Here is a 72089-nt window from a genome sequence, read left to right as displayed (position 1 = left end):
ATAAAAATCGTATCATAACTCATAACATAATTTCATAGTATTAATTTCAAACATAACTTATTATCCGAGTAAAACATCCCAGGCTAACTGGCTATGGTGTGTGCACTTCAACCTCTCTGAGCTCCTCTTTTGAAAACTGAGTTCCTGAAACCAAAAACTGAAACCGTAAGCACGAAGCTTAGTGAGCTCCCCCAGACTACCACATACCATACAAACATATAAGCACATACTGGGCCTTGCCCACTGCATCGTACCGAGATCCGGACTAACTGGGGCCTTGCCCCCTGCATCGGACCGAAGTCCGGAAACTGACTGGGACCTTGACCCTGCATCGGACCGAAGTCCGGACTAACTGGGGCCTTGCCCCCTGTATCGGACCGAAGCCCGGATCTAACTGGGACCTTGTCCCCTGCATTGGACCAAAGTCTGGACTAACCGGGGCCTTGCCCCCTGCATCGGACCGAAGCCCGGATCTAACTGGGACCTTGTCCCCTGCATTGAACCGAAGTCCGGATCTGAATGCATCGGACCGAATTCCGACTCTAACTGAACATAGCATATCATAACATATCAACTTGCATAAACACATAACACATAAATCCTGTATGAGCCACGAAGGCATCAAACATACTAACTACTGCATCGGACCGAAGTCCAGAAACTACTGCTAACTAAACGGGCCGGCATTATGGCCTTAGACCCGTTCCTACTGGAAGGAAACTCACCTGCACTGCTGGAGTTCTTGCTGATACCCTGCTGACTACTATCTGACAACTCCCGCACTGCTACCCAATGACTCCCCGGTTTACTAATACCAAATATAACACTTAGTCCCAAACTGCCCTTCAACAGTCAAACTAAGTCAACTCTAGTCAAAGTCAAAGTCCTGGTCTAATTCAACCTTCCAGGTTTACCCTACTCGCCGAGTCAGCCTACTGACTCGCCGAGTTCATAAGCTCAAAAGCCCTCTCCTTCGCGACTCGACTCGCCGAGTCAGCCCATGACTTGTCGAGTCTACTGATTTCCGAGTTATGTCCTGTCCAACTCACCGAGTCTCCACTCAACTCACTGGTCTGAGTCTTAACTAGAAGGGTTTGGGGTTCTGCGACCAGACTCGCCGAGTCCTAAGCAATCTTCAACAGACTCGCCGAGTTGTGCATCCAACTCGTCGAGTTCTTGCCCATCTCCATACAACTCGCCGAATCCACTCGAAGGACTCGTCGAGTCTATTCAGTCCTTCATACATGCAAAGGCTATTTGAGTCATGCTTGGACTCCAAACTGTGGATCCACTCTTCAAAGGCCTATTCCTTCCGTAAAGTGGCAAACTTTACGTGTAGATAAAGAGATCTAGGCTTAAATCACTATAAACTAGTCTTGAAGACAAAGAGGCTCTACAATCAACCCAAGGACAGTTACTTTATGCTTCTCTAGGCCAAGATATGCTTAGATCTGAAGTAGCAACTTCAGATCTGGGCTTCTAACTCAAATTGGTTCTTAAACATGGCATAAAAGCCCCAAATCTCATAACCAAGGTGAGAGATTTATTACTAGAAATGATGAGGTTGAGAAGTTAATCCTGGACCAATAAGCTTCTCCCTAGGACCTCCCAACTCCTTCTCCTTCTTCTTCTTCTTCAAAGCTTGCCAATTACTTCTCCAAGGCTAGATCTTGCTCCAAAAACGGATAGGTGGCTAGGGTTTGGTGTTCTGGGTGAGAGGGGCTGTAAAGGAACCCTAGGGAAGAGAATGAGACGTTTAAATAGGGCACAAAGTCCTGGATTTAGGGTTTTCTCTTCAGACCAGACTCGCCGAGTCCTCTCGCTGACTCGCCGAGTCGGTTACTTAATCTAGGACCCGGATCCCGTTCTGACTCGTCGAGTTCCTTCCTGGACTCGACGAGTTAACTCTTTTAACTTAGGGTTTTCCTTTCGTTTCTTGGTCTTTCTAATTTTGGGTGTTACATGATAATAAAGCCTTCTTGCTAAACCAGCACTCTAGAACGTCTTCTTCTTCTTCTAGCCACCAAAACACTAAAATGGATCCAAAATCACCAAGATGGATTAGGGTTAGGGTTTTTCTAAGTTAGGGGAAGATGGAGGCTGAGAAATGAACCCTAAAACCGAGTTAAGGGGGGCTTAAATACGTGGGAAACCCTAAAACTTCACGGGCTTGGGTTGCAGCGATCCTCACGTCGTGAGCTCAGTCCCGGATGGAATCTTCATGCGGCCCTCCTCACGTTGTGAGGACCCCTTTTTCTCCAAAATCTAACATTTTGACCCTGTGAAACCCTAATTCGATTCATCCAAGAAAACACATGTTACAATAACAAACACCTCCCCACAGTGTCGACAAGCTCAACAACGACAACCTCTTCGGCAACAGCTTGATGAGGAGAGAGAAAGAGTTTTGTGTTAAATAAATGTGTTTTTTACCCAAAAAAAATCATTTATTTTAACCTTTTCTTAACCACTATACATACTAACATTACCTCCATTTCTTATCACACTCTAGCCTTCAAATTTTCAATTAGACAATTACTTCTTTCAAACCCTCCAATTATTAAAATTGTAAAAACAATTACTTCTCTCAAACCCTCCAATTAATAAAATTTTACACGTGTTTCATTATGTTTTTCTTATGTTTTAAGTCATGTTCTAAGTCGTGTACTCGTGTTTTAAATAGTTTATAATGTTTTTCTTATGTTTTTACCGGTGTAATTTTCCATTCAATTGATAAAATCTATTTTTTATAAAATTTAGTTGTTTAAATAGAAAAAATTGTAGGTTAACCCATCGCATGGGGAAGATGGTGTTTGGCAAAATTCAGCAGACAAAAAGCTGAAGTAATAGTGCACCATACGTGGCACATTTCCTCTGGCCTTAGAATCATTTATGCCATATTTTAAGTATTCCTCTTCAAATCTCGACATGTTTGTGTGAAAATTATATGATGATGCTTGATGTGGAAAATTACAAAATAAATCCAAATGAAATATTAAGTTGTAGATTTGTGACTTCAGTCGTCGTTTCTCCATATAATGTTTAACATGAACATTGATGAGATCAACCTAACGACTCATTTTATAACACACACATTAATGTATTAAAAACAACATATGACGATTCCAACGAAAGACAAAAGTATTCATTTGTGGATTTCAGAGTTATGATCTTGAAGTTCCACCTCAGAACGATGTTGCCAAGGAATCTTGTGATGCTTTCCAATATAAATTTTCAAAACGTAAGGAGTCTCCTTCAACAGCATATCCATCTTGATTACGATGCCAACTAAAGTATGCATGAGTCTTGTTATTGATCTCAAAAATCCCATGCCCATAGCTCGGTTCCCGATATGCTGAATACCCTGGCTGCGGATCAATCATTCTGTACCAAATAATTATCAAATATCTGTAGAATATTAAGTCCCGGGAACATGACAACAACAGGTTGTTCTGTGTTTGAAATGCATTAGCCTAGGATTGACACTTGAAAAAAAAAAACTCCAAGTTTTTGTCAAACCGAAAAAGGTAGAGCAAAAATAAGACATGGACTCATTCTTGATCTCTCCCTGGTAAAAAAAAAAAAAAGACATAAATGCCCTTATTGTCATCGGAACTAGCCCTAGAAAGCTTGTCTACTCCACTCAAGTCAGATATTTTGAGCAACATACTCGTAGAGTAATCCTTCTTGGTTTCCTCCATCTCCGATGGTTATGTAAACAGGGGCAAATCTGTCTTTTCTAGGAGTGCACAATCTGTTTTCAATGTTGTAAGCAATATTCGATACGCGTTCCTGAAAATATTAAAGAGGTAAATAATTTTTTTGCTTGATTTATGGAAAAAGTGTAGGAATGTAACAACTTCTTACAGTTCGTTCATAGGCATGAATGTGTCCCGAAAAGACAACATCAACTTTGTACTGAACAAAATATTGTTCATACATCACTCTCATTGTTTCACCTTCCATGTAATGATGCACATAGCTACTGTATAACGGACAATGCATAACAACAATAAGCCATGGTGTCTCACTTCTGTTCACTTTTGGTAGCTCACTCATGACCCACTTATACTGAGGTGTGTACATTCCTACAAAACAATAATACATGTTACTATAAGAAAGACATAAATACCCTCCTTATTCAGTACCATAAGCTGAATAAGAAGACATGACAATTATGTATGCTGAAGCTCTCTTGATTGAGTACCAAAGAGGAGATGTGCTCCCGGATGATTTATATGGTACATAATACCGGTGTGTATAAGGCTTAAATGGCTCTGTCTCACCCTACAAAATCAAAATGAAGACATATTATAAATGTTTTTTTTTTCTTTTTACTTAATATAGAAAGAAATACGATTTAACATAGAAATGGTTATATGTATAAGAATCAAATGGAACAAACTTCTTACATATTCAGGAAGAAAATGATTTCATGATTCCCAGCACTCCAAATCCATGGTTGGTAAGCAACACTTCTTTCAACAAATCTTGCCCATGAATCCCACCTGTTATTATCATGCAACGGGTATGCATCCGCATATGAAAGGTCTCCAACAAACAACACGGCTTTCCCTTTTGCCGGGTTTCACTCATAATGAGTCAAAGTCCGATTCGAGTCAAACGTTTGACCAAGATCACCTGTTGAAGCACACCAAAAGACGACATAAGTCCACCAAATAACATCTCGGTCAAATGAGTCAATGAATCAACACGAATTCAATTGTTGCAATACCAATAAGACCGAAAGTATATGGCACCTCAGGGCCCACTTTAGGCGGCGTGGTGAACCAGAATTGTGTGTGGCATTTCCTATCCCAACCTTGTACAAGTACCTGGTGTCATACTGCAAATTTTGTATAAAAAAAGGTTAATATGACCACTTTGTTAATCACTGCAGATTTTAGTTAAAGTATTGATTTTGCTTACTTCGAGATTATTGATAGTGCAGTGATGGATGTAAGGTGAGCTGTAATTGTAGTACTTGTAGGTGACAACGCTTCCTACTGCATGCTTTTTGAGCTCACTATTTTCAGCCCAGTAAATGACTTCACTTGAACCAGGTTCATCTGGTGTAACCCAAGAAATAATCACTCCTTTACCTTCGTGATCCCCTTGTGTTATGTGAACCTTCATGCAAACTGACATTTCTTCAGAAATCATGATTAGCTAGAAGGTTTAAATGCATGACATGGCTATGTAATTTTACTTATTTGTGCATCATAGCATCTTACTTTCATTTCTTTCTATTACATAATACAACTTTGAAATCTTTTTCTTATTAGCGCGTTATATATTGAAAAATCTACCAATTATAGCATTGCACTTTTATTTATTTGTTATTAAGACATTATACTTTCAAAATTCTATAGATTTTAAGAGTGAGAACTGATTTTGATGTTAACGACGTTGCAAGAATTTGGTATATTTTGTTAAAACGAAATTAAGATGTTAGAATAAGCTAATCAATGAGAGTATGTTGCTAATTTTTTGCATTTAACCCTTCCGGAAAGTAAAGGTTACAAATTACTTCTAGTAATCACACCTCAAAACAAAATCCTCTTAAAAAACAGTCCAAATCTGATAATTGTTCAAGCTTGAAAATAATACAACCATAAGTGTATATGTTCATAAGTTCATAACACAAACACAAATCAAGTGTTTACAACCATAAAATATTATAATTATTTAATTTCTAAATTCTACGCAACTTGACTTTCATTTTCACCAACTCGTACTGACCCACATTTTTTGAGAAATTAAACAATAATATTAACTAAATAAAAAACAAAAAGTATTTAAAAATATTTACTATGTAATGTTATCATGAAATCAATTTATTGTGGTAAGAATATAAATTGTTAATGGACCGATTTATAGAATATTTACTTACCATGTGGGTTGAGTTTCCGGTTTGACTCAAGATCCTCAAAATCCCTTCTATCTCTCACATTAGGGTTTATATTCATCTATAAATACATGTGATGAAGAGCAAATCAAAACACACGAAAATACACTTAGAAATTCGTATGGTTCATTGCTGGGGGATTTTAGAGAGAACTCTTGAGATCAACTGGAAAGCTCTTCCTAGTCTCTAAATTCTAAAATCTCAATGGAACAAGGTATGTAATCATTCTTTCATGTTTAAGTTTTCTTTTAATTAGATTCGAGATTAAAGATCTTCATATTATGCTTCCGCGTTTTACGTTTTGGTTATGAAAATAACCAACAATTGGTATCAGAGCCTACTCGAATATGTTATTAGAAATTTATAAAATTGCTTTTTGAATTAAAGATACCAGTTTCTTCCATTGGCATCGATCTTCCCTTTTATGTGCATTTTTGTCCATGACACCAAAGAAAAAAAATGAGATGAAGGTTTTTTGTTGATCACTTGGAAGAAGGACATGTGTATATTTTTCTAAAAACACGTATTGTTGTTTTTTTTTCTTTACTAAAGTCTGTGATGTGAATTGTATACATTTTGTTTTATATGACTTTTGTCCTCTGTGAATGACTCCATTAGGTTTAATTTAAAACACATGTTTTTAGTTTGAAATCTTTACACGTATTTATGATTTCAATGATATTTTTTCTTATGTCTTTTAGTTTTTAATGAGATTACATGTTTAATTTATGATGGGGTCAATTCAAATATGTATAATTTATATGGATTTTTTGCAAATCAATTTGACAAGAAATAAATCAATAACCTTATGTTTTATTTAGGAAATGATCACATGTATATCAATTCTATTTTATTTTGGGGACCTATGGATATGCATGTATCATTATTGTATTGCATTATTATAAGTTTATGTTTTACACGTGTTATGTATAATTTGGGTGAAAGATGGCACAACTCATTTTTAAGGACTTTTAATTTTAAGCGTCAATAACTTTCTTTAGACCCTATGAGGTTAATGTTTGGACGTCGGAATTTTTTTGGGACTATACAACCACTCACGTGAATATGTTATATCACATATGAATTCAATTTAAAACAAGAGATTATATCAAATTTTGGGTTCTAGAAAACTAATCAAATAGCATAATGGGTGTTTTAGTATCACACCTGCTTCATATTCTGGATTAGATTAATTTTCTTATAAGTTTGTGCATTTTACAATGCTTTTGAGATTTTGTACGTGATTAAGTAATGCTAATTTTTCTGCTCCAAGTTTCAAGCAATATGTTATTGCTTTGCCGTTTCGTTAATAGCATAATTATGGTTTCAAATTAAGCTTTTAGACTTTATTATAGTAAAGTATTCTTGGAGTAGAATTATCCTTATGCATTATATGCTTTGGTTTTGGGCTACCTAATATATTAACAATCACGATAATTTTACCAAAATAATTTCTATTATTTTAATCAATTTGGTTGTAATTACATTAAAGATTTTATGATATTGTTTATCTGAACTATGTTCGACCTAAAGGTAGACACATTCAATATATTTCAGGTTAATTGTCAGTAAACTACAATTATGACATGTTTATTTATTTTCAGAGTAAATTAATTGACACAATATATCGCCAAAGTGGTCTCTTTTGTGAAAATTAATTACAGAGAACTTAAATTTTATGGTTTGTGTTTATTAATGCGGATATTAATCGACCCAAAGGTAGGTTAATATTTGGTCGGATAAACACATGTTTGATATTAAATATGTGACAATTTTTTAGGTTACATGTCATTAACAAGTCAATCCAAAGAGAGGCTTATTAATTGACATGATATATTGTCAATTCTTATTATCAAAATTTTATAGTTTATGTGTTTATTAATGCGGGTATTAGTCGACCCAAAGGTAGACTAATATTTGGTCGAATAAACACATATGTGGTGATAAACATGTAACAATTTTTTTCTTTCATGTGATTAATAAGTCAATCCAAAGAGGGGCTTGTTAATTGACATGATTTATTGTCAATGTTTATCTCTAAAATAAGGATATCTTTTGCAAGTTAGTATTACTGTCCAAAGACTTGATATTAATGTTGTGTTGATACCTTGTAAAGATGTCATAAATTGAAATTATTGATTACGGTTTATGGATTAATGAGCATAAAAGTAGATTTGCCTATATTCTCAAAAAAAATTGAATTATGGTATTATACCTGTTAACATTGATCACATTTATGATTCTTACTCAATGAGATCAACTTTAAGGAATGCAATGAGGACATTATGTTAGTTCTCAATTGCATGGATATTGACCATTCATTTTGGATAGAGCAACATTCTTTGAGGATGTTGAGTTTGGGGGAGAAACAAGGTTAAAACATTGACCTTAAGGAGGAATCAATCTTGATTCCTATTAATGCTTTCGGCAGTATGCAGATTATGAATCAGTGATCAACAATGTTATTCAATCTCCTATTTATAATACACAAACTCAACAACCTCAACTTTGGATATCCTATACGTGGTACCACATTTTTCATCAATTTATTATCTCTTTTGGTTTTGAGGTAAATACAATAGATGATTTTGTGTATCACAAATTAAGTGGGAGTAAATTTATCTTTCTGGTCTTGGGCAGATATCTACGCAGCTCAAGTTTGGATCATAAGAAAGCAACCAAATGGATTTTGATATATCTATATATAACAAAAGGCCATATGCTCAACTATAGGAAATTCAGATGTTTTGGAGACCATTTTTATTAAGACTATGATTTATTAGATGCCAAAATGGTTACTGATCCATATCATGATACTTTTACATTTTAGCATGATGAGCAATTTCATGGAATAGACTTAGGTAGCTTCTTCCATAATGGCAGCATAATTTGTAGCATGGAATATGGTTGCGGAAATTTGTCATGAGGCTACACATTATTGGTATTGAAAGACCACTAAAGTTGTGATAATAAGTCAGCCAGGTTATATTCTAATAACAGAAGTTCTATTAAGTCAAAGCATATTGACATCAAGTTTCCTTCTGTCAATACAATAGTGCAAAATGGAAATATATATAGCACATATGAACAAACTCCATAAAAGCGGATCCGCTCATAAAGGGATTACCTCCCTAGGTCTTTCATGAGCATACTACACACATTGGTGTGATATTTGGTTTTAGTGGGAGTTTTATGGTGCTTTATGTTTTGTTTAACAACAGTTATGTTTTTCTGTACAGAATTAAGAATTCGGTTAATTCCATTATTAGTTGCACTTATTTGAAGTTTGATCTCACTTCAAGTTAAAAAGGAACTCGTTGGAAATCTATTTAGATTTTAAAACCACACTTCATGTTTAATCTATGTCGTTGGTTATATATGTATATGTGACCATTGATAGGTTTAGTTACGTAAATTGTAACGAAGACCGCTTTGATCCTATACTATTATGATTAGTGGACAAGATTGTTTAAGGGTACCAATGTTATGATAGCATTCATTAAAGCGCTTATACGGTTATATGTACATATATATATATTTGTGGTCCAGTAGGAGATTGTTAGATAATTATGGACCACTTCATATATATGTAATGTTATCATGAAATCAATTTATTATGGTAAGAATATAAATTGTTGATGGACCGATTTATAGAATATTTACTTACCATGTGGGTTGAGTTTCCGGTTTGACTCAAGATCCTCAAGATCCCTTCTATCTCTTACATTAAGGTTTATATCCATCTATAAATACATGTGATGAAGAGCAAATCAAAACACACGAAAATACACTTAGAAATTCGTATGGTTCATTGCTGGGGGATTTTAGAGAGAACTCTTGAGATCAACTGGAAAGTTCTTCCTAGTCTCTAGATCCTAAAATCTCAATGGAACAAGGTATGTAATCATTCTTTCATGTTTAAGTTTTCTTTTAATTAGATTCGAGATTAAAGATCTTCATATTATGCTTCCGCGTTTTACGTTTTGGTTATGAAAATAACCAACATTTACAACCATAAAATATTATAATTATTTAATTTCTAAATTCTACGCAACTTGACTTTCATTTTCACCAACGTACTGACCCACATTTTTTGAGAAATTAAAAATAATCATCAATTAAACAATAATATTAACTAAATAAAAAACAAAAAGTATTTAAAAATTTTAAACATGTTGACGGGTTGTAAACAGGTTTGAAATTTCAACCTCCACCCAACTCATTTAATTGAACGGGTTAGATGGGTTGATCCGTTTCATTTAATGGATCTCAACCCAACCTGGTACGTAATTTGCTGAAGTGTCCCATTGCATTCAATAAATAGACAACTATAACGAGAGATATACTCATATACATGGTAATGAGAAATACATGCATGGTAGATAAATACAAATATACACAAAGATATATCGTCTAACATTATGTGATTATGTGTGCATGTATGGATCTATATAACCAAAAAGAAGATTAATAGATACCTGCTGAGGAGAATTATAACCAGAAGGAACTGCAAAAACATCGCTGTTTAATGGCATATCAGCACTAATATCGTTGCTTCTGGCATAGCTACTGCTGATTCCTCCATTGCATGATCTTAGAGCTCCCAAAATCAAACCCACTAATAGATAAACGGATCCAACGCTGACCCAATTCATACCCAATCCAAATAGCAGAAATTAAGCAAATTAACTCCTTGTTTCTTGTTCTTATATACATAGTGGCGGGTTGCGAGTGTTCACCTTGGTGTGCGTGTTTGGATAAACTCATTTGGCCTGTTTTAGAAGCAAAAATATCATTATCTTGACGTTGAATCAAATTGGCTCCATGAGGTGAAGTGGGGGACACGTGCAGCTTCTGCTCAATAAGACAATAATCCAAGTCCAGAGTATTCAATTGCTATGAAACAAATGCATGTAGAACTTTAGAAGTCGTGGAGTACTATCTATCATTGAGACATATATATGAATTTTTCGTGTTTTCTAGTTCTCTGTAGTTCAAAACGTGCTAAATTATATCTTAAAATTTAAAAGGTATTAAATTAAAACCTAAAATTCAAAACGTACTAAATGCCAAGGTTGTCACAACTTTATAGCGTAACTTATGAGTTGTTTGGTTCGCTGGAATGTAATAGAATTTGGGGAATTGGACTCAATTCCATCACATTCCAATCTTTGATTCAACTTTTTGAAATGAAATCGGATTCATAAATGAAAATTTTTTCCACCAAATGAATGAAAATAAATTCGTTCGAAGTTTGGCTGGAATTAATTCCAATTCATGAGGAAAAGTGCAAGATTACAATATTAACCTCTACCACCATCACTACTAAGAGAGGAGGGAGTCATTCCCTCCCAACCCACTGAACCCAATGTCACATCATTTTTTCTCTTTTATTTTTCTTCATCTTTCCCAACCCACAACATACGGAAATCCTATCTTTTTTAAACCCACTCAACCCATTCAATTAAAAAAAATACAAAACAATCAAATGTAAAATCGTAATTAGCAATAAAGTCACCGGCGGTACCACTCCCGCTTCAACGGGTTGGTTAATTGGTTTCAGTAACCCACTTTATCATCTCTCTCATTTTCTCTTGTACCATGTGTTTTAAAACTTATACCTTAATTGTTTTGTATTTTTTTTTAATTTAATGGGTTGAATAGGTTGAGAGAAATAGGATTTTCGTGTGATGTGGGTTGAGAAATATTAAGAAAAAGAAGAAACAAAAATTGATGTGACAATGGGTTCAAAGGGTTGGAAGGGAATGACTCCCTCCTCCCTAACACCCACCGCTAATGTCACACCTACCACCAACCGCCATCTCCACTATCGCCGCCACCACCTACCACTGCCGCCGCCACCACCACCCGCCATCCGCCATCGTTGTCGCTACCGCCATCGTTGTCGCTACCGCCACCACCGTCGTCACCACCACCGCTGCTGCACCAGCCGCCGCCGGCACCGCCACCACAGCCACAACTATCACCTATCACCACCACCACCACCATCATTGTCACCAAGCACCACCACCACCGCCATAACGCTACGCTACAGTCCATAACCACCACAACCCCCACCGCCACCTGCTACCACCACCACTACACCTGCCATCGCCGCCACCACCACATATAACTTATAAAACAAAGTAAAATTAAGCAAAAATAAGAAGGGTAGTTATGTCATTTTACTTCGTTCCAATTCCATTTTCTTCCAACCAAGCAAAATATGGAACTAGATTCCAATTCCACTTCATGCCAACCAATGTCATTCATACAGACTATGGAATTGGATTACAATTCCTAACAGATTTCAATTCATTGACAGATTCTAATTCCTGCGTAAACATTTTGCAAACCAAATTATTTTCATGTCATTGCGTGAATGAAAAACTTTACAAGCTTTGAATTTAATCTCTAACAAAGAAAGAAAAGCTATAAAGGTGAGATTGATTTGAAGAAAGATATGGGGGTAGGCTGCAGTGTTAAACTACGAACATGATTTGGAGGTGGCTTGGAGAGTTATTACAAACAACAATTGACAATTCGTATGAACGACTCATTTTATAACATACTTTTTGTCGATACCATGATCATAACCATAACAATTAACATTTACCATTATTACAAACATCATATGACAATTTGTATGAACGTATTCATTTGTGGATTTCAAAGTTATGATCTTGAAGTTCCACTCAAAATGATGTAGACAATGAATCCTGTGATGATTTCCAGTATAGATTCTCAAACCATAAAGAGTCTCCTTCAACAGCATATCCATCTTGATTACGATGCCATGCAAAATATGCATGAGTCTTGTTCTTGATATCAAATATCCCATGCCCATAACTTGGTTCCCTATATGCTGAATACCTTGGTTGTGGATCAACCATTCTGCACAAAAAAAATTATCAAATCAACAGGCTGTACTGTATTGTTTGACATGCATTAGACTAGGATTTAGACTGCAAGTTTTTGTCCCATCTAAAAAGGTGAAACAAAAGTGGGACATGGACTCATTCTTGATCTCTCCCTAGTATAAAAGACGTAAACGCCCTCCTTATCATCTAAACTATCCCTAAAAAACTTGTTTAGTCCACTCAAGTCCCCATATAACATTAACAAGGGCACACATATTTTAAGCAACGTACTCATAGAGTAATCCTTCTTGGTTTCCTCCATCCCCAATGGTTATGTAAACAGGGGCTAATCCGTCATTTCTAGGAGTGCACAATCCGTTTTCAATGTTGTAAGCAATATTCGATACGCGTCCCTGAAACATATCAACAAGGTAATGAATTTTTTCTGGATTTATGGTAAATGTGAGAAAGAATTTAACAAGTGCTTACAGTTCGTTCGTATGCATGAACGTGTCCCGAAAAGACAACATCAACTTTGTACTGAACAAAATATTGTTCATACATCACTCTCATTGTTTCACCTTCCATGTAATGATGCACATAGCTGCTATATAATGGACAATGCATAACAACAATAAGCCATGGTGTCTCACTTCTGTTCACTTTTGGTAGCTCACTCATGAGCCACTTATACTGTGGTGTGTACATTCCTACAAAACAACAATACATGTTACAATAACAAATACGTAAATACCCTCCTTATTCATGTGACATTCGTACCATAAGCTGAATAAGAAGACATGACAATTATGTATGCTGAAGCCCTCTTGATTGAGTACCAAAGAGGAGATGTGCTCCCGGATGATTTATATGGTACATAATAGCGGTGTGTATAAGGCTTGAATGGTTCTGTCTCACCCTGCAAAATCAAAATGAAGACATATGATAAATGTGTTTTTTCCTTTTTACTTAATATAGAAAGAAATACGACTTAACATAGAAATGGTTATATGTATAAGAATCAAATGGATCAAACTTTTTACATATTCAGGAAGAAAATCGATTTCATGATTCCCAGCACTCCAAATCCATGGTTGGTAAGCAACACTTCTTTCAACAAACCTTGCCCATGAATCCCACCTGTTATTATCATGCAACGGGTATGCATCCGCATATGAAAGGTCTCCAACAAACAACACGGCTTTCCCTTTCGCCGGGTTTGACTCATAATGAGTCAAAGTCCGATTCGAGTCAAATGTTTGACCAAGATCACCTATTGAAAGACAACGGAAACAAATAAGTCCCATCTCGGTCAAACTGGTCAATGAGTCAGCATTATTTCAATTCATGTTATACCAATAAGACCGAAAGTATAAGGCACATCGGGCCCCACTTCAGGTGGCGTAATGAACCAAAATTGTCGTTTGGCGTTTCCAATTCCGACTTCGTAAAAGTACTTGGTGTCATACTGCAAATTTAATATAATAAGGTTAATACGACTACTTTGTTAATCATTGTAAATTATGATAACATGTTTTGTTTCTGCAAAAAGGTTATTCTTCCAGCAACCCCTGAGTGGGCCCATACTGATCACACAGTGGCCTGCTAGGTGGCAGACATAAGAGCATAGAAGCATTGACTTTGCTTACTTCAAGGTTCTTGATGGTGCAGTGATGGATGTACGGTGAGCTGTAGTTGTAGTACTTGTAGGTGACAACGGTTCCTACTGCGTGTTTTTTGAGCTCACTATTTTCAGCCCAGTAAATGACTTCACTTGAACCAGGTTCATCTGGTGTAACCCAAGAAATAATCACTCCTTTACCTTCGTGATCCCCTTGTGTTATGTGAACCTTCATTCAAAATTAGGTACAAGGTTTAAATGCAAAAAATAGCAATGCAGTTTTAACATTTTGAACAACATACTAATTATAGCATCCTACTTTCTTTTCGTTCTACTACAGTACTACACTTCTTATTTTGAAAAATCTACCAATTATAGAATTGTATTTTTAACATTTTCTTATCAAGAAAATATACTTTCAAAAATCTACAGAATTGTAGCTGTGAAAATAGTTTTTTTTATGTAGCGTTGCTATAAGTAGGTAGATTTTTTGAAATGAAATTGGAATTGTTATAATGAACAATCTTATACATTATAAAGGAAAGAATTCATAATTACGTTGGACTTAAATGAATAAACACACTTGAAAATTGGTGAATTAAATCAAGAATCACTATACCAATTCTATGAATTGGAAAGAGAATCTCATAGCTTGCTTAACGAATCTAGCCAAATTGTATGATCTGAATCACGAATCTTATATTCAAAGTTGCAAAACTAAAATTGGAATCTTTTTTGCATTTGAAAGTTGTGTAGAACATCAAAACCACAGGTGAGATTAACATTAATTTGTGATAAGTAAAATTTCTCAACTGAAATTTTCAATGATTTTCATCAAAAATACCCACTTCAAATCCAAGCAAATGTATGATAAGATCATCAGAACTCAAATTTAGGGTACCAAAACCTACTGATGTGATATATGAATGCACAGATAGAGTATTAGAAACCTGTTGAGGAGAATTATAACCAGGAGGAACTGCAAAAACATCGCTGTTTAACGGCATATCAGCACTAATGCTGTTGCTTCTGGCATAGCTACTGCTGATCCCTCCATTGCATGATCTTAGAGCTCCTAAAATCAAACACGCTAGTAGATAAACGGAGCCAACGCCGACCCGGTTCGTACCCATGGATCTTAGCTTCACCCAATAAACCTCGAATCCAGATAGCAGAAATTAAACAAACCCCTTTGTTTCTTGTTCTTATATACGGAATGGGTGCGAGTGCTGACTTTAGTATGCGTGTGTGGATAAACTCGTTTGTGTTGATTTAATTTAGAAGCAAAATTATTGATTGATTATCTTGATGAAGTGGAGGACACGTGCATCTTCTAGTCAAATTACCCAAGTCAGGAATATTCCCTTGCTATGGAGCATATGCATCAGTAGAAGTCGTGAAGTATCTAAACAGATAAAAATATAATCCAGATTTGATCCTTAAAATCAGGTATTATTTATATGTTTCTGATTTATCTCTTTATCAATTATTGAATTGATTGGTTAAAAACGAAAACATTCAGATATATATAGGTTAAGAGTCACGACTAAATTCCAACATTACGATCCCTAGAATTTTTGTGTTCAAAATTCAACACGAAATTTATACGATTTAGCAATTTTTTTTTCGTGTTTTTCGTGTTTGTCATGTTATGTATAATTAAATATTAATTAAACAAATTAATTGTTAGATTAGTTGGTGTGGGCAACGCCCACCGACGTTTTTAGAAGAAAAAAGAAGAAAACGGGCAATATGGGATGTTGTGGTGGTAAGAGGAAGCAACGGGCAGGTTTATAACACGCAAAAACGGTGAAGGAGGCGGTGTTTGTGTCGTCATAACGAGAAAAAACTCCCCCATGGGCATTGCCCACACCTAACAGCCTTATATTATGTTATATTTGTCGTGTTTGTTGTTTTTTAATTTGTTAGTTTTCGTGTTAGTTAAAAAAACACGACATCATGTCGTGTCCTGTTCTTATCACATAAAATATTGTCTTGTCGTGTTGTGTCAGACATAAACACGACACAATTATCCAATTTTTCACCCCTAGTTTTATACATTTTTTTAAGTTTTTTCCGTTTTAACAAATTAATTCTTTTTTTTTTTACAAAAAGAAAATAAAGAAAAAAAAAACATTTTTTCCATATTGGTTTTCATGTAAGTTAGAAAAAATGTACATTTTTGTTTGTTTTTTAATATACTTCACAAACTTGAAGTTCAATCTTAAATATAATTAAACGTAACCATACCATAGGCTTAGTAGAGAAATTCTACTTATCACAAGGAGAAGATGGAGTATATGTCTAGAGTTTGTACCAACTATAGGGAGTTTCATGTATGCAATGGTGTGTAAAAAGTCGGACGCAACACACACTCAGTTGATATGATGCCATATTACATAGAGGATCTACAAGAGGTGATTATGCATTCTAATACTTGAAAGGCGGTTAAGATTTTGGCCTCATATATGTTAATGACACGGAGTGTATCTTAGTCGACTATTTAGATTCCTATTATGCCACTGATTTAGACGTAAAGTAGGTGTTGACCCGATATCTATTCATCCCCAGTCATGTCATCGTTACTTGGAAGGAGACAACTAGACTAATCGGTGGGAAAATTAGCTGATTAGGGATGTCAACAGGAACAAATAGGGAACAAAATAAATCTCCCCATCCTTGCTCCCAAATTCCCATGTTCCCCCACCCTTAACATAGATCTCGAATTTCACTGTTTCCCCGACCTTGCCTTCAAATTTCAAGATCGCTCCTATTCCTACCTCGTTTCCTTCAAATCCCCCGTTAACCCTATTTGGCACAGAATCTACTGATTACTCCATTCAACATTCTTTATCATATTTTTCCCTCGATTATTTCTTTTAACCTTATATATTATACTAATTACTTAAATACAAAACATATATTATTAAATGGTTACTTTAAAATTAATATTTTTTTCTCTTCAAAATTAAATATAAGGTAATTATTTTTCGGGTCGTGGGCTATTTGTGGATGGGGCTCCTGACCCCACTCTCGAAAACTAAACGAGGGTAAAACCCAATGTTTTAAAAACCGGTTTTTTAATTGAATCGATCGGGGGACGTTTTCCGGTTCAACCGGTTTAACCGGTTCAACCGGATGGTCAAACCGGTTCTATATTTTTATATGTTTTTAATTATCCTGCATACATTGATTACAAAACTTGTCATCTTTTTAGTATTACAAATGTAAATAGAATGCAACATATAAAAACAATCATTATAGAAGTCAAAATCAAACAAAAAAGCCCAAAACAAACACAAAAATCCAAAAATGTCCGGTTCAACCCGGTCCATTCCAGTTCAATTTAGCCGGTTGAACCGGTTTTTTACCAAAACCGGCCGGTTCAATCCGGTCAGGAAATCATTATTAAACCGGTCCAAATTGAACCGTCTTGACCTCCGGTTTCCGGTTCGACCGGTTCAACCGGCCGGTTCGAACTGGTTTTTAAAACACTGGTAAAACCTCAGCCATATTCATTCCAAACCCCGAAAACAGTGGAAATTGACCCCATAATGAAACGGCCTATCCTGGAATAAAATAGGAAATCTGTCACCTAAAGATTATAAGGATCCATTGAAGTTTGGAGATGAAATAAAAAATGTCAATTTTTTTCAATAACTTTTTTTTGAACTGCAAAAATTATATAAAGATGGACCAAGAACACAAAGAGTCCATTAATGATTAAGCAAACACACAAAACAACTAGAAAAACACCAGGACCAACACCAGATTAAGACCTGAATTAATAGTATCAAGACTTCATGTCTTCTCATAGCACCAGCAAGGGCAAAATCGTCAAACCTCAAAGGAGAAAAACAACCAGATGATTTTCCAACTCGATCACCAATTTCACTCAACAGCAACACTGAACAGGTGTACATCCACCAGGGCATGCAAATCCGTCAAAAACCAGAACCAAATTGTGAGACTGGCATGTATATACAATCCCCCCACCCCACCCCAAATTGATTTAATTTACCGAAAAACTGCAACATGCAAGCCATTACTGGATTACTAGCTACACCAAGTTTTCCAGTCCATTTTTCCCTTATTACCCCTGTATTTAATTAATTGTATCAACAGCTTTTACTCATTGCTTTGACATTTGTACGTGCACTGGTGGTGGTGGTGGTAGGTCTTTGGAGGAGCTGGAATGGCAGAAGTTGTAGCCAAGGCTCCATAATAAATGTTCACACCAACCTTGAGCCGCTGAGCGTTGTGATTGCATGCAGATTTATCTAGCAAGTCAAGTATAGTAGTAAACCATACATTACCTAACCCCAACAAACCTCATTTAATTAAACCGGCCCATCAACTTTAATATCGGATCATCTTCTTTACCTATACATTTCCATATGTAAAAAAAATATACACCATCATCTCTCTCTCTCTCTCTCTCATACACACAGACACAAACACCACAGCATGAGATTTATCAGGATGACTGAAGACAAAAGATTGTGGATGATGATCAGGTGACTTCGCTTCTTGTTAAGGTTGGTTTTTAGTTATCTTTTCTTCTTAGTTACCGTTTTCTTACCGGGTTTTAATTTGCAACATGTCACGTGTGCACCATAATAGAATCTGTTTGATGTGAATTGGACATCAAAGATAATACGAATGAGTAGTGTTACATTAGGTCATTTTTCGGATATAATATAGTTGTTGTTTGATATAAGACTACATATATATATAGTACTGTTACCATTTTTATAAATATTAATTTATATAAAAGCATAAGTTATGTTTTATTGTTTTTGAAAGTTTAAAATAATTATAATCGAATGTACATTGAACACATGTTTTCAAACTTTAAAGAAAATGAAGATAGATACACTATTAATTCTGCTTTCTAGAAAAACGTAACTATACGCTGAGCATAGTCGCATGTCCATCCAAACATTTGATTACAAGTTCATCTCAAATCTATTATATCATTCTCAATTACATAAGAAAATTTTTAAATGTATTTGTTTCTAACTTATATAGATTTTAAAATATAGTTGTCTTTCTTGAAGTTTTAGTAACCTATTTTTATTTATTTTCAAATTTGAATCATATAATAATTTTCTAGAATATATTATTAGACAATTATAATATTTGTCAAGTGTAGTATTATTTAGAGATGTATTATGTTCTAAACATTTTTTAAAAAATAAAATAAAACTAAAACATAAAAAATAAATATAATATATAAATCAAAAATAAATATCAGTTTTACCATATTTATAACAAGTAATAAACAATACAGATAAACTATCATTATACGAATAAAAAAAACCAAAGTTATAATTACTTTAAAGTTGAAAACCCAAATTATATAAAAGAAACTTTAACACTAAATATAACTTCAATGTATAGCATGACATGATATCAAGTGTTCTATTATTTACAAACACGATTTTTGATAAGAAATAGTGTTGGTTTAAAACCATTTTACATCAAATGTAATATAAAAAATGGGATTTAATGTTGTGTTACAGAGATCATTTTAAAAAGGAATTTTATTTTTTCAATAGGAGCTTGCTTAAACTTATAGATTTGTACATAACGATCCAGGTACTCCTTTGATATCATATGAATTTTCATGTGATGAAAAGAGAAAGAGAGAATGAATTGAAAGAGGAAATTAATTGTGATTATTTTCGATGTCTTCAAAATAAAAATAATAATAAAAAAAAAATCTATACATACATGAGAATTACTAGAATATACACGCTCGTATGTGCCATGGACGACCATGAGTAATGAATGCTAAAGCGTTGGGTTTTTGTGTATATTTTCCCTTCTTTATTTTACAAAATCTATTTTATTTTTATTTTTTCTGAAAGGAAGCTATATATGTTTGCTTCGAACATGGATAAACTTCATTTTAGAGAGTTAATTTCATGCCTAATATTCACTTAATCATATTGGTTATGGTTTTTAAATTAATCTATAGACAATAAGTTGTTTGTTTCGATTTATACGTAAAATAGTTCATTGTGAGTTGCGACTACAAAGGTATTATTATATTTATCATATGGGCGTGCATGTGTCATAAATACTTCAGTGTAGTTAATTTGTAGCCTGCAAGTTGTGTTGACATAATTTCATGTTCATTTTTGTTGCTCCAAATTTGTGTCATTGGGTAGTGTAGATTATACTTAATGACTTGATAAATTTATTACATGAAAGATGAAACAAACCTCAAATAAAAAAGATATTAATATACATATAAGTTAATTAAGATTATAAATTTATCATCAAGATGTGGCCACTATATTGTAATCGTTCGGAAATCAAACAATTCAAAAAGAGTTGGTAAATATTCGACTCTAATAGATCTACTTTAACATCAACATCGGATAATATGTGGATCAAAATAAAGTATATATTTAAATTTATTGATCAAATTTTATATTCTATAACTCCTTCTTGGAATAGAAAATTACAGAAATGGTCCCTACAAGTGAATGGTATCCAAATTACTAAAAAGGTCCTACAATTTAAAGAATAGGTCCCTATATAGAATTATTTTGACAAGAATGGTCCCTATATTTCAAAACTTTATATAAATTGTCCCTTTCTAATAACAAATTTACAAAAATGATTCATGTTTCATAAAGTTAAAGATATGGTCCCTGCCTACATAAATGGTCCTATGTTTCACAATAGAAATGTTCTCTCTTCACAAATCACAATTATAATCCCTACCAAAAACAAAAATACAAAAATTATCCCTACATTAATTTTACAAAGCAAAACCACAGAAATGGTCATTATTGACTAAAAAAATTATGTAAATGTTCTATTTTTAATAAAACATTAAAAAAAATGTATGAAAAATATAAGATTAATAAATTCGGCGCAAGGTAGAGGCCACCCCACTTGTTGGTTATTACCAAGAATTAAATAAGTATTTAAATATCTATACAAATAATAGGTAAATGACATTAAAAATGTTATTTTTTTAAGGGTGTATTCACTTATATTCAAGGCATCTAAGAAAACAAGATTTTTTTTAATAAAAATAAGTAGGATTATTTAAAGGATATTAATAAAATTATCCTTTATGAACAATATCATAAATACAAAAAATTTTGTACGGAATACATGCATTCTATTCTAAAGTTGGTAAGATTTAACATAAAGATATTCTAGAATCTAATTATACATGAACCACGTACATTTTGTAATGACATCATGCATTTGAAACTGACATAAAAAAAACATTTGGAATGTACAAAATTCCGAAGTAACGTCAAGCTAAAAAAATGGATCTAAATCACTAGTTCTTAGACATTTATTTACTTATTTATGTTTTCTGATTTTGTTTAGTGTTCCAAATCTATTCTAATATTGAAAATGAGTTTATATATTCAGTTTTTTTGGAATACATGTTTGTAGTGGACAATGAGGGCGAATAAATGGTTATATGCATTATATTGCTCCAGATTGCATATACTTGGTGTTTGATTTAACCAGCGATATCAACTTTGTTAGGTTTGATTAACTTGGTGGCTTTCAAGTCCACATTACAAACTAATTAGATTCGTTTTTCTTTTTAATATCCCATATCAAATATCTTTGTTTAGATTATTGAAGACAGTGATGTCATATAGTTTTTAAATATTGTAACTAGTATGCCTTTTGACACAATACAATTATATGTTTTAATCATTATGTGGAAAGTGGTGTAAATAAATTCGTTGGGGAAAATCGTTGTGGCGGTAATGGGACGTCCAATGCCGGGAGTAACCAAGTATGTAAATTATGTTATAAGGAATTAAGCATTGTCAACCAAAGTCATATACGATTTATGATAGAGTAATAAAAGCATAACGAAAATAGAACATAATCAATTTATGTGGTTTACACGATCGGATGATCGGCTACGTCAACGGCAAACACGAGAGAGAGGTGAAAGAGAGAGAGAGAGAGAGAGAGAGAGAGGGGAGGGGGAGGGTGAGAGAGAGAGAGATAGGGGAGGGTGAGAGAGAGAGAGAGAGAGATTTACTACTTCAGCCATAAAGACTTCAATCATTCAATGATTAATTAGGTTTTAGGAATTCAATGAATATACATACTAGTTGTTTGATCAAAAACTGACAATAACACCAAGCCCAAAAAACACTGACGAAATTGGTACATGAAGAGAACTAGTTTCAACTTTAGCAGCTAAAAATTGTAAATGGCAGTTAAGAGAAATGTTTACAAAGCCAGTTTTTTTAGTTAAACCGGTATGGTGACTGGTTTCCGGCTCAACCGGTTCGATCACCGAATCAACCGGTTTCTATAATTTTCATATTTTTTTCTTAATTTTCCTACACACATGTAGGGGTGTAAGTGAGTCGAGCTACTCGTGAGCTACTCGGGATCGACTCGTTAAAAGCTCGACTCGAGATCGAATTAAACGAGCCCGAGCCGAGCTCGAGCCTAGATATGAGGCTCGTTTACTAAATGAGCTCGAGCCGAGCTTCAATTAATGGGGCTCGCGAGCCTAAACGAGCTTAAACGAGCCTCTATATATATATATATATATATATATATATATATATATATATATATATATATATATACACACACACACACTCACATACACACACACACACACTCACATACACACACACACACACATATATATATATATATATATATATATATATATATATATATATACATATATATATATATATATATATAGGCTCGTTTAGGCTCGATTAGGCTCGCGAGCCCACTAAATTGTTCATGAGCCGAGCTCGAGCTTCATTTGAAGGCTCGAATCGAGCTCGAGCTCGAGCTCGAGCTTCCTCAAATTAAACGAGCCGAGCTCGAGCTTGGTCATGCTCGGGCTCGGCTCGGCTCATTTACACCCCTACACACATGTACATAAATACTACAAACATACATAAATCAAAATTTTGATGTCCATAAGTTCAAACATTAAAAATACAAGATCAATCCAAATACATTAAAAAAACATATAACCATAAATTTTACATCAATACATGTGTTTTTATTCAATTTAACTGGTTCAATCGGGTTAAATTTTAATTGGTTCAATCGAATTTTTGTAAAAATTGTCCAGTTCTTTTCGGTTCAGAAATAGGCATAAAATAGGTACCAGTTGAACCACTTCCTTCCCTGGTTCCCGATCCAACTGGTTCATAACATTAGTTAAGAGCTATATAATGTAGCATTACGGAAACATTTAAGTCCATAGACTTATGGATGAGCACAACTTGCATGATAATTTGTTGTTATTCATATGTAGCGGAACTTCAAAAGCTAGTACTACCCCTATACAGAAAAGGTTTTGGTTAGAAGGATTTGTAAGTCCACAACTTGGAGCGTATATGAGATGGATGAGGAAAAATACCGAATGAGTGAGCAATAGAAATATGTCATAGTTAATTTACAAGCCAAGACATAGTGCATGTAGAAATAGTCATTAGCTAGTATACCATATGGTGATGCCATAGTGACTTTCAAACAACTAAGGTATAAACTTTGTGATAAACTGGTGGAGCAATATTTCACAATAGAGATGTATCGAACAACATATCAAGCTGTGCATCATGTGTTAGACTCAACTGAATACAAAAACATGGAACAAATCATGTAGGCTTTACTGTCATTAATGGGCAGACGCCAAGACGTCTATAAAACCATAATTGTATCACATCCCAATGATAAGACCTGATACCAAAAAAAATGTCATTGTTGCCAACAGATGGGACACACACGTCTAATCGATACAATACAGTATGAATCATCACTAACATTCAATTTAGACTTAGACTTAGTCTTAAACTTAAAATTTACTCATACTTGATGATTCAAACTTTATTGTATTGGTTGGGAACAGATCACAACTATTGGCAATCATTGCGTATTTTTCTATCCAACCTTTTCCTTGGCGTGAGATATAGTTATGATTTCATGGATATCTAGCTTCGCATTTGTCCATTAATAATGGTAAAACATGCATGACTTCTTTGGTTGTTCGTATTTAGTTGGAAATGACATATGATGCCCGACCTACTTGTCCTTGGTATGTTGCTCGATACATTTCCATTGTGAATTAAATATTGCTATATTAATTTATTGTTGTATTTGTATCTTAATTGTTTCAATTCATTACGATCGCATGATATTCACGTTAATTCCATTTTCATTTGTGTACAAGTCTTGCTTGTAAAAATTGACTATATCATATTTGAAATATAAAGCCAATAAAATTATATCCACAATAACACCAAACATTTACTTCCAAATTATAATAACAAAATTAAACTAATATTTATACTAATAGTTAGGTACAAGTTCCATTTTTATTTTAACTTAATAACTAAAGTCAACATATTTCAAAACATTCCACATATTATTTGTATAATTTTGGAAACAAAAAAGCAAATCTACTAAAAAGTCTTTATGTTTAGTTCTCATAATCGATTCAGTCTTTATTTTTTTTAGTTAATTAAGTCCCAAAAACCAGAAATTGTATTTCTTTTGATCCTTTTACTAGGTCAATAGGTCATCCACTTTTTGAAAATTACACTTTTGGCCCATATTTTAAAATTTATTACAAATTTGGTCCAAAATTTACACTTTTGGCCTAGATTTCAATATTTTGTTAAAACTTCTTCCTAAATTAATCCTTTTACATCTTTTTTTTCAAAATTTTATTTCGAATATGTTTTTTTTGCTTTATAAATCATATTTATACAAACACATATTTTATAATAAATGTATTTTTATACAAACATGTTTTTTATAAAAATTTATACATGCACATTTTTATAAAAGAAAAATGTATACAAAGACTTGTTTGATAAAAATATATACAAACACAATCTTATAAAAAATGTATGCAAACACGCTTTTTAGGAAAAAAAATGTATACAAACACGTGTTTTACAAAAATATATACAAACACATTTTTTTATAAAAAATACATACTAACACAATTTTATAAAAAAAAAAAGTATCGAAACACATTTTTATAAAAGAAATGTACTCCCTTCGTCCCATTTTTCGTATCAACTTTTGAGTTTTGAGGTCTTTATTCTTCAACTTTGACCTTAAAAATTTTTATTTGTGTTATAAATTACTTGATGAAACTTATAAGAATAAAAAAACATTTAAAACACAATCTATTCATAATTTTTCATCAAGTATTATATATCAAAAACAAAAATATTTAAGGTCAAAGTTGAAGAATAAAGACTTCAAAAGTCAAAAGTGGACAATAAATATGGGACAAATTTAGTATAAACATTTATTTGTGTGCATGTAAATACATAAATATATGCAAGTACGTTTACTATGAAATATGTGTTTGTATATTTTTTATATAAAAGTGTGTTTGTATACATTTTTATTGTAACATCCCAAAAATACAGTCTAAAAATTTCATTTCAAATTACTAATAAATCCATAGTTACCAAATCATCACGTAAAATCATAAGTCATTGTATCTCAAAATATCATAAACATTTGTCTAATATATCAGAGTAAAACATCCCAGACGAAAATCATGGTGTGTGCACTGTAGTCATCCCGAGCTCTTCCCCTTGCTACCGGAAGTACCTAAAAACAAAACTAAAAACTATAAGCACGAAGCTTAGTGAGTCTCCCCAAACTACCACATACCATACACATAATCATATAATCTGTAACGACCATAAAATTCGAGCCAAATTAAAACATTTTAATTCATTCAAAACCATTAAGTTCATACATTTGTTTTCAAAATAGTTTAAACATCAGAGCATTTCCCAGAACCATATCACATAAATCATAAAACATGAGGAGCGGTACAATCACGCCTTCGCCTTGCCACGGTCTCCTGAAGTACCTGAAACAATACATTGAAACTGTAAGCCCGAAAGCTTAGTGAGTTACCCCCAAAATACCAACCACAATAGCATACACATAACATATCATATCATAAACAGAACAGCCATGCATATCGAGTCTACAGTGTGACTGGTCCGCCTGCACCAGACCTTCAGTCCGCCCGGTCCACCCTCTCTCCGAGTCTACAGTATGACTGGTCCGCCCGCACCGGGCCTTCAGTCCACCTGGTCCACTCTCTGATTCTACAGTATGACTGGTCCGCCCACATCGGGCCTTCAGTCTGTCTGGTCCACTCTCCGAGCCTCGGTATATCTGGTCCGCCCTCATGGGGCCTTCAGCCTATCCGGACCGCTCGCCGGGCCTTCGGCCTAACCGGTCCGCCCTGGGTATGTTGGCCTACAGCACAAAGCAGGACCCGCCTCAACCCAACCCCAATCCAACAACCATGTGCACATAAACATATAATCATATAGCAATTCACAACTAATCAACCGATCTAGCAGATCACATAACATAGCAACATCCTAACCAGGATACCTACCTAACCAGGTCTCTAACATAGTATCATCATATATACCAGGATACCGACCTTAACCAGGCCTTTAACATAGCATCATCCTATATACCAGGATACCGACCTTAACCAGGTCTCTAACATAGCATCATCCTATATACCAGGATACCGACCTTAACCAGGCCTCTAACATAGCATCATCCTATATACTAGGATACCGACCTTAACCAGGTCTCTAACATAGCATTATCTTATATAATAGGATACCAACCTTAACCAGGTCTCTAACATAGCATCATCCTATATACCAGGATAGCGACTTTAACCAGGTCTCTAACATATACCATCCTAACTACCAGGATGCAAGCATAGCAAAGCAATAACATAACAAACAACTACTCGGATTCCCATCTGATAAAGGGCCGGCCTTGGTGCTTTAGACCCTGTCAATATAGTGAGGATAACTCACCTGTAACTGCTGACTTGAAGAAATAAGACCACGCTGCTTTGAACACCAGCACGAACTCAACCACTGATCACTACCAAATAACCAATCCAATAAATACCAATAATTACCAAAATACCCCTGGAAGACAACTGGTCAACCCTTGGTCAAAGTCAAGGTCCTCACTCAAAGTCAACCTTCCTGGTTGACCCTACTCGTCGAGTCAACCCGTTGAATCTTCGAGTTCCTATGCTCAGAAACTCTCATGCCACGACTCAACTCGCCGAGTCCCCCGAAGACTCGTCGAGTCCAACAAGCTCTGAGTCCCTTCCTGCTCAACTCACCGAGTCATCCCTCGACTCACGGATTGACAGCTCAAAGAGAAAAGGTTAGGATTCCACGACCAGACTCGTCGAGTCCAAGAACAGACTCGCCGAGTCCAAGGCAATCTTCAACAGACTCGTCGAGTTGTTCTTCTAACTCGCCGAGTCCATGCACATATTCATACAACTCGTCGAGTGCACCCATGTGACTCACCGAGTCTCTTCAGTTCTTATTCCATGCAGAGGATTTTCAAGCCATGTAGGGACTAAAATCTATAGATCCACTCTTCTACAGCCTAGCCCTCACATAAAGTTGCAAACTTTACGTGGAACCAAGGTGATATAAGCTCAAAACACTCTAGGGCTAAGGCTAAAGACGAAAGGGCTTCACCAATGACTCTTAAACAGAGCTTTATGACATATAGGACCATCACAAGCTTAGATCTGAAGTAGCATCCTCATATCCAAGCTTTTATCTCGAATTAGTTCTCATATCAATCACTATACATGAATCCATGAAGAAATAGCTTAAGGAAATGGTTCCTTACCCCTGAAATGAGCCCAAACAACTGTAGATTTCTGATCTCCCCAAGCTTCCTGATACAAGCCTCCAAACCTTCAAGCTTCAAATACCAAAGATCCTCCTCCAAGCTCTAACTCACTCAACAATGGGGTTTCCTCATGAATTAGGGTTTATGGATCTCAAATGGGCAGCAAAGAGGCTGAGGGGAAAACATAAGGTTCTTTAAATAGGGTGCAAACCCTGAAAATAGGGTTTCTCATTCCAGCACCGACTCGCCGAGTCTAGCCGCCGACTCGCCGAGTCGGTCACTTAGCACGTGACCAAATCGCGACTCGACTCGCCGAGTCTATCCATAGACTCGCCGAGTTGATCTTTCTTAATTACACCAAGAGCCCTAACTTGCACTTCTGAACTCAGGGTGTTACATAATCACATAATCACATAACATGAGCCTTGCTCGCTTCATCTGGCCCTGCCTGGCATTGAGCAAAGCTCGGTATACATATAAACATATCAAAAATATACATGAATAATTACATAAAATAAACTTATAAACATTCCTTGGGCCCCGCCCGACATCAGACCGAAATCCGAAAGCATACAAACATTCCTCGGGCATTTTCTGACATCGGACCGTGGTCCGAAAACATACTAAACAGACACATGCAAGAATCACGAGACATCAAGAATACAAACATTCCTCGGGCCCCGCACGGCATCAGATCGGAATCCATAAAAATATAAACCTACATCGGGCACTGCCCGGCATCGGACCTTGGTTCGGAACATACTAGCCTACAGATACAGGCCAGTATTGGTGCCTTCGACCCGTTCATGCAGGAGGAAACTTGCCTCCAATGTCGAATGATAATTGAAACGTCTCTGTCCCGGAATCAGCTCTACACACTACCTGAATCAAAACAATCCCCTTAGATACCATCTCATGCTCATAACCCCTTAGGGTTAACTGTGTTCAAAGTCAAAGTCAAAGTCAATGCTCCAGGTTGACTCAACTCGTCGAGTTATCCTCCAACTCGGCGAATTGCTATACATCACAGAATCGTGATTTTGCGTTCCAACTCGTCAAGTTCTTCCATAACTCGTCGAGTCCTTCTCTATTATAGAATCTTGATACTTCATTTCAACTCGTCGAGTCCATCCTTGAACTCATCGAGTTCCTCAGTCTGTTAACCATTTCCTAACTCATTAAGCCATTGCCCTTTAGATCTGAACCCTAAACTTCAAATCTCAACTTAAAAAAATCCTCTAGAAGGGTAAAGTTTCGAACTTTACCCCTTGATACCCCTTCTAAAAGGATTAAGCTCAAACCCTAATCTAAAAAGGTTAAGGTCTTAATCCAAACACCATCAAAACTAAGAGTTAGACCCTGAGATCATAGATATGGACTCTAAAGAGTAAATAACCACGTAAAGCCTTGAACTTTACCCACATGCATGGCTATAAAGGCTTCAAAGGACCAAAATGATGGTTTAGAGATTGCATGGGACTTCCATTGCCATAAAGTTGGCACCTTTATCCCATGGAAATCCTTCTAGACCTCAGATTTGAAGTATAAACTCATTTAGGACGTCTAACTCTCAAGGACCATGGAACTTGGATCAAAACCACTCAAAATAGCCCTAAAAGAAGATATAAACAACCACAAGGAAAGGTTCAAACTTTATACCAAAAAAACGTCGAGAATGAAGTTAAGATTTTGGATCTACAACTCCTTTTTGTGTCCTTAAGCTTTTCCTTCTTCCAATGGCTTCAAACACCCACTAAAATACTTAGAATGGCTCACAAATACTCACAATAGCATTAGGGTTTCTGGATTTAGGGTTTGGGACTTGGAGGCTGGAAATGAGGCCGACATGGAGGATTTAAGATGCTTAAATAGGATGCAAACCCCGTAAATCAAGGTTTCACCTCTATCAGCCTACTCATGGAGTTGAGGCCTCTCAACTCGTCGAGTAGGTTACTTAAATCACGTGGCCCATATGGTCTCTAATCGACGAGTTTGGGGCTTCCAACTCGTCAAGTTGTTCTTATAAATTAAATAATTACTAAATTAAATATGTACCAGGAACTAGGCGTTACATTTATAAAGATACAATTTTATACATTTTTTTAAAAAAACATGTTTGTATATATAAGTTCCCATTTTCAAAAACAATTTTTTTGGGTTTTAATTAAGTTAAAACACCATTTTCATAAAAACTCAAGTTAAGAAAACTCATTTGTTCCAAAATTAAACTGTTTGAAAATCAAGGTAATATAATAAATGTGGAATCTTGAATGTGGTTGATAAGTGTAGACAGTCACGCCTTCATCTTCTCACGATCACCAATGGTACCTTAAATTTAATCCATAATTGTAAGTCAAACCTTTGTGGGTTCTCCCAAATAAACACATAGGACCGCCTCAATGCCACCCAATATGTCGACATATAGATCAAACAAGCAATCAAATAAACACATAAGCACAAGCAACTATCTACACTAGCCTACATATCTAACAACCTCTACCGCATACAATACACTATGTCATAACTGACAGATCTTCAAGGAATGCATATCTATATGTAACCAAATATGAGATAGAGATTTGAACATGTGATCCCACTCTGGAGCCATAACCAAACAAGGAACGGAAAAGAAAGCCTAGATCAAGCGTTTGCAGGTTATACGTGACTACATATCTGATGGGTTTTAGGTAAAACAAATAAACTAGAAAATAATTCCTAAGTTCACATGCAACCTACTTTGGATCTATGTTTTATCTATTGAACATACAACTTTGAATTGCAAAACAAGAACCCTAGAGGAGAGAGGCTATAATCGAAATTTACAACCTAGGGTTTAGTAATTACATACCTTTCAATTGTTATAGTAAACAATTGAAAATTCCCTTGATCTTGATCTTGATCTTCTTGGAAGCTTAGCACCACAAGTGTAATGCCTCTAATGGAATCACACCCAAACTAGCAAGAAGGAAAGTAGATGGGAGAGGGAGTATGCAAAATTTCGGCCCTTAGGGTTTCTTCAAAAGAAAAGAGTGACCAAAACATGAACCAGGAGGCTCCTTATATAGCTGAGGGATCTAGGGTTTAGGGGAAACCCTAGTTATCCTTTGCTTAGGGCCTAAGCAAACCCAAGGGCCTTATCCAAGCCCATATGGACGAAATTATTAGGGTTTCCCCTAAATATTTCATCCACCCTTATCCAAGGGGGTTCTAGAGCCTTCCACTCAACTATTAGATAATTGCAAACTAGTCCCTGCACCTTATAATCAATTCTTTTAACCCCAAAATTAATTCTAATTAATTTCTGGCTAACAATTAATTAAACAAAATGATTTCTTATTAATATATTAATCTTTTAACATATTAATAAATTCATTTATGTTAATTTATTAATCTTATAATAAATTAATATCTCTCCTTTCATAATTTCCTTGTCTGGTTGCTAGGTTTGAGGGCAACCCAAAAGGACTGTGTTGCTATCAATTCAAGTACATACCAATTATAGTTATGGGCTTAGACACCTAATCCAACAGTCTACCACTTGGATAAGTCTGTAACTACAATTGCTAGTATGCCTTCTAAATTTGACCAACAAATTGTAGCTTCCAAAAAACTGCTGCCGAACTCTGACCCAGTCAGTTACGTGTCCTAAGATAAGTGATCATATAATCCTTCGTTCTGCTAGATATCCCTAGACAAAAGACATGGATTGCAATCAACCTCTTTGTCCAGAATCTATGTTTCCCGATTCCTGATTTGTGATGATGTAGGACTTCTAATTGAACACATCAATTTAGTCCTGGCTGGGCCCAGCACACAAGTCAACACCAAATCATCGAGGGGCCCACAGATATCGCTTTTCCCGTTAGGGAAAAAGGAACGAATAAACATTGACTCATATGCTTGTATCTTTTACTCATCAAACCATACATGATAATACGTTTTATAACACCAAGTTACTGATGCGTTTTCTTATCACCAATGCATAGCCGATTTGCAAATCACAACTCATATATCTCTGTTTCAAGATTATAAGATATTATCGTCTCAGTATTACTCGTGATGAATTCCATGAAGTAATACTCTGAGCGAGGGTTTATCCAATACTCAAATCTCAATTTATGAGTACTCATGAACGTTGCAGCAAATACATTGCCATGTCTATCCTTAGACAATCTACAATCCAGTTCATGACAGTCTTGATTCACTACTTACTTCCAAAAGTACGAGCGACTGTGGAGTTTGAATAATCTTATTATTCGGGAAGTAAAACATGCAAAAATGAAACACAATAATAAACAATTGACAAAAGGTAGAACCCAAACTTATAAATAATACTTTATTATTTAATCACCAAAAGTCAATTACATTTACTTTGTTACAAGTTTCAGAAAACTAATCTAACTACTAAAACTAATATCATCTTTCAGTCCTATGCTCCGAGCATGCTGAATATGCTTAGCCCTACTCAGACCCTTTGTGAGGTGATCTGTTGGGTTATCTTCAGATGACACCCTCTTCACTATAAGATGGCCTTCTTCTACTCTATGTCTGATGAAATGGTACTTTCTGTCGATATGTCTGGTTTTACCATGATCTCTCGGTTCCTTTGTCAAGGCAACCGCTCCTTCATTATCGCAGAACAGTTCCATAGGCTCCTGGATGGTTGGAACAACTCTGAGATTCCCGATGAAGTTCCTCAACCAAGCTGCTTCTTTCGACGCTTCACTTGCTGCTATGTACTCTGATTCACAAGTAGAATCAGCCACCGTATCTTGCTTGGAACTCTTCCAAGTAACTGCTCCTCCATTTAATAAGAATACCCAGCCTAACTGAGAACGGAAGTTATCTCTATCCGTCTGAAAGCTGGCATCACTGTAACCATCTACTCTCAAAGTATCATTGCCACCAAGTACAAGGACCCAGTCCTTTGTTCTTCGCAAATACTTGAGTATATTCTTCATGGCTATCCAATGAGCTCTACCTGGGTTTCCCTGATAGCGACTGACCATGCTCAAAGCAAATGCCACATCAGGGCGAGTACATGTCATAGCGTACATGATCGATCCGACAGCGGAAGCATAAGGTACACGACTCATGTCATCTATTTCCTCATCTGTACTCGGGCATTGAGTCTTACTCAATTTGGTATTGCTCTGGATAGGTAGCTCTCCCTTCTTGGAATTTTCCATACTAAACCTCTTTAGTACCTTATCCAAGTATGTGCTCTGACTAAGTCCAATTAGTCTCTTCTTTCTATCTCTCAATATTCTAATCCCAAGAATATAGGCGGCTTCTCCTAGGTCTTTCATGGCAAAACACTTTCCAAGCCAAGACTTAACTTCATTCAAGGTTGAAATGTTGTTGCCAATGAGTAATATGTCATCGACATATAACACCAGAAAAGTTACTATACTCCCACTAGCCTTGATATACACACAAAACTCATCTTCAATTCTAGAGAAACCAAACTCTTTGACTTTCTCATGGAAGCAAAGATTCCAGCTGCGAGATGCTTGTTTCAATCCATAAATGGATTTCTCAAGCTTGCATACTCTATTGGGAAACTTTGCATCAACAAAACCCTCTGGCTGACTCATGTAAACATCCTCAGCCAACTTCCCGTTAAGGAAGGCAGTCTTGACATCCATCTGCCAGATTTCATAGTCATGAAAGGCAGCTATGGCGAGCAATATCCTAATAGATTTAATCTTAGCCACCGGCGAAAAAGTCTCATCATAGTCAACCCCTGGGGTTTGAGTGAAACCTTTTGCAACCAGTCGAGCCTTGAACGTATGCACATTCCCATCCATGTCTGTCTTCTTCTTGAAGATCCATTTGCACCCAACTGTCTTCCGACCTGGTGCACTATCAACCAAATTCCAAACTTGGTTGTCATACATGGACTTAATCTCGCTGTCCATTGCCTCTTTCCACTTGGAAGCCTCTGGGCCTGCCATTGCTTCCTTATAAGTGACTGGTTCATCTAATTTTACCAGTGTTCTGTCACTTATGAATGTGTCACCATCTGAAGTAATATGAAAACCATACAACCCGGGTGGCACACTCACCCTAGTGGATCTTCGAAGAGGTAATGATTTATCAACCGGTTCAACTGGAACTGTTTCCTCTGGTTGAGTGCTAGTGTCATATAAGGTTCCTTCATTGGTTGACTCTTGAATCTCTTCAAGGTCAATGGTACTCCCACTATCCTCTTTGAATATGAGCTCTCTTTCCAGAAAGACTCCTCTTCGAGCTACAAACACCACGTTTTCACTAGGTCTGTAGAACAAATATCCAAAAGACTGCTTTGGGTAACCAATGAAAACACATTTCTCACTTCTAGCTGCTAGCTTGTCGTGAGTCTCTCGTCTTACGAAAGCTTCACAACCCCAGACTTTAATATGTGCTAACGAGGGAACTTTCCCTGTCCACATTTCGTGAGGTGTTTTGGCAACCTTCTTTGTAGGGACAAGATTGAGGATGTGGGCGGTTGTCTCTAAGGCATACCCCCAGAAGTGAATAGGAAGCGAGGCACGACTCATCATATAACGAACCATATCTAACAAGGTTCGATTACGCCTCTCAGCTACACCATTTAACTGTGGTGTCCTAGGAGGAGTCAATTGTGAGACTATCCCACATTCTTTCAGATAGTCGTTGAACTTGGTACTAAGATACTCCCCGCCTCTATCGGATCTAAGTATCTTGATCTTTCTGCCCAATTGATTTTCGACTTCATGCTTAAACTCTTTGAACTTTTCAAAGGTTTCTGACTTATGTTTGATCAAGTAGATGTAACCATATATGCTATAATCGTCAGTGAAAGTCACATAGAATCGATTAGCATCCCTTGTGGTTGATCTGAAAGGCCCACACACATCTGTGTGTATGAGATCCAACAGACCTTCACCTCTTTCACAAGACCCTGTGAATGGTGATTTTGTTATCTTTCCCAAAAGACAAGATTCACACATATCATCTGATTTTAGGTCAAATGATTCCAACACTCCATCCTTTTGGAGTTGGGCTATGTGTTTCTTGTTAATGTGTCCAAGACGACAATGCCACAAGCATGCCTTGTCTACACTATTAGACAAGTCAATATTAAGTACACTATTTCCTAAGCTATCAACACAAGTCACTGTTTCATACACACCATCACAAGGTAAAGCTTCAAACACAAAAACACCATTCTTATAAACAGAAATTGAACCATTCAAATCATTAAAAGAATATTTAAAACCTTTTCTGAACAATGCATGAAATGAAATAATGTTTCTCGTCATCTCAGACGAATAGCAACAATTTATTAAATCTAATCTAACATCATTACTGAGCAAAAGTTGATAAACTCCGATCTTGGTAACTAGTGAAGACTTTTTGTTCCCCATGATCAAGTTTCTTCTCCCATGCTCTATCTCCTCACTTTCCCTTAGCCCCTGCAAATCAGAACAGATATGAAATCCACATCCTGTATCAAGGACCCATGAACGAGAAGATAATGAGTTATTAACAGAAATAGTGTAAATACGTGCCGAGGATGGCTTCACTTTGCCATCCTTGATATCTTGCAGATATTGTAGGCAAGATCTCTTCTAATGCCCCTTTTGATTGCAGTAAAAGCAAATGGCCTCTTTTGGATCAGAAACATGGGGAGTGGAACCATTGGGCTTAGCCTTTGGGCCATTACTAGATGACACAGCTTGAGCCTTGCTCTTCCAGTTTTGCTTGGGAGGACCTTTCCTCTTCTTCCCCTTTCCCTGTCCAATGGCCAAGACAGGGGCACTTACAGGTGTGGAGGGTATACTTTTACCCTTCATCCCTGCCTCAGCTGTCTGCAACAAGTTGTGCAATTGGGCCAAAGTCTGCTCAGTGTTGTTCAAATGGTAAGTTAAGATAAATTGACCATAACAATCAGGCAACGAGTTCAAGACCATGTCAATGTCCAATTCCTCATCGAAGTGAATGTTGAGCTTGACCAAACGCTCTATGTAGCGTTGCATTCTTTGCACATGAGATACAACCGATACCCCCTCTTTCATCTTGCAAGCCATGAGTGACTTGACTACCTCAAACTTTTCTTGATGAGCTCGCTTATGGTACTTTTCCATAAGGTCCTTGTTCATCTCAAAAGGCCAGTAGTCCTCATAGTACCTCTGCAATTCTGGGGACATGGTTGCAACCATGATGCATGCCACTTTGGTAGCATCATCATAGTGTTTCTTGTAGGCAACATACTCTTCGGGAGTGGCTTTTGACTCATCAAGTTCTTTGAGCTCCTTTTCAAGGACATACTCTTTGTCCTCGAATCTAAGCGCCATCTTGATGTTACGCATCCAATCGTTATAGTTGGAGCCATCCATAACGACTTTGGAGCAGATGTTTAGTAGAGAGAAGTTGTGGCTGGAGGATGATGAAGCAGAAGTGTTTCCAGGAGTAGACATCTGAAAAGAAAGATAGTTTTAGTTAGATTCCAAGACACCTCAATATAATAACCCAAAGATATCATATCAAGGTTAGGACCCAACTATGACGATTTACAACTTAGAAATGGGATGCCGAGATCCAAGTTCAAATCTCATAAAGGTAGGTGAATGACGATTCACCAATTCCACCATTAGACAAAATAAACGAAGTGAAATTCCTAATTCTTTTTTAGATACATTAAAACTATTTAATGGCATGTTTTAATCTCGGATTATGCTCTACTATTTGTGACTGGGATACCGAGGATCACAAACTAGATGTGAATAACCATGCAAATGTGCTTGGTAACCTTATTGTCTTTATCATTACCTATTGATGTGCCGGTAAACCACACACGCTCCATCAAAATGATAATTATAAGATACCCATTACTACTCTTTATTAGTGTCTTTTAGTGTGCCGGTTAACCACACACGCTCCACTAACGACCAATAAAGCATAATGTGCAATTTCATGGATTAGTATACTTTTCACATTTTTCGTAAAGTAACTAGAGTTGGGATTTTGAAAAATAGTGTTCTAGTACTTTCTTTAATAGCATTATACTTTTAATGGGAAGTAGTTGTCCTATCAAATCCGTTCTGCTAACGACCCTCCACTAATCAAGGAAGCGGTGGGTGAGAGTGGACACCCATTCAACTACCATTTTATAGGCAGTTTCCTTATACCCCCTTATAGACTAGCTTCGTGAATGAGGCATACTAGCGATTTGACTGACCATATTCTTATACATATATAATTTTTAACTTTTAGTTATAATATATATATATATATATAAGGTGTGTTTTAAAAACATTTTAAAACTCCAAGGGTTTATATAAATTTTTTTCGAAATTTAAACTATTAAATTTTAAATTTAAATAAACCAATTAATTAGATTTAATATTTATCTATTAATTAACTTTTAATTAATTTATTAAATCTTGTATGGAATATCTAATTAAATTAAACAATTAATTTAATCCTAATCCATATCCCTTCTAGATTTCAAAAATATGGGGATAGGATAATTTCCTTATTTTTCTCAATTATCCAATAAGGCAACTATTATCCAAAACAAAGAAACCCTAATCTTTATAGCATATTTCGAAATTTTCAAGGGAGGAGGCTAGGGTTTTCAAAACCCTAACCCTAATTTCGATTAGGGTTCTTTGGAGGCTAGGGTTTTCAAAAACCCTTTGATCCACAACCCTAAAAATCGAAAAAATGGCCTTTAGGGATTAATAGCTATAAACCCTAATTTGCAATTCAACAATTATAACAATTCAATTTAAAACAAACAATGTCTCTGATACCACTGATGGGTTTTAGGTAAAACAAATAAACTAGAAAACAATTCCTAAGTTCACATGCAACCTACTTTGGATCTATGTTTTATCTATTGAACATACAACTTTGAATTACAAAACAAGAACCCTAGAGGAGAGAGACTATAATCGAAATTTACAACCTAGGGTTTAGTAATTACATACCTTTCAATTGTTATAGTAAACAATTGATAATTCCCTTGATCTTGATCTTGATCTTCTTGGAAGCTTAGCACCACAAGTGTAATGCCTCTAATGGAATCACACCCAAACTAGCAAGAAGGAAAGTAGAGGAGAGAGGGGAGAGGGAGTATGCAAAATTTCAGCCCTTAGGGTTTCTTCAAAAGAAAAGAGTGACCAAAACATGAACCAGGAGGCTCCTTATATAGCTGAGGGATCTAGGGTTTAGGGGAAACCCTAGCTATCCTTTGCTTAGGGCCTAAGCAAACCCAAGGGCCTTATCCAAGCCCCTATGGACGAAATTATTAGGGTTTCCCCTAAAGATTTCGTCCACCCTTATCCAAGGGGGTTCTAGAGCCTTCCACTCAACTATTAGATAATTGCAAACTAGTCCCTGCACCTTATAATCAATTCTTTTAACCCCAAAATTAATTCTAATTAATTTCTGGCTAACAATTAATTAAACAAAATGATTTCTTATTAATATATTAATCTTTTAACATATTAATAAATTCATTTATATTAATTTATTAATCTTATAATAAATTAATATCTCTCCTTTCATAATTTCCTTGTCTGGTTGCTAGGTTTGAGGGCAACCCAAAAGGACTGTGCTACTATCAATTCAAGTACATACCAATTATAGTTATGGGCTTAGACACCTAATCCAACAATATCACCCCTAGGGCACTCCACTAGACGATTATCAACCTATTGGTATTCTAACCAGCATACCACTACTCCTAGATCTTGACACAAAAGGATATATATTGTAACACATAGTATAGTGAGGAAACTCACCTAAATCAAAGACCCAAGAAAACACATCAACACCTTTACTACCTGCATTGATCACTCTTGCAGACCGACTGACACCAAACAAAGATAGATCCTTAATCACTAACCCAAGTCCTTCAATTTTGACCCAAAGTCAAACTAGTCAAAAGTCAACATTCAACGGTTAACAAAAGTCAATGGTCAACCAAGTCGATGCCTACCACGACGTGGAGACCTCTTGGCCACATCGTAGGCATGCTAGGACAAGATAGTTACGATGCAAAGAACCACCACGTCGTGGCTAGCCCTTTTCCACTTCGTGGTAACTAGTAAATTGTCATAATCTTCATTAAGATCTTAATCCTTTAAGCCACTCATTCATACTTTCTAGGAGTCTTTCTACCACCCAAATACATAATAAAAATCATTGTTTTATGGTCATGCATGTCCTTTCCAAACTAGGTCACTAATGAAAGAAATGAAGTCCAAAGCTCCTGCTTGGGACCAAGGACTCCATAGAATATTAGATTTAGAATATATAACCATAAAGGGACCTCAATGATCCCATAAAGTTACCAACTTTATGGAAACCACCCACTCAACCCACCTTGAATCATGAAGAACTAGCTTTTAAGCCTAAATCTAGAAGAATATCACATAAAGATAGAAACTTAGGGACCTACAAAAGTATAGAAGATGTGGAAGAAGGTGGTGAGGAGGTTTGCTTGTTGTATCTTTGCTCAAAAGGTACCTTCTTCTTCAAGTTGCAATCTAAGGCTTAACACTTCAAGAACACCACAACCACACCAAGAACACTTAAATGAGGCTAGGGTTTTAGATATAAGAGGGTGGAGGCCGTAGAGAATTTCTTAACCCTGAAGTTAAGGTACTTAAATATGGAGAAAACCCCAAAAATCATGGGCTTAGGCTGCATCAGCTGCCATGTCATAGCGGCCATCAAAACATGCGTTCTCATAATGGACATACCATGTTGTGGTCCTCCATACTCCACGTCATGGCACTAGGTTTTTCCCAAAAAAACCTTACCTTGATCCCTCGAAGTCCTCAACTGATCTATTTTGAAAACGGATGTTACAACATTTTGTTATAAAATATGTGTTTGTATACATTTTTTTATAACATACGTGTTTGTATTAACTTTTTGTAAAAACAAATTTATATTTATTTATGTACTTAATAAACACATAATTTTATAATTAGGTATTTCGCATACAAAAGTGTTAAAACAAGGTTTTTCTATAGAAAAAAGAAGGTTTTTTCAAGTAAAAATATATTTTTTTTTTGCATAAATATGATTTTATAAAGCAAAAATACATATTCAAAATAAAAATTTGAAAATAATTATAAAAAAAATTAAATTTATTCGTAATTAAATTTTGAAAGATAGGCTAAAAGTATAAATTTTGAACCAAAATTATAAAAAAATAAAATAAAAATCTAGGCCAAAAGTTTAATTTTTTAAGTTGAATGACTGCTGACCGGATAAAAGGATCAAAATGAATATAATTTTTGGTTTTTAGAAATTAATTAAATAAAAAAAATAAATATTAAATCAATTATAAGGCTTAAAATATGAACTTTTCATTTTCGAAACTAGAATAAAAATACTTAAAATTTGACCTTTTCATAGTGCTAGCTTGCAATTGCCATCTGTTGGTGAATTTTTTTTCTTTTAATTAAAAAGGTTTATTCTCTAATGCAATCTCCAATTTCGTATGTGCTAACCGTGAAATTAGAGGTTATTTTTGGATTTTTTTTAATAAAACAGGTTAATTCTTTGAGTAAATTACACGAATGGTCCCTATGGTTTAAGGTAATTTGCGTGTTTTGTCCATAACTTATTTTTTTAACTCGGAAGGTCCCTACTGTTTGTTTTTGTTACGCGCCTGGTCCTGTCTCACCTAAAAAGACTATTTTGCCCTTGATTTTTTAACTTATTTAAATAAACACACCCTCAACCCAACCCCCTCACATTACCCTACCTACCATACCATTTTTCCCTATTTAAATAATAGTCTTTTTAGGTAAGACATGGACCAAGTGCGAAACAAAAACAAAAAGTAGAGATCAAGCGCGTAACAAAAACAAACATTAGGAACCTTCCGAGTTAAAAAAAATAAGTTAGGGACCAAATACGCAAATTACCCCAAACCATAGGGACCAGTCATGTAATTTACTCTAATTCTTTAATGCTGTCACCCATTCATATATGCTATCTGTGAAATTGGTGGCTATTTTCGAAATTTTTGTTAGTTTATGTTTAATTTTAAAAAAATATATATTATTTTGATTAGCCTAATTTGTTATTTTTGTTATAAAGCTCAACTATATCATAATAAATTCCGAGTAGAACTTAAACATCTAGAAGTAGAATTTAATATATAAGTATTGATCAACAAATGACTATTATATTTATTTATTTTAAAAATATATGAGTCCTACCATCAACGTTCCATATGCCAAAGCCTCAAAGGACTTTCAATATGATTCTTTTTCTAGGTACGTATTCTGTCTCTTAGCAAGTAATTGATTTAACCCACCAAGAGTTGTTGCCAACAAATCAACTAAAGTTAAATATATTCTCATGTAGGAGGCACAATTCGTTGTGTTTGAACTTGCAGTTTAGTGACTGGATATTTAACAGGTTAAGACTTGGTAATTGTTTGACATCTGGAACGGCAGTTTGACCACATCTCGATTGTCAAGTCTTCTACTTAATTAGTAATAACCAACGACTCCAGCATTGGGTGCATCACCCATGTTGATGTTAAGTTCTAAAACTAATTCTTTCGAAGATTAAATAATGCAAAGCTAAGTATATTACTATTTTAACTAAAGAATCACTTTCTCTCAAATGCTTTTGGATTGAAGTGGGTATCAATCGTCGATATTGGCAAAAGAATCTTACAAAATAAAGATTTAAACGGGTCGGGTCGTGCATATCCATAACTCCTGCCGTCCTACTACTACTCAAACATCCGAACACCCTACAATATAAATTATATCCTCCTAACAAAGCAAAATGAAGTCACATATGAAACACATTCTGTAACGATATATAATATTCAGAGTTAGAACTGAAATTGGAAGTTCAAACACATCCAAATATCATGGATACGATTAGTGAAAGGTCTGAGAAATCATCATATATAGAGCCCTCGATTGTAATGGATCATATAAAAAAACAACAATCGTATAAGGTAACATACACTATGATACCATCCTTATTTTCTATCATCGTTCTAACAAATATTTTCTTGGGATTTTTAGGTAGAAGAGCCGATACCAATCTCAACTATGACATTAGTAAGCAACGGTTGTGTTGATTATAGAGGGAGAATTGCTGACAAACGAAAAACCGGAGGATGGAGGGCATCTCCTTTCATTATTGGTATGAAATAGTTACACTATATATAATCAAACTATCTTTTTAATAGTGTATATTTTGTTTAAAGTTCTAAGTTTTATAATTTAATTCTTCAACTGAATTATGGTGTTTTTTTTATAGTGAATGAGGTGGCAGAAAGACTAGCATTCTTCGCAGTTGCAGTGAGTATGGTGCTGTATTTGGCGAGGGAGATGCACCAATCGCTACCAAATGCCGTCACACATGTGACAGATTGGATTGGAGCTGCTTACGTGCTTACTTTGGTTGGGGCTTTCATAGCCGATGCTTATTTAGGGCGATTTTTAACAATCATCGTCTTCTCTTTCATCTACTTCGGGGTATGAACAATATATTGGATTTATTAAACTATTAAGTTAAATAAATAGAACAGTTTCTCATTTTTTTTTATATAAGTTTATGCAACAATATAGTTTTCACACCAGTTATACAACCATGTTTTAAGTTCTTTTTAAAAATTCATAATTTATACGAGCATAAATTGGTAAAGGATGTACTTAATTGCATACATTAGTGAGAAATAAATGATAAATTGAACCTTAGGTATTCAAATCCATGAATTTTATAAAATTAAATGAACTAGCGTATCATCATTCTAGCTTTCATATAATTTTTAACTTTATTTGTTTACAACAGAACTCCACAAAATTCAACGAAAAATATGTAAAAGAATATTATTTATAAAATCTAATTTATGATATTTATTTAAGGTTAAAAAGTTTTAAAAAAAAAAAAAAAAAATCTCATTGGAGGGAATATTGTTATTCGGAGATTAATGAAAAGTCATTAATGCATCAGGGAATGGTGATGCTGACAATTTCAGCAAAAATGGACAGCTTACGTCCACCACTCTGCCTGAAAAGACCATGCCCTCCAGCATCCGACGGTCAAACGGCGTTCCTCTACACTGCACTTGCTCTCATCGCCGTCGGCACCGGCGGAATCAAGCCTTGTGTTTCCTCCTTCGGGGCTGATCAGTTTGACGAAGAAGATGAAAGGGAAGTCGTAAAAAAATACGCATTCTTCAACTGGTTCTTCTTCGCTATTAACATGGGTGCACTGTTGGGAATCACTCTTTTGGTGTACGTACAACAAGAAAAAGGGTTTGCTTGGGGTTTCGGAATCCCCACCATAGCCATGTTCACCTCCATCCTGATTTTGTTGGCCGGATTCTCGAGTTACCGGTACAAGAAGCCGATGGGGAGTGCTTTCACCAGATTTGTTCAGGTGATGGTGGTTTCCGTCAAGAACCATCTCCGGGGAGTTGGTGTAGTTTCCGGTAGCCAACTTTATGAGGTTTCCACTCAAGAATCAGACATATTTGGGGCAAGAAAACTCTTTCACACTCCACAATACAGATTCTTAGACAAAGCAGCAGTTATCGAAGACCATGAATCCTCGATCACTCGAAACAGATGGAAACTATGCACAGTGACACAAGTCGAAGAATTCAAATGCTTCATAAGAGTCTTACCCATCTGGGCAACCACCATTGCTCTCTCTATCTCCTTCGCTCAGATATCCACCTTCTTCCTCAGCCAAGCCGCTACCATGGATCGGAAACTAGGCTCCAACTTCGTCATCCCATCAGGCTCCGTCCCAGTGTTTTCCGCCATTAACGCCCTCATCCTGGTTCCCATTTACGAAAAGCTCATCGTCCCTTTCCTCCGGAGCAAAACCGGCCACCGTCGTGGCATTACTTCCTTACAACGCATGGGTGTAGGTCTATTCATTTCCATTTTCGCTATGGCGTCGGCTGCAGTTGTTGAACACAAACGCAGGACTCATTCGAACCCGACAACCCTAAGCGTGTTCTGGTTGTTCCCTCAGTTTTTTCTAATGGGTAGTGCCGAGGTTTTTACATATGTGGGACAACTGGAGTTCTTTTACGACGAAGCTACAGATGGTACGAGGAGTCTAAGCAGTGCTATGTTCTTGAGCGAGATCGGGATCGGAAGTTGGTTGAGTACTGCGATTGTGAAGATCGTTCAACGGGCAACAGGGGATGAGGAGAAAGGGTGGTTGAGGAACGATTTGAATGCGAGTAAGTTGGATTATTTCTTCTGGATATTGATGGCGATTAATGGTGTAAATTTGGTGGTTTATATGTGGGTTGCTCGACGATACAAGGGCAGAGATGGAGCAAGTGCCATCGGAAGTGTTAGAGATGAATCCACCACAGTGGTTGATCAAAGTTAATTACAACTTGTTTAATTTTTATTGTTATGAAACGTTTTTTTATTTATATATTTACCAAGCCATGTTGATTTTCGTTTTATTGTTAAATCCAAGTTGTTAATTTGTCCATTAATCATTATATATTTGGTCTTCGGTGGAACACATATCATCACCAAGATACTATTGAATATTTGAATCGTTATATAATTAAACAATATGTACTTGAGAATTCATTGATATACTTTGAGGACAAACTACAGTACAACCGTCATGTTCTTTTTCATAAAAGCTCTTGAATGATTTTCAATAAATCTTTGATGATGGGTGTTTAAAACTGTTAAAAAAATTGTTCTATGGTTGGAGAGTCTTCATTAAAAGGCAACATGTAATAAAGCTGAAGCCATAAGTACACTGAATTTTTGATACAATTATTGATAAATATATTATCTAAACATTGAAAACATCGTTACAATGTTTTTTTACCGTTTAAATTTATCTTTATTTAGTATTTCAAGTTATTTACTTATTCATGATTTTAGTTTTATTTTTTAAATTCAAGGAAATTGTGGTATCAATTTGATTTTTTTATATGTTACATAATTTGGAGTTGGTAGCGATGTTATTTGCACTCAAGTTATGGCGATACTACTTGATTGAAATGAAGTACACGTTGTATGCTAATTATAAGAGCTTCAGAACCAGAAAAAATTGGATATGAGGCACTGACCATGAATAGAGATGCTTGCAGATTACGATTGTGAGATTAGTTACCACCCAGAGAAAGCAAATGTGGTAGCTAATACTCTGAGTCGTAAGGAGCCGAGGGTGTCATATCACCTAAAGTCTATGACGTTGTTTGTGATACCAGGTATAATTGAGCGGTTACGGGCTTCTCGGAGGGTTTGAAATAAGATCATGTGAAGGAAGAGGTAATCTGTAACACCCAAATTTTCAAATAATTTTTCACATTTATAAAAACACTTTTTCATTCATAATTGTCATAAAAACATCATTGTATCACATAATCAATTCATAACATCACATCCCAAGATCAAATATGTAAAAGCTCCTCGAGTATGTACTGATCAAACCGACGCCTTCCCCCAATCCTCAATGGTACCTGAAACACATAACACAACACTGTAAGCATAATTGTTTAGTGAGTTCCCCAAAATACCACACATAACACATATTAGCCACTCGAAGCTATAACTCTGTTTGACCCTCTGTTCAATATGTCTCAGTGGGACCCTCCAGTCCCATAACTCTGTGGGCCCTCTGGCCCTAACTCTGTGGACCATCTGGTCCTAACTCTGAAAACTCTGGTACATACATGGCATAAATCACATAGAAATCACATCATGCAAAAGCATACAAAATACTCTGTCACATAACTCTAATTACCACTCTATTTAAAGTATAGTGAGAAGACTCACCTCGGGTAACTCGGTAAATCACGAACTCTGTAAAATCCGATCTAGCCTCCGCCTAATTATATGAAATAAACACTCTAAATCAATACATCCCTTAAGGCTAGGCTATTCCCTCTCTTAGTACTCTCAGAAGGGTAAAAGACCATTTTACCTCTCTCATGGCCCTAAGACCCAAAATTGAACAAACCCTAAAAGTCAACAAAAGTCAACTCCCCGGGTTACGCTGCGTGTACCAAATATGTACGCTGGGCGTACCCGGTGTCTTCACAGAAAACGGGGTGCGCGACCCCTTACGCCGTGCGTATTGGGATTACTCCCCGCGTAACTCCCTTCAGACTCTAAGCATTTTGGGGTCTTAATCAGTTAAGACCCACGTCCAACTTCTAGATCTGACCATTTATAACCCTCTTAATCCATAAAGTTGGTGACTTTAAGCCTTTGCATGGCTGGACAAGTCAACAACACCCATAATATTCCATTTCCTAACACTAGAAAGCTCAATACTCAAGCATGACCTCATATCAACGACCAAGATGGAAACTTTATGGATCTATAACACAAATACCACTGAAATGGGACAGATTTAGGTCCATGGAGCACATTACACTCATAAAGTCTCCACCTTTTGGACTTTTTAACCCTAGAATGGCCCATGCAACATCAAACCAAAATGAAGAGGAAAGTTTTGAACTTTATACCTCTAGATGCAACTTCTTCCTCTGTAGATCTCAGATCCAAACTTGCACTTCAAGCTCTAGCCTCCTCAAGTTCCTCTCCTTCTACTTCACTAACACACCAAGGCACTTTTAGCTCCAAAACACTCACTCTCAAGCTAAGGACGATGGGAGGCTCGCTTAGGGTTTCACTCACTGATATGGAGGCTGAGAAATGAGCCTTAGCATCCATTATATAGTGCACAAGTCAAATATTAGGGTTTGCGTCTGGACCCATTACGCCCAGTGTAACCCTGGGTACGCCCAGCGTAACCATGCGAGTCCGCGTCCAAATTAAGCGCATGAGTACGCGCAGCGTACTCATTTGCTACAAGAACTCTTTCAAGGGACCACTTTTGACAACTTGACAAAATTGAAGGATATAATAGCTTTACCTGGATTTCGGGATGTTACAATTCTCCCCCACTAGAACCAGACTTCGCCCTCGAAGTCTCATGCCAAAAACAACTCCGGATGCTGCTCCCGCATCTCTAACTCCGGCTCCCAAGTCAGCTCGGACCCCTTCCGATGCTGCCACTGGACCTGAACCAGTGGCACCTCCTTGTTCCTCAGAACCTTGACCTTCCAGTCCAAGATCGCGATCGGTTTCTCAACATAATTCAGACCCGCGTCCACCTGGATATCCTCCAATGGCACCACTGCTGACTCGTCGGCTATACACTTCCTCAACTGAGACACGTGGAAGGTATCATGAATATGGCTCAATTCCGCAGGTAGCTCCAATCGATATGCTACCCTGCCCACCCTCGCGATCACCCTGAACGGTCCAATGTACCGGGGCTCCAACTTGCCCCTTTTCCTGAATCGGATCACTCCTTTCCACGGAGACACTTTCAGGAGTACAAAATCTCTAACCTGAAACTCGAGCTCGGATCGACGCCTATCCACGTAACTCTTCTGGCGACTCTGGTACGTCAGTATTCTCTGTCTAACATGTTGTATCTGCTCTGTCGTCTGAAGCATTATCCCAGTGCTGCCTATCACTCGCTGCCCTACCTCTCCCCAACAAATGGGAGTCGGACACCTCCTCCCATACAATAACTCAAAGGGAGACATACCAATGCTCGAATGGTGGCTGTTGTTATAGGAAAACTCAACCAAAGGGCAGATACGTGTCCCAACTCCCTCCGAAGTCCAACACACATGCCCGAAGCATGTCCTCGAGCATCTGAATCGTCCGTTCACTCTGTCTGTCCGTCTGTGGGTGGTAAGCGGTACTGAAATGCAGCCTAGTACCCAACTCCTCATGGAACTTCTTCCAGAATCTGGAAGTGAAATGTACATCTCGATCTGACACAATAGAGATCGGCACACCATGCCGCGATACCACCTCTCTCACATACACCTCTGCCAACCTCTCTGCGGAAGAGCTCTCACTGATAGCAAGAAAATGAGCGCTCTTTGTCAGCCGGTCGACGATCAACCAAATTGCATTGACGCCTCTCATAGTCCTCGACAATTTGGTGATAAAATCCATTGAAATATGTTCCCACTTCCACCGGGGAACCTCAAGCGGCTGCAACTTGCCATGTGGACACTAGTGCTCGGTCTTAACCCTGCGACAGGTCAAGCACCTCTCTACAAACCACGCCACATCCCTCTTCATATAGGGCCACCAATAATCTCTTTTCAGGTCCAAATACATCTTAGTGGCCCCGGGATGGATCGAAAACCTCGACTTGTGCGCCTCCTCCATCAAAATGGCACGTGACCCACCCTCAAATGGCACCCAAATCCGGCCCTGGAAGGTCATAAGCCCCTGATTATTAGCAATGAACTCAGACATCTACCCGATCACCCGCTCTCGCTTGAGGTTTTCCAGTCTCATGGTCTCTACCTAGGCCTCCCGAATGGTGTCCAACACCGGGGTCATCACTTTCAACCTCAAACAAACATCTCACAATGGGGCATTCTCTGAACTAGGAGTCAAGGCATCGGCTACCACGTTAGCATTGTCTGGGTGATACAGGATCTCACACTCATAATCCTTTACCACATCCAACCATCTCCTCTGGCACATGTTCAGGTTGGGCTGATCCATCAGGTACTTCAAGCTCTTATGGTCCGTATATATGGTACACCGAACCTCATACAGATAGTGACGCCAGATCTTGAGGGCAAACACCACGGCCCCCAACTCCAGATCGTGGGTAGGATACCTCGTCTCATGAGGCTTCAGCTGCCTCGACGCGTATGCTATCACATGCCCTCTCTACATCAGCACCGCACCCAGACCCGATATCGATGCGTCACAATATACCACAAAGTCCTCCATTCCCTACGGAAGGGCTAGTACAGGGGCTTCGCACAATCTCTGGCGAAGTATCTCGAATGAGGCCTACTACTCTAGGCCCCAACTAAATGCTACGTGTAACACCCAAAGTTTTGAAGGCCAAGAAAGGAATCAAAACCCTAACTTTAAGGGAGGACTCGGCGAGTCCAAGCGGGATCCGGGTCGAGGAGTAAGTGACCGACTCGGCGAGTCGGCCAAGGAGACTCGGCGATTCAGTTCTGTTCGAGGAAAACCCTAAATTCAGGACTTGGGGCCTATTTAAGCGCCTCATTCTCTTCCCTAGAGGTTCCTTTACTGCCTCTTTAACCCAGAATGCCAAACCCTAGCCGCCATATCCATTGATTGAGCCAATTGTTGTCTTGAGGAGTGCATTAAAGCTTGGAGAAGGAAGAAGGATCTTGAAGGTGCAAGGAGGGGGCTATAGATCTGAGATTGGGACGATATTTCTGAACATCTGAAGGTATTAAGTCGTTTCCCTTCCTTTAGATCTATTTTGGTTGTGAGTTTTGGGGCTTTTAGCCATGAGTAGTGATCCATTTGAGTTAGAAGTCGGATCTGGAGTTGCTACTTCAAATCTAAGTATATTTTGGTCTTGAAAAGCATAAAGTTTCAGCCCTTGAGTTGATTATGGAGCCTCTTTGCCTTAAACCCTAGTTTATGGTGCATTTTGCCTAGACCTCCTTCTCTACACGTAAAGTTTGCAACTTTACGTGAGGAATAGGCTTGGGAAGGGTAGATCTACAGTTTGGAGTCCATGCATGACTCAAAAGTCCTCTGCATGTATAGAGATCTGAATGGACTCGGCGAGTCCTTTGAGTGGACTCGGTGAGTAGCATGAAGATGAGGAGGAACTCGACGAGTGGGATGAACAGCTCGTCGAGTCAGATGAAGTTTGGCAGGAACTCGGCGAGTTGGATGAACAACTCGGCGAGTCTGTTGAAGGTTGTCTTGGACTCGGCGAGTCTGTTCTTGAACTCGGCGAGTCAGGTCATGAAACCCCAAACCCTTCAGGTTGAGACTCGAATCAGTGAGTCGAATGGAGACTCGGTGAGTTGGACAGGTCAGGACTCGGTAATCGGTAGACTCGGCGAGTCATGGATTGACTCGGCGAGTCGCGAATGGAAGGACTCTGAACATATGAACTCGGCGAGTCAATAGGGGGACTCAGCGAGTAGGGTTGACCTGGAAGGTTGACTTTGACCAGGACTTTGACTTTGACCAGAGTTGACTTGGTTGTCTTTCGGGGGTCAGTTAGACTCAGTGTTGCATTGATATTGGTAGCTCGGGGAGCGAGTGGAGCAGGAGTTCAGAGAGTTGTCGGGCAGCAGCTAGTGGGTTCATCAGCCAGTTCAGCCAGTGCAGGTGAGTTTCCCTCTGTATGAATGGGTCTACGACCACAATGCCGGCCCATATAGTTATGAGTAGAAGACCCGGGGGTTAGCCCTAGGCACAGTATGCTAGTATGATATTCAGGACGAGGTCCAATGATAGAGGGCGGGTGCCCAAGGAATGGTTTATGTGATAGTTTATACTTGTTGTCTGTATGATACTTGTATGTGCCTGGTAGGGAAGTGAGTCTAGGCGAGGTCATGTATCTCACCAATAGCAGAGTGTGGATGGTGTTCCACATCTCAGTAGCAGCAGATCAAGGGTGAGGCCCAAGTTAGGGAAGGAGTGAGGGTCGGCTGGGCCCGTACCTCATTATCAGCAGGAGTATGGACGGGGTTCCATGACTCATCAGTAGCAGGATAAGGGCGAGGCCCAGAGATAGGCGAGGCCTTAGGACAAGATCCGTTAGTATGTGTTTAGCTTATGTGATGTGATGTGATATGTTTATGTGCTATTATATGTTAGTGGGAGAGGCCCTGTGACAGGCGAGGCCTAAGTGAAACAGATATGTATCCGAGCGGGGCTCGAAGCCAGGCGGGGCCTGGAGCGGTGGGGCTGTTGTAGCGGGCGAGGCCCGAGGTAGGGGGCGAGGCCCAGGATAGCGGGCGTGGCCCAGTATGTGCAGTATGTGGTTATGCATGGTATGTGGTAAGGTGGGGAACTCACTAAGCTTCGTGCTTACGGTTTTCAGTTTTGGTTTCTGGTACTTCCAGTAGCGGAGGGAAGAGCTCGGGGTGATCGCATGGCACACACCATAGATTAGACGGCCTGGGAATGTTTACTCTAATAACGAACATGTATTTTGGAAACTAATACTCTGCTTATGTTTTGAAATGATGAATTTGCTTAAAGTAATGTTTTATTAAAAGAAATTTTTAGTCTTAAATTTTGGGACGTTACACTACGCCCTTCCGGGTCAACCTGGTGAGAGGAACCGCAATTTGGGAGATATCCTTGATAAACCTTCGATAATAGCCGGCCAACCCTAGAAAACTCCTGATCTCTAAGGGGGATCTCGGCACCTCCCAACTCATCACCGCCTCAATCTTGGCCGGATCGACCAATATCCCGCTCTGGTTAACGAGATGTCCTAGAAACTGAACCTCTCGTAACCAAAAATCGCACTTGGAGAATTTGGCGTAAAGCCTCTCCAATCTCAGAACCCCGAGGATCTCCCTCTAATGTTCCTCATGCTGCTCTCTAGACCTCGAATACACCAATATATCATCAATGAACACGATTATAGAACGATCCAACATTGGCCTGCACACCCTGTTCATGAGATCCATGAATGTCGTCGGTGCATTGGTGAGCCCGAAAGGCATCACCACTGTGACATCCCCATTTTTACGGCCAGAAAAGACCGATTTTGTTTATGCTTTATAAAAATCAGAGTATCTCTTTTAATAAAAATGTTGCGGAATTTGTTCCCAAAAAAAACATGATAATCGCGTTATCAAAGCATTTGTAAAGAAATATATTTTTATTCACTTTTAAAACATTTGGGATGTCATCGTCAATACAGAAACATAAGCATAAACATAACTTACATTCATTTACTCTAGTGATCTACATCTCTTTTAAATCTCTCAGTGTAATGTGACTTCATATCAACACCTGTGATATAAATAAACTGAGTGGGTCAGGTTGGGAAACCTGGTGAGTACATAGGGTTTTCAACCCACAATAATATAATTATTATGTTTAAACAATCAACCCAATTACCCATCCCCATTATCTTCTTTATTCTTAAGGATCTACTGTAAGAATCAGCTATTTCTCATTCATTCATTCCTAAGGATCATCCTAAGGAAACAACATGAAGTCCATTGTTGCCAATGACACATTGGTCAAGCGCAGCTGCTAATCTTGTCACTTAGGCGTAGCTGCCAGAATTGGGACATTTTCTATGAGGCGCTTCTGCCGGTATTGACCTTTAAACGCTACTGTCATGGTCATAAGGCTCCCTATTAGGCGCAACTGCCGATACTGTCCTTAGAGTGCAGCTGCTAGGACGTTTACCGTAGTTCTAAAACATCTACGGGTTGTGGCGCAGCTGCCAGTGCTCATCTATAGGGTACTAGGTCCACTGCTGCCAATGTATACCTATAGGGCACTAGGTCCATGCTACTAATGTTCCTCTATTTCAGTTTTTATCCCTCATCATTCATCTACCCATGTTTTACCCAACATATTTTGTAGATATAAAATACTTTATATAGTTTACATCATTTAAAACATGTATAAAAATCTTTCACCAGCATAGACAACAAGTATTCAGACAATATGCACACACAACACGTAATTTATAATAAAATACTTCATATCTATGTGTAAGATGAAAGGGACCATGCACTCACCTGAAAGGTGGTGACTCAGCACTCGGACAGCGCTTCGATACTCTCAAAACAATTTCCCTTCGATAAAACCTAATACCAATACCACTAGGGTTTAGTCTAACGATAATCGTGACAAATTAATAGTCTAGCTATTATTATTATATAAGCGTTAAATAACATTCAATATAACTCATAATAATAGCCCAAATACTCATTATAAGTTCCTAATAATGTTACTATATTAAAACATAAGTTATACTAAAGATAGGGTAGACATAGCTCACTTACAGCGGGTTTTCTCAAAAACCGGGCTTCGCTGGAGCAGCGTTCCCAAGCCGAAAGGCTCTTTTCTCGGGACTCCGGGAGCCTCGGGGATTCCTTCGGGTGCTAGGGGGTTTACCTAGGCTTTAGGGGGGTTACGGAGGCTAGAGAGAGAAACTGAGAGAAAGTGAGTTTGGGAGGTATGAAGAGAAGTGAATGCCCGACACCTCTATTTATAGGGGTGCTGACTGATGGACTTGCCGAGTAGGAGGACCTAATCGCCGAGTTGGTGCATGTGGCAACCTTCTAGTAGTGCCACGTGTCCAATTCTGGTGGTGCCACGTCACCCCCTATCGCGTATCAGCCTTCAAACTTAGAAAAATCATAACTCTCGCATACAAGCTCCGTTTTCGACGTTCTTTTTTTTCACGCATAGGTAAAAACAAGACCTACAACTTTCATTTAGACTCCATCGGCTAATTCTCGACCGATCTCAAATTTAACAGTAGGAGGCGTTTAGACTATTAAATGACCGCGAAGAATTCGTAACTCCTTCATACGAACTCCGTTTTCGTCCATCTTTTTACCGTTGAGTTCCTATTAATGAGATCTTAAACTCTCATTTAGGTCGCGTAAACCAAAAACCGCTCGAACTAAAATTCAAGTTTTAGGCTGTACACTGTTAAGCCGAATCTTAGAAAAATCATAACTTGTTCATACGAAGTCAGATTTGGGCGTTCTTTTTATGAATTTTCTCGGTTTAACATATTCTACGACTTTCATTTAGATCACTAAGGCTAAAAAGTCCTCCATCGTAAATTCAATATTTACGTCTCTCGGTGCCGTGCCGGTTTTGCCGTAAAACTTCGGCGGGCCATAACTTCTTCGTTATAACTCGGATTTTGGCGTTCTTTATATGTACGGAAACCTTGTAACATATAATAAAATTTGGTTAAGAATATTTATTCTAAATAACCTTTTGCCGAAAATTCGTTTTCGACACTTATTGCCTCTAAATTGACTAGCCCTGAATGTTGTCTTCTAAATATCCTCATCACGCACCCTCATCTGATGATATTCAGACCTTAAATCAATCTTGGAGAACCAAGATGCTCCCTGCAACTGATCGAACAAATCGTCGATCCTCAGTAAGGGGTAACGGTTCTTGACCGTCAGCTTGTTCAACTCCCGGTAATCAATGCACATCCGGTGTGAACCATCCTTTTTCTTGACAAAAAGGATCAGCGCTCCCTACGGCGAGCTACTCGACCATATAAACCCATTCCCCAGCAGCTCCTGAAGCTGCGAGGATAAATCCTGCATCTCTGGAGGTGCAAGGCGATAGGGCGCCTTGGCGATAGGCGCTGCCCCCGGAACCAAATCGATACGGAACTCCACCTGCCTCTCGAGAGGCACACCCAACAACTCCTCGGGGAAAACATCCAGGAACACACGCACTATCAGGACCTCATAGACCGACGTCAGTCTCTCCGCACCTACTCTCGTATCCATCACATAAGCCATAAACCCACTACAGCCCTGCTGTAGACTCTGCCTCGCTCTTGCGGTTGAACAAAATGTTGACCCAGAACGGGTACCCTCGTCATATACCGTAAGAACTCCCCCACTAGGGTCTCGTATGGTCACCAGATGTCGCTCGCAGTCGATAACCGCTCCAAATTTGCTCAATCAGTCCATGCCCACAATGACACAAACATCACTCACAGCAATCGGAACCAAATCAATCGGAAACTCCACGCCGAAGATCTCGAGTACACATTCTCGAATCACATCCATGGCATACACTGCTCTCTCGTCAGCTATGGAAACTCGCAAAGGTCGACTCAATGACTCTCGACGGATATTGATGTGCTAACTAAAGGCTAACGACACAAAAGACCGACTCGCACCCGAGTCAAATAACACCAAAGCAGGTACAAAACATACAAGAAATGTACCTACACATATCACAAAATAAGCATAACACCACAAACACAGAATAAACAGAGGAAAGAATACATACCAGCCACAACATCGGGTGTTGCGCGGACCTCCTCCGCTGTCAACTGGAAGGCTCTCCCGCGAGCCTTCGGCGCCTCGTCCTTCACTCTCCGTAGCTCGAATAGCAGCAGGGAAAGATCCCTGAGAATCTCCCTGGCTGACCCTCATAACTACGGACACTCGGCCTTCCGGTGTCCGGTCTGGTTGCAGTGAAAACAAACTGCAAACCCCTTGGGGCAATCCTTGGCCATGTGCCCCTCCTTGCCACACTTGTAGCAAGACCATGCTCTACACACCCCCTCATGACTCTTACCGCACTTGCCACAAGTGCGACCCTTCTGGTTCCCTGATCTCGAATCGGCGGGCTTAGCCCGCTTGGCAGCCGGCTGGGACTATGCCAGTTGTCGATCCCTCCCCTGAGACTCCGTCTCCTCCCTAACCTGAGTCTCTAGCTCAATCTCCATCTTCCGGGCATTTTCCTGAATCTTGGAAAATGTCCGGTACGTTGAGCTCGCTACGAACACGCGGATGTCTCTCCTCAATATACTCAAATACCGACTCATGCGTGCCTGCTCGGAAGACACGTGCTCAAGGCAGAACATCGCCATCTCATGAAACATCCTAGTGATCACAGTAACAGACTCAGTACCCTGCTTGAGGGTCAAGAACTCCTGGGCCAAACACTTCCTTTCCACCGGGGGAACGTACTCATCACGAAATATAGCAGTGAACCTCTCCCAGGTCACCGCAGCAAGCTCTGCAGAAGAATAGTGCGCTGTCATAAACTTCCACCAGTCCTTCACCCCTAAGTGAAGCTGGTTCAGTGCGAACCGAACTCTCAGATGCTCCGGGCATGAACATGTGTAGAAGCACCCCTCAATGTCAGAGATCCACCTCATCGCGGCTATCGGATCCTGATTCCCATCAAAATCTGGTGGCTTCGTGTTGCTGAACTCCCGGTACAGCAACGAGTCACCCCCGTGCGGCCTGGCAACAGCAACGGCTGCAGTGGCTGCAGCAACAGCAGCATCGGTAAGAGCAGCATACCGCTCATCAAAAGTCTCAATCAATGTGGTCTTGATAGACCCGAACATCTCTGGAATCTCAGCGCGGATGGCAGCAGCCACCTCATCATGAATCATCTAGCAGAGCTCCTCATCGCTCACACCCCCCCCTCGCTGGTCCCTGGCCTGTGGCGTGTCCCAACCATGATGTCTCTCTGAAATACAACACAAGATATCAGAGACTCGCTCGAGCGTACAGACACTCGATATCCCATTCCTACTTGATCCCTGGTACCCTAAAGATTCTTACTTGGGCTGCGCACTGATTTGGTGCCTTCGGTAGTACGGGCCCAATACTACCTTCCACACCGCATCAATATTCACCCCAAGTCCTCCTCCTAGGATCCCAAGTCCCAAGTACTTTACTCTCTCTATACATAGTCTACTCTATAGCAGGTCTCTCATAAGCTCCTCGCTGCTATCTATTCACTCTTAAGCATCTCCTAGCAGCAAAATCCCTAGGCTAAGGCATCACAAATCAGGCCATTCTAGTCCTAATAAGAATACCTATCCTACTCTAGCATGCATATCATATCATAACATATCTCATAACTCATAATGTAGGGGTATTTTGGGAAATCACCGTTCGGGCGTTGGCTGATCGTACACACTGATCTGCTTTGCTTTTTCAAAAACGTTTTACTCTTGAGAAAAATTTTGTGAATTTTTATTTTGAAAATCTCTCAAATCCTAAGTTTGACTTCAGATACGCCCGAAGGTGCACCCGAATCCCTCAAACCAAGGCTCTGATACCAACTTGTAACACCCAAATTTTCAAATAACTTTTCACATTTATAAAAACACCTTTTCATTCATAATTGTCATAAAAACATCATTGTATCACATAATCAATTCATAAAATCACATCCCAAGATCAAAATATGTAAAAGCTCCTCGAGAGTGTACTGATCAAACCGACGCCTTCCCGCAATCCTCACTGGTACCTGAAACACATTACACAACACTGTACGCATAATTGTTTAGTGAGTTCCCCAAAATACCACACACAATACATATTAGCCCCTCGAGGATATAACTCTGTTTGACCCTCTGGTCAATGTGTCTCAGTGGGACCCTCCAGTCCCATAACTCTGTGGGCCCTCTGGCCCTAACTCTGTGGACCTTCCGGTCCTAACTCTGAAAACTCTGGTACATACATGGCATAAATCACATAGAAATCACATCATGCAAAAGCATACAAAATACTCTGTCACATAACTCTAATTACCACTCTATTTAAAGTATAGTGAGAAGACTCACCTCGGGTAACTCGGTAAATCTCGAACTCTGTAAAATCCGATCTAGCCTCCGCCTAATTATATGAAATAAACACTCTAAATCAATACATCCCTTAAGGCTAGGCTATTCCCTCTCTTAGTACTCTCAGAAGGGTAAAAGACCATTTTACCCCTCTCATGGCCCTAAGACCCAAAATTGAACAAACCCTAAAAGTCAACAAAAGTCAACTCCCCGGGTTACGCTGCGTGTACCAAATATGTACGCTGGGCGTACCCGGTGTCTTCACAGAAAAGGGGTGCGCGACCCCTTACGCCGTGCGTACTGGGATTACGCCCCGCGTAACTCCGAGTTTCAGACTCTAAGCATTTTAGGGTCTTAATCAGTTAAGACCCACGTCCAACTTCTAGATCTGACCATTTATAACCCTCTTAATCCATAAAGTTGGTGACTTTAAGCCTTTGCATGGCTGGACAAGTCAACAACACCCATAATATTCCATTTCCTAACACTAGAAAGCTCAATACTCAAGCATGACCTCATATCAACGACCAAGATGGAAACTTTATGGATCTATAACACAAATACCACTGAAATGGGACAGATCTAGGTCCATGGAGCACATTACACTCATAAAGTCTCCGCCTTTGGGACTCTTTAACCCTAGAATGGCCCATGCAATGTCAAACCAAAATGAAGAGGAAAGTTTTGAACTTTATACCTCCAGATGCAGCTCCTTCCTCTGTAGATCTCAGATCCAAACTTGCACTTCAAGCTCTAGCCTCCACAAGCTCCTCTCCTTCTTCTTCACTAACACATAAAGGCACTTTTAGCTCCAAAACACTCACTCTCAAGCTAAGGACGATGGGAGGCTCTCTTAGGGTTTCACTCACTGATATGGAGGCTAAGAAATGAGCCTTAGCATCCATTATATAGTGCACAAGTCAAATATTATGGTTTGCGTCTGGACCCATTACGCCCAACATAACCCTGGGTATGCCCAGCGTACCCAGGCAAGTCCGCGTCCAAATTAAGCGCATGAGTACGCCCAGCGTACTCCCCAGTACGCCCAGCGTACTCATTTGCTACAAGAACTCTTTCAAGGGACCACTTTTGACAACTTGACAAAATGGAAGGATATAATAGCTTTATGTGGATTTCGGGATGTTACATAATCGAGGATAATTGAGGACTTAGAACTTTTCAGGGGCAATTGTGGGTCCCTAAGGTGGGTAGTGTTCGTGACATGTTGTTACGAGATATACATAGATCGAAGCATTCGATCCACCCAGGTATGACAAAGATGTATCAAGACCTAAAAGACAATTATTGGTGGTGTGGTATGAAGCGGAAGATAGCAAAGTATGTGGCAGAATGTATGACTTGTGCATTAGTCAAGGCCGATCACCAACAACCTTATGGTGAGTTACAACAGTCGGAGATTCCTGAGTGGGAATGGGATAAAATTATGATGGATTTTGTTACAAAGTTACCGAAGACTTTGATTTAATAATTATCAAAATACTAGGGTTTTTAAATCTATTAAAATTTTGAAAATTAAAAACAATTTTAATTCAAAATTTAAAATTTAAAAACTTTGATTTAATAATTATCTATTAATTAAACCTTTAATTAATTTATTAAATCAATGGATTTCAAAATTGCCTTTAATTAATTTGTTACAAAGTTGCCTTCTACCCCAAGTCATGGATTTCAAAATCTTTAATTATCTAATTAAACAATTAACAAGATAATTACCAAAAATAACAACCCTACTCAAAACCCCTAATTTTGAAATCCATTACTTGGGGTAGATGGCAAGGCTTTCAACCTTGACTAATTTTTGAAAACCCTAGGGTTAGGAAACCCTAGATCTCGAAAATATAGAGGCCAAAGGAAAGGGTTAAAAACCCTTAGCAATTTTCGAAAAACAGGGTTATGAAACCCTAATTTGCAAAAAATACAAGGCCTAGGGTTTAATTGCCATAAACCCTAATTTTGTGAAGTTCAATCAATTGCGTCAAATCTAATTGAAAACAAAAACCAATAGCTCTAATACCACTGATAGGATTTGAGCATGGCAAATAATCATATGTGTGCATGCAACCCTAATTGTTAGATCTATGTTTTCTCTATTAGACATACAAGCAATGAACAGAAAAACTAGAAACCCTAGGAGGCATGTATAATTTTCGAAATTAACATAAAACTAGGGTTTAGATAAATACACTTATTGTTATGTAGTAATAACAATGGTTTCCTTAAAGATCTTGAACTTTGACAGCAAGTGTCACAAGTGTAATACCTCTAATAGCTCACAAACACGCCAAGAAAGAGGATGAAAGGAGAGAGGAGGAGGAAGCACTATAATTCGGCTCTTCGAGGGTTTGGAAGCATATGACTGAAATCTCAAGGGGTTGGGGCTCCTTAGATAGTTATTAGTTGCTTAGTATGAAGGCAACCCAAAAGAAATGTGCCGCTATCAATTTACGTACATACCAATTATAGTTATGGGCTTAGACACCTAATCCAACATATTCTTCAGCTACACTCAACGCAGAGGCTTTCCTACGCTCAGCGTAGGGAAAAATTCTCGAATTCCATTTCAGCTTCAAACAGTCATAACTTCTTCGTTTCAACTCCATTTCTGGCGATCTTTATATCCACGTGAAGATGTTGACGTGCCTCACAATTCTACCTAATCACTTATAACTAAAAACACATTGAACTAAAATCATAATTCATGCAAGAAGTCCAAAATATTACTTTTCCCATTTTACCCTTTTGGCTTCCAACATATAATTCAAGGTTTAAATCACTTATCCAACATCCCCAACATCTAATAGGGTCTAAAATCTATTCACTTGAAGCGCAAGGCCTTTAAATGGTTGAATTACGGTCCAAAATCCCATAATAAAAAACATCCCGAAACTGGATGTTACACATAGCTTCACATAACTTGGACTAGTCATTTCTTGTGGTGGTTTAAGCACTTGTTTGGAAAGATAGCATGAACATATACTTATGTTGTTGTCAAAGTGTGATGTTATAAACTGAATAGTATGATATGAATGCAAATTAAACATGTAAAGTTATGTTGATACAACTGAATTTAGGTATCATTTGTATGCTAGAATTCATAAATTAATAATTTCATTTAAACTGAGAAAAGTTAAGGCCATGCTAGAAGTAAGGATTATCATGTGGTTAAAATACGATGAGATGCATGTTACATTTCTGTTGTTTTAAACTTGAATGAAACTAGGATATGCATGCTAGAAGTTGTTTTGTTGAAAGGCATATATCTTTACATGTTATTAATAGATGTTAAGTAGTAATTATGTGAATATACCTTTGATATGTGAGTTGAGATGTAGTATGCCATGGATTAACTATGATAATAATTCACTCGCATGATTACATAATAATATCGGTGAGGTATGTGTTTTCCCTATCTGAGAGGATTAACTAATTATACAATTTAATTGGAACTAAAAAGGGAAAACATATAGTGGGGATAAAAAGGGTAGTAACCTAACTTAGGTATGTGCCCTTATGGGATATCATAACGTAAGGATACCATTGGAGGAAAATATATTAAGCCAATTCGATGTCGAATGGTGTTCTATGTAACAATATTGAAACATAGTTATGGTGCACACTAGCGTACTAGGTCTAGAGTGATGTTGTCTATTCGAGGACGTTGGATAAAGCATCATGTTTGGGTATAGGTATGCTCATGGAGGTGCCAAATACCACCATCGAACAACAACACATCGTTCTTGTACATGCAAATTTGGAGTAGTGAATCTGGAGAATAGGGGACAATGTTACGGGTGGGAATCGCGACCCATTTAGTGTATTGGGTCGCTAGGTCACTTTAGTAGCGAACGAGGTCTTTATTTGGGGGAGTTTTAGTGATGAAGTAGACCTTATTTAGTGAGGGACATTAATATAAATTGTAGCGAAGAAAATAAATTAATGATTCTTGCGATGAACGAATGTATGAATTAATATATGCAATAATATGTTAATAACTAGCGATGTGTGTTGCATGGATTGATGTGATTGCATGACTCCGCGTGATATATGTGTATGTTTTGTTTCCATTGATATGTGCTTCAGATTGACTCACTGTAACACCCATGTTCTAGGTATTTTCTTTTGGGGCTTAAAATTATAAAATTATTGCATTTTGGTCCATTACACGGGGCGTAGATTGCATCTACGCAGCATAGCAAAGGAAATGGGACATGGTCATCTCATGCAATATGTAGGGCGTACCATTCATACACAGGGTGTAATGCCGCTGAATTCAAACCCTAATTTTTAGTGTTAAGACACTATTTAAAGGCCTTATAATCCTTGAGGCCTCCCTTATCACCAACCCTCACTTTCCCAATGTACCATTTTGAAACCCTAGCCACCTTGTGAGGTTCTTGAGCTCTTAGAGTGATACTTTGTGTGTTTTGGTACATATTAAAGAAGAAAGAGTCCATTTGAGAGGTGTTAGAAAGCTTGGAGCTTGTGGATCCAGACTTAGTTTTTCATCTAGCATTTTTTAGAGATATAAAGCTCTAAACTTTATGGATCATTGGTTTATATCTAGATTTGGGTTATGTTTTGGCATGTTTTGGTCCCATGGCTTTGGTTCTTGTGAGTATGAACTACTCCAGAACCCTTGAGCATCATTTCTAGCCATTTCTGAGGTTGTTAAGTCATAAAAATCAGATCTTGAGGGTTATAGTCCACCCATGCATGAATTGTTAGTCATTTAGTGAAGTCATGAACCTAGGGTTTGGTTTTGGGATCTACTAAGCCATGAAAAAACTTAAAGTTTTCGACTTGATCAGTTAAGACATTCCCAAGTTTAAGATCTATGAGTTAGATGTATGGTTTCTAAGCATTAAGAGCTTAATGGTGATTTTTGGGTAACAGAGTAGTACATCGGGCGTACCCTCTTGGTACGTAGGGAGTAACAAGTTTAACCCAAGTCCCCTTATATTGAAGCCCAGTACGTAGGGCGTAATGGGGAGGTACGCATGGCATACTCCCATAATTCCTTTTGGGCTATTTTTGGGCCTTGGGTCATTATGGATTTTGGGTCATGATTAGTTGGGTCAAGTTTGGGAAGGGTAAAATAGTCTTTTACGCTTAGTTAGATAGAATATGATTTGGAACATTGATTTTGGGTTATTACCCTGATTATTAATTAGGGTTGATTTTGGATATGTTAAGTGTGAGGAATCGTGGTGGTAATAGCTTCAATGTGTGATTTGTTTATCATCATACTGAGGTGAGTCTCATCACTGTACTTGTGGTTCGAAGGCACCAACGTCGGGGTGAAATAGACCTATACCAGCTGGAAGATACCGAGGGAGTCGGAAGGGACTAAGAGATTTGGAAGGGACTCATGGAGTCGGAAGGGACTCAGAGAGTCGAAAGGGACTCAGGGATGAAATAGACTCGTTGCATCTTAGGGTTGATATGTATGTATGATGTGTATGTATGGTATGTGGTATTTTTGGGAACTCACTAAGATTTGTGCTTATGATGTATGTTTAAATATTTTTCAAGTACTTCCGATTCAAAAGGGAAGGGTCCGGCATGATCGCATTTCATCCACCAGTATTCAACATTTTATGATTTTTGGATTGTACTCTGATAACTATTTTTACATTGGCATACTCTAATGTTTTGAAATGAATGGTTGATGGCTTTGGTTGATTAAAAATTAAAAAAAAATACTTAGAGATTTTGGGATGTTACACTCATTGTGTTGATGCTGACACTTGTTTCTTGCCTATTGTTGTGGGCTTTGCATTGGTACGGGTAGCTTGACATTGATGGCCTAGTGAGGTTGGGATCTTCTCAATACATATAGTCTTTTGTGTTTCTAGTGATGCTACCAATTTGAGACCTGTCGTGACGTTTCATTTACTTTTGTTTTTGATATTTGTTTTGGATTGAATTTCACAACTTTGAATTATGATGGGTTTTATGAAAGATTTTCAAGTAATATTGGTGGTGTTTTCTTAATAAGACTTCCGTATTGGTTTTTTTAAATAAAAAAATCGGGTGAGAAATCACGGTGTTACATTACACATCACAGGTCTCATATCATTCTCTCTCATAATCTCCTTAAGAGATGTTCTACTACCACTTTAGTACTTAACTCATTAAGTACTTAATCCAAATCTTCATCTACTAACATATAAGTATTTGACACAATTCCCTTAACATCTAGCCATACATTTATACTTTATCTTCATCTAGTATATGATGGATATGTAGCACAATACCAAAAACATCTAACCACACATATATACTCTATCTTCATCTATTGACTTATAGTTATTCAACATAATACCATTGTTATCTAAACATACATACATACTCAATTACATGATTATAAACATATAATCATAATCTATCTTCATCTAACATCTTATGGGTATTCAACATATTACCATCACATCTAAACACACTTTCATCCTCTATCTTTCATCTAATATATTACGGGTATTTAACACAATACCACTAACATCTACTTATGTACACATAATCATCTATAAAGTTATAGTTCATATAATCATGTATTATCTTCAACATATTACCATCACATCTAATTACACTTGTCTTAGCCTATTAAGAGCTAAACCACTTTGTATATCAAAATGATCACTTAATTGGAGCATAATTCTAACATCTCATCTTCTACCTCTAAATTAATTTAACCAATGAATTAAGCATCACATACTACTTAATTCATTACACTCTAACATTTATTAACCTTTATTGCATTAATTCATCCCTCTTACTAGTTAGGTTTTGTTACCCTAACTTTCCATATATGAATTTCACCATGGAAATCACATATAAATCTTGTTCAAAGCTTCTAGACACTCTTAATAACATATTAACTGAGTTATAATCTTATTAACTCAAACAATCTAACCAATCTAGCAATTTCACCATTAAAGCTCAAAGTTTCATAAAAAAAAAAGGAGAAATCATTACCTCAAGGTGAAGATGATGATAATCCTTGCAATCCATCATCTTTAGCTCTTATGGACACCTTCTAGGGTTCAAAATCACCATCAATATGCTCTTTCTCGAATTGGGGAAGAATATGATCGAGAATGAAACCTTACAGACTTAAATCTGTTTACTGCACTGTGCAACCGTGTCGTGGTATAAAGCTCACCACACCATGATGCATGTTATTAGACTGAGGTCTCCCTCTGACCGAGTTGTGGTGCCTTTCTCGAATAACATCCTACTTTCGCCACCATGTCGTGGTACCCAGATACCACGTCGTAGTGTAAAGTACATTGCCTCGACTTATGACGACACTTTCTGTAATGCCCCAAAATTCAAGACTAAAAATTTCATTTAATAAAACATTACATTAAGCAAATTCATCGTTTTCCATCATAAACAAAGTATTAGTTTCCAAAATACATATTCGTTATAAGAGTAAACATTCCCAGGCTGTCTAAGCTATGGTGTGTGTCATGCGATCATCCCGAGCTCCATCATCCGCTACCGGAAGTACCTGAAACCAAAACTGAAAACCGTAAGCACGAAGCTTAGTGAGTTCCCCACCCTACCACATACCATGCATAACCACATACTGCACATACTGGGCCGCGCCCACTATCCTGGGCCTCGCCCTCTACAACGGCCCCGCCGCCCCAGGCCCCGCCTGGCTTCGAGCCCCGCTCGGATACAGATCTGTTTCACTTAGGCCTCGCCTGTCACAGGGCCCCGCCCACTAACATATAATAGCACATACACATATCACATAACATCACATAAGCTAAACATATACTAACGGCTCTTGTTCTAAGGTCTCGCCTATCTCTGGGCCCCGCCCTTGTCCTGCTACTGATGAGTCATGGAACCCCGTCCATACTCCTGATGATAGTGAGGTACGGGCCCAGCCCACCCTCACTCCTTCCCTAACTTGGGCCTCGCCCCTGCTCTGCTGCTACTGAGATGTGGAACACCATCCACACTCTGCTATTGGTGTGATACGAGACCTCGCCCACACTCACCTCCCTACCAGGCACATACAAGTATCACACAGACAACAAGTATAAACTACCACATAAACCATTCCTTAGGCACCCTCCCTTTATCATTGGACCTCGTCCCGAATATCATACTAGCATACTGTGCCTAGGGCTAACCCCCGGGTCTTCTATTCGTAACTACATGCGCCGACATTGTGGCCGTAGACCCATTCATACAAAGGGAAACTCATCTGATACTGCTGAGCTGCTGCTGCTAATCCCTTTGACCGCTACCTGACCACTAACTCCGAACTGCTGCTCCACTAGCTCCCCGAGCTACCAATATCAATACAACACTGAGTCAAACTGACCCCTGACAGACAACCAAGTCAACTCTGGTCAAATCAAAGTCCTGGTCAAAGTCAACCCTTCCAGGTCAACCCTACTCGCCGAGTCCACTTACTGACTCGTCGAGTTCACATACTCAGGGTCCTTCCATTCGCGACATGACTCGCCGAGTCAGTCCATGACTCGCCGAGTCCCACGATTTCCGAGTCCTGACCTGACCAACTCGCTGAGTCTCCACCCGACTCACTGATTCGAATCTCAACTCGAAGGGTTTGGGGCTACGCGACCTGACTCGTCGAGTCCAAGAGCAGACTCGCCGAGCACAAGGCAATCTTCATCCAACTCGCCGAGTTGTTCATCCAACTCGTCGAGTTCATGCCCATCTTCATCCGACTCGACGAGCTGTTCATCCCACTCGTCGAGTTCCTCCTCATCTTCAAGCTACTCGCCGAGTCCACTCGAAGGACTCGCTGAGTCCATTCAGATCTACATACATGCAGAGGACTTTCGAGTCATGCATGGACTCCAAACTGTAGATCTACCCTTCCCAAGCCTATCCCCCACGTAAAGTTGCAAACTTTACGTGTAGAGAGGGAGATCTAGGCAAAAGCACCATAAACTAGGGTTTAAGGCCAAGGGGCTTCAAAATCGACTCAAGGGCTGATACTTTATGCTTCTCCAATCCATAACACACTTGGATCTGAAGTAGCAACTCCAGATCCGGCTCTTAACTCAAGATAATATCATTATGGCTAAAGAGCCAACAACCACACATAAATCCAGATGCAAAAAGGGTCCAGGAACTAGTTTATACCTCCAAAAGCTCAGAAATGTCTTCCCAATCCCGGATCTACAGCCCCCTTCTTGCACTCTCAAGATTCTTCTTCTTTCTCCAAGCTTAATGCACTCTTGAAGGCAATAAATGGCTCAAATAGAGGATATGGCGGCTAGGGTTTGATATCCAGGGCTTAAGAGGCAGTAAGGAACCCTAGGAAGAAGATTAAGACGTTTATATAGGCTCCAAGTCCCGAATTTAGGGTTTTCCACGCACAGACCAGACTCCCCGAGTCACCTTGGCCGACTCGCCGAGTCGGTCACTTACTCCTCGACCCGGATCCCGCTCGGACTCGCCGAGTCGCCCCTTAACATTAAGGTTTTCTTTCCTTTCTTGGCCTTCAAAACTTTGGGTGTTACACTTTCATCCCTTTTACCATTCTGAAGACTACGTCGCGACAAGACACTCACCACACCGTTGTGGCTGCACATCAACATATTCCTTAGCTGATTCCATTCCAGCTTTGGGACAATTTTCTTCCAATTTTACCCTTTATGGCCTAAATACATCATCTCTTGCATTTCTTCTCTTGAACTCACTTAGTTCATCTTTTAAAAGTGACTTAAACTTATCTTGACCAATTTCATGTAGTTACATCTTCTCAATTCATGAAATTCCTCTTAAATGACCAAATTGCCCTTTGGTTAAATATTCAACCAAAGTTAAATCTCTTAAAATTTTGGGTTCTTACATATCTTGTGGTGAGTTGAGGGCGGTCCAACTTTATGTTGAAGGCCAAAATACTTGGGCAGAACAACTTAATGTTGAATGACATGAGTAGACTAACTTTGCAGAAGGCAATTGAGGCAGATCAACTTTATGCTAAAAGCCAGTGTTTTTATGCTTACATGTATTGCGATGCTTAGGTTATTTTGGAGAACTCACTAAACTTTGGTTACAGTTGTGGATTAAATGTTTCGGGTACTTCAGATGATCGTGGGAAGGCGAATACATAATTATACATACTAATCAACAATTTTTGTACTTTTTGATTTCTCTTTTGTGTATCATAATTTGATTTTGGGATTTGTCTTTTGGAACAAATGATTTTATTGGTTTTTATTTATGGAAAAGATATTTTTTCTTCCTTCAAAATTGAAAATTTTGTTGTGAAAATTGTGAAGTTTTAAGATATAGACACTTATAGGATGTAACACAATGATTTGAGATACAATAACATATGTTTCTGTAGTTTTTCATAAAAAATAATAATTAAAGCGATTTCATTAAAAAAAAAAGCCATGTTTATAATTGGCAAATGATGAGGACGATAAAATAACAATATTATTTTATAGGTTTCAAATTAAAAATTACTTATATTGATAATTTAATACAAATTATATGTTGTTATGTTTATTACAAATATGATGTTTAGAGTATGTTTGGCTATATATTTTTTCTATAAAAATTATCCTTTATGTGGTTCTGAACCGAAGTCTGTGGAGCATCTTCTTTTTTATTGTAGGTTCACTATAGCGACCCCCTATTAGAGTAGACGGCATGGGTATTGTGGCGTGCTCGTTGTGCTGAGGTAGCACCCTCAACGGCGTTGTGACAGGGGAGAACACCGCCCCCCTTCTTGTTGCATCTTGTTGTGGTGCTTCTTGTTGTCTCCATGACAAGAAGAAACGAGTTTTTCTATTGGCTGTCAAATTATTTTTCTCTATCTCTCTCCTCTTAACATGGTGTTATAACACCATGAACACCACCCCCTCTTCTTGTTGCTTCTTGTTATAACACCACCACAACGGACACATACCTAATGGTCTTACATTATGAAATGGTGTGGGTTTCTCTTCCATCAATTCTTCGGATTAGCTAATTTTCTTGACTTTGTCGCCAAATTGAGTAATTGTCCTGAAAAAAAAAAGAAAATTCTTATTAAGTTTTCTACAAACGTATTTGATCGGCGAGAAACAACAATGTTTTTAAAACATCCCTCCTTCCCCAACCTTGGTAGCGAATGATGTGATCTCCTTGTCTTTTATGTGGTATAAACACTAGGATGGATTAGTTGATGTTAATTGGGCGCAATGGTGCAGGAGTCCGTTTTGAATTTCCTATGTATTATGTACTTTGTTGTTTTGTCCAATTCTTAATTTCTTGCTAAGCTTTATTTATTTGTTATAACATTTTGCCGCTTCCAAAAAAAAGTGTGTTTGACAAACTATATAGAACTTAGTAGCGAGAAGATAGAGTTTTTATTTGGCCTAAAATGTCAACAAAAGTTTTCAGCTTTTAAATATGGAAAATTATATAAAACCAAAAGTTAAAATCCCTTAAAGCCTAAAAACTTCTAAAAACTAAAATAACCGAATAACTAAAAGCTTCCAAAAGTTACCTGAATTAGCTTTTGTATTATGAGTTTTTGTTTCAAATAAAAACTAAAAACTCATATTGCCGGCCATTTTTTTTCTTTTGTTTTTTCTTAAAAAAAATCTAAAAGCTTTCAAAAATTACATAATAAGTCAGGTTTTTTCTAATTGAAATATGCAAGTATGTTGTTATATATAGAATTAGATTAATTTGTCCATTTGAATAATTATATCTTGTCCTTACTCTGGATGAAGATAGCATACCAAATTTGTATTAAGCTTCACTTTAAAGTTTTCACTTTATAATTTGAACCCATGTTTGTAATCAAACGTAGGACATGAAGTTCCAAACCACATAGACCACTATTTTGTTGCAATTATTTGCTATTTGTGTTAGCAAAAGCTTCAAATTGATAAATTATGCCAACAATTTACTTTATAATATACTTAAAAAAGACATTCGCAGATTTGCATGGCTGATGGATAATGGCGGTGCTCCTACGTGGCTCAGTTTCGAATTGTTATCTTGATGATTCTTTACTTTGTTAACTCTATAAATAGACCAAAGCGTCAGGAGTAAAAACCATAGCAAAAATCAGAAGAAAAAGTGATTTTTTTATTCGAAGCAGAAATCCTTCGAAGATTACATAGGCTCAGATCGAGGGTTATCAGCAATTAAAGGTAACATTCATGTAATTTCTTGAACTAAAAAGCTAGTTTCTGATCGAATGTAAGTTGTAGGTTGATTTTTTTTAATCGAATTGAAAGCCAAAAAATAAAACGAAAACGGTAGATTAAATGATCATGCATGTACTGGTAGTCGAAATTGGTCAAATACTCAAATTCAATGGCGGATTAAGCAAGAATCGAGCTCTGAGTGAGTTGATAATAGTGATGGATCGGGTCATGTGACCGGGTCAGGAAGAAGAGATCCGCGTCCCTCCCTGTTGTTAATGTTTTTGCCAAGTTTCGTATAATTACATTTTTGTCCCCTCAATCTTAAAAAGGTAAGTTTGAAAATTGAAATCTTCTATTTTGGCCACAGCTTTGGAATCACTATTTCGGCCATTATTTGCAAAATCGGGTTTCAGAATTAAAACATTTTCAAATCTTTATGTTATTTTCTTCCTTTTTTTTATTTATCTTTTAAATTAAATAATGTGTTTTGTCTAAGAAACATAATTTAATTACAAAACCTTATCTTTATCCATCCAATTCCTTTTCCAACTAAAAATCACTATGGAAGCTATGCGTAATTTAAAAACTAATGTTTATGCATTCTATTTTAACTCAAATCAAGATCAAATAAACTAAGTATATTTCGTATACGTTTCTTGAATGATAAAGATTCATAATTAATTGACATTAAATGAAAGGATAATATTCGATACTTCTTTTTTACATGAGATCAATATTTAAAGATTTGTCAATGATATGATTATGACGTAGATTTAGGCCAAACTCCCCCTCTTTTTCTTAAATAAAAACTTTAGGTTAAACACCTACGAAATAAAATCAATTACCTTAAAAGAAATATTTATACATTTTATTTTACCTATTATATATATTTAAATAAATAAAAGAGAAGGGTGTGATCTTTTTTCCAGATAATCACAGAAAAATAGAAAGGTCTCCCAATATCTAGGTTTCCTTGTTTTTCAACAAATTACGCTCAATCGCATTTTTTCTTCTCGCAATTTTGGTAGTTAGTAGTGGAATCAATGGGAGTAGACCCAAATGATTCACTGAATCGGGACATATCTGAATCCTGACAAAATCACGAGTTTAATTTTCGCAGAAAAGGATTCAATCCGTTTCTCACCTGTGATCACATTTATTGTATTAATAGTCTTCTAATTCAAATCAATCCATGAGTTATCAGTTACTCCAAACCACCGATTCAACAACGATGGTTTCCGAATCAGATGCAACTCTTCCGTTGTCGTCGTCGCTGGATTTCGTCACCAATGGAAGTCTTGATTTCAAAGGCAGAGTCGCAAATAAACGGAAAACCGGTGGATGGAAAGCTACTCCGTTCATCATCGGTACCTTTTTTAAACTTTTACATACACTTAGAACTGCAATTGAACATTAGAAGCTCATATACTATCTCATCAATTTATCATCGTGTTAATATATCGGCTTAAGTATCGTTGACCATTTTTTTGTAGCGAATGAGGCGGCGGAGAGGCTGTCAGCGTTTACAGTGTCGGCGAGTCTGGTGTTGTATTTAACGAAGGAGATGAAGGAATCGCTTCCAGATGCAGCCACACATGTGAGTGATTGGGTGGGAGCGACGTATCTTCTTATGCTTCTCGGCGCTTTCATCGCCGATGCTTATTTGGGCCGTTACCTCACCGTTATCTTCTCATCCGCCGTTTACCTCGTGGTATGTGCCCTTCCTGTTTTCATTTTTCGCAATTACCCCCCAAAATAACTGCCAACATTTTGTTATATCAATGGAAAAGTTTGATCATAAAAACAAAACATCCTAAAAGTACAAAAAAGTTGATGAAAAAGTGAATTATTTTCTAACAAAGCCATAGCCTGTTTTACCAGGGAATGATACTCCTGACGATTTCGGCATCCGTGGACAGCCTCCGCCCGAAACCCTGCACGGAAACATCAAACTGCCCGACAGCCACCCCGGGGCAATCCGCGTTCCTCTACTCTGCCCTAGCCCTAGTAGCCCTAGGCACGGGTGGTGTCAAACCAAATGTCCCATCATTCGGTGCTGACCAACACGACGAAAATGATGAGAAAGAACTCTCATACAAATACACTTTTTTCAACTTCTTTTTTCTTTCAATCAAAGTGGGAGCTTTATTAGGACTCACAGTTATGGTGTATATAGAACAGGAGAAAGGGTATGCTTGGGGTTTTGGGCTTCCAACTGCTATCATGTTTGCATCCGTGGTGATTTTAGCAGCCGGGTTTCCGATGTATCGGTATAAAAAACCAATGGGAAGTGTCTTCACGAGATTTATTCAAGTTCTTGTGGTTTCGGTAAAAAATCATTTTAGAGGGGTTCAAGTGGGCCCCGAAACTAAACTTTTTGAAGTTGCTACCGAAGAATCGGATATCGTGGGTGCAAGAAAACTCTCTCATACTCCTCAGTACAGGTACCACGCATACTTTTATTACTTTTGCTTATACTAAACCCTTTTGCAGAAACCCTGAGCTAACAATGTGTCAGGGTTTTGAGAATAACCACCCATTTTTTTGTGAAATGACATGATCAAATTCTTTGGTTTTCAGATTTTTGGACAAAGCGGCGGTAATGGAAGACACCGAATTACTAGACGTATCGGACCGATGGAAACTATGCAGTGTAACACAAATCGAAGAACTAAAAACAT

At 37.8% G+C, this 72089-nt stretch overlaps 3 protein-coding genes and 1 pseudogene across 5 annotated transcripts in view; 2 read left to right on the top strand and 2 right to left on the bottom strand.

Annotated features, from left to right (window-relative positions):
• Positions 1-2988: 2988 nt before the first annotated feature.
• On the bottom strand, positions 2989-10618 carry LOC111915754 (purple acid phosphatase-like; annotated as a pseudogene).
• Positions 10619-12450: 1832 nt separating this feature from the next.
• On the bottom strand, positions 12451-15657 carry LOC111915753 (purple acid phosphatase 2). The gene is made up of 8 exons (XM_023911405.2): positions 15340-15657; positions 14418-14618; positions 14125-14236; positions 13812-14041; positions 13549-13687; positions 13258-13478; positions 13060-13181; positions 12451-12802 (listed from the first exon to the last, which is right to left on the bottom strand). The coding sequence occupies exons 1-8, from the start codon at positions 15520-15522 to the stop codon at positions 12604-12606; spliced, it is 1407 nt and encodes a 468-aa protein (XP_023767173.1). The 5' UTR covers positions 15523-15657; the 3' UTR covers positions 12451-12603.
• A 3115-nt stretch (positions 15658-18772) lies between these two features.
• Positions 18773-44703, top strand: LOC111915752 (protein NRT1/ PTR FAMILY 8.1). Of its 2 annotated transcripts, none has more exons than XM_023911404.3 (4): positions 18773-18927; positions 42151-42271; positions 42389-42606; positions 43085-44703. In XM_023911404.3, the coding sequence occupies exons 2-4, from the start codon at positions 42178-42180 to the stop codon at positions 44483-44485; spliced, it is 1713 nt and encodes a 570-aa protein (XP_023767172.1). In that variant the 5' UTR covers positions 18773-18927; positions 42151-42177; the 3' UTR covers positions 44486-44703. The 2 variants fall into 2 exon arrangements, with proteins under 2 accessions (XP_023767172.1, XP_023767171.1); XM_023911403.3 differs by lacking the exon at positions 18773-18927 and adding an exon at positions 41265-42080.
• Positions 44704-69274: 24571 nt separating this feature from the next.
• LOC111915751 (protein NRT1/ PTR FAMILY 8.3) overlaps positions 69275-72089 on the top strand; it is a 3607-nt gene continuing 792 nt past the window's right edge. Inside the window, exons 1-5 of one of the 2 annotated variants that reach the window (XM_023911402.3) lie at positions 69275-69411; positions 70613-70775; positions 70902-71119; positions 71290-71852; positions 71989-72089. The exon at positions 71989-72089 is cut by the window's right edge and continues 792 nt beyond it. In XM_023911402.3, coding sequence (XP_023767170.1) covers positions 70640-70775; positions 70902-71119; positions 71290-71852; positions 71989-72089 — 1018 coding nt within the window. In that variant the 5' untranslated portion in view covers positions 69275-69411; positions 70613-70639. Of the gene's footprint in view, positions 69412-70335; positions 70776-70901; positions 71120-71289; positions 71853-71988 lie in introns of those variants that run through there. The other variant, XM_023911401.3, reaches the window with a different exon arrangement.

Source organism: Lactuca sativa, chromosome 1 (assembly GCF_002870075.4).
Source record: "Lactuca sativa cultivar Salinas chromosome 1, Lsat_Salinas_v11, whole genome shotgun sequence".
In the NCBI taxonomy this organism is placed as follows: Eukaryota; Viridiplantae; Streptophyta; class Magnoliopsida; order Asterales; family Asteraceae; genus Lactuca; species Lactuca sativa.
Note: the sequence above shows the minus strand (reverse complement) of the source record. Positions and strands in the feature narration are given on the sequence as shown.

Bases quoted from the DNA above. Each gene is read 5' to 3' on its own strand.
- LOC111915753 (XM_023911405.2), bottom strand. From the start codon at position 15,522: ATGGGTACGAACCGGGTCGGCGTTGGCTCCGTTTATCTACTAGCGTGT. The intron at 14,619-15,339 runs GTTTCTAATACT...TTTTGAATGAAG, and splicing joins GTTATAATTCTCCTCAACAG to GTTCACATAACACAAGGGGA. The intron at 14,237-14,417 runs GTAAGCAAAGTC...TTAAATTTGCAG, and splicing joins GCACCATCAAGAACCTTGAA to TATGACACCAAGTACTTTTA.
- LOC111915752 (XM_023911403.3), top strand. From the start codon at position 41,991: ATGGATACGATTAGTGAAAGGTCTGAGAAATCATCATATATAGAGCCC. The intron at 42,272-42,388 runs GTATGAAATAGT...TTTTTTTTATAG, and splicing joins GGCATCTCCTTTCATTATTG to TGAATGAGGTGGCAGAAAGA. The intron at 42,607-43,084 runs GTATGAACAATA...TTAATGCATCAG, and splicing joins TCTCTTTCATCTACTTCGGG to GGAATGGTGATGCTGACAAT.